The 65,192-nt window shown below is 46.8% G+C and overlaps 1 protein-coding gene across 1 annotated transcript; it reads left to right on the top strand.

The window, feature by feature from the left end:
- Positions 1–18,789: 18,789 nt before the first annotated feature.
- On the top strand, positions 18,790–27,094 carry LOC119372439 (recombining binding protein suppressor of hairless). The gene has a single exon (XM_037642921.2). The coding sequence runs from the start codon at positions 19,189–19,191 to the stop codon at positions 21,004–21,006; it is 1,818 nt and encodes a 605-aa protein (XP_037498849.1). The 5' UTR covers positions 18,790–19,188; the 3' UTR covers positions 21,007–27,094.
- The last annotated feature ends 38,098 nt before the right edge of the window (positions 27,095–65,192 follow it).

The raw sequence follows: 65,192 nt of genomic DNA, 5'->3' as shown, positions 1-65,192 counted from the left end.
CACGGGCATCCAACTTGCTGAATGTAGCCGCGCGGCTGCCGCGTCGGTCTGACGGCCGCAGCCAATGGTAGCGCGGGAGACGCCTGACGTCACTCCTCTGGTGGCGCGTTTGTTGCTTGTTTGTTTGTTTGCGCGTTTGTTGAACTACGTTCGGACGGCTCCGATCATGAAAAACGTTGGTTAAACTTTCTTTCTGACATCAAATAACTCATGACATTTGTGCAAGGCGGCGCCCGTTTTCGAACCACTAGCGAGATATCGAGCCGCTATGGAAGGCCACTTCGCAGCTAACAGCCGCACCGGCCGTCTCGGCGAACCGGCCGGCTTTGCTTCCACCGTTGCTCGTCAAATCGAGGTCTACGAGAAAACCAATTGCGCATGTAAATGCGTGTCATCAGCGTAAAAGTTTTAATCGTGTTGATAAAAATAAGTGCTCGACGATCAGCTCGCGTTTGATCGCGAACGGCGCTAGCGACAGCGTCCGCCTTGCTAGGCCTACGCTCGGTGTCGTGACAAGCCTACTCTCGGAGTCGCGAGTGAATGCGGTCTGTTGAGATGCTTGTCGCTTGCGAAGGCGTAGCTTTATTGGCAATGTTCTTACAGAACGAAGCGTGGCTGCGTAAGGTTGTTTGTTTTGCAGTCAACGAAGAGGATGCGATGTCTTCCGAGCGTGCAAGCCGGGGTGCCGTGTGTGGGCGGAGCCTGCGCGCTGATTGCTCGTTCGCCCCCATGTGCCCATGTGTCCTGAATCGCCGTATAGCGCGTGCGGCGTCGCACGTCGGATCGGATGCCGAATCGCACCATGTGTTTAGCGCTTAAGAAGACGAGCCGGGGACAGTCCGTTGAATGGCTCCTCGTAGTCGAGACGAAGATCTTGGTCGTTCGGGAGACGGCGTCAGAAAAAATGGACTAGGGGGAAAGAAAGACCTCAGAGTGGAAAACGTGTAGGATAACGCAAGGGGCAGTGCCTTGCTGTTTAAAGCCCGAGAGTAAGTATTCACAACGGGAGGAGACGTGTTTGCTGCAAGAAGAACCGGAAACTGGGTTACATAGTCGTTGGTCGTCGAAAATCTGATTTACGAGCGATACGCGTCGATTATTTATACGTGGTACATCGTGCATTCCAGCGTAGTCGTTTCGTGTGCAATCTGACTGGGTGACTTTCTAGAAGTTTTCGATACATAAATACGCGTGTTGCACCGAGCGATAATGGCGCTACGCTTGCTAGACGGTGAAAAACAGCCACCCGGAAAAGCGTAAACAAGTGAGCATGCCGTACTATTGCGACCTGGGAACATCGAATTCCGTAACTTGATCGAATACGGAGTGCCTTGTTATTTCTGAACGAAGTGATGTATAGCTTTGCGAGCAGTATACCGAAGTAATAAAAAGTAAAGAAAATGGCCATATTATGTGTTGGATGTAATCATACGTTATGTATGTTCGTACATGCGCTCGTATGTGTGCATGCAAAATTGAAAAAAAATCGAGGGGGTTGACCCCCCCCCCCCCCCCCATCTACACCAATGGCCACAGCCAAAAAGGTCGAACCTATCGCGCAGAACACAGAAAACGAGCAGTGTTTCCTCTTGCGCATTCCCACGCGGTTGTTCATGGCGCAGGAGAGGGACGCATGTCTGTATAGCATATTGCACACATCTGCGACACCTTTTAGCGAGAAAAGGAGTGTGGAAAAACAAAGTATGTCCGAATAGAACTGCTGCCGTCGATGGTACCTGAACTCTTTAAATAGGATGTGTTTGATTCCGTCGCGGTGCACGAAACCGGCGCTGCAAGACATCACATGGTGCCCCTGCGGTGCAAACACATGCAGTTCACATGGTACAAACAGGTCAGGCCCCGAAGCCAGAAATTTTTTCGGGGTAAAGTAAAGAGGAGGGGGGGGGCACGGGACGCCCCCCATGGCTACGGGCCTGGTGCTGGTGCAGCTAAAGCACCCTACCTTTAGGTAGGGTGCTTTAGGTGCAGGTGAACCGTAGTCGCCATATCCTGCACTCCCAGTGCAGCTATTTGCTTTGCACGAAGGCGCCGCTCCGAGAATTCATATAAGGCCAATAGTTCTCGCAACAGTACAGCTGTATAGGAATCAGGCTGAACAGGAAGCCTCCATTCGTAGATCGCCGCACGGATCTTCATTAGGAGTGAAGCCGGCTTTCTCCTGTGGCAGCAGCTCGGCAGCCTCCGCCGGGTCGGCGGAGGCTGCCGAGCTTCTGCCTTTCTTTCCAAAACTTAATTAGAGCGCAACCACACGACACATTCACACACCCACACGTCCAAGGGCGTAGCCAAGGGGGGGGGGGGGGGTTGGGGTGGTTCAACCCCCGCCCCAGAAATTTTTCAGTTTTGCTTGCGTATATAGGCACGCCCACATACAAACGCACGCACGAACATACATAAAGTATGGTTGAACCCCCCCCCCCCCGAAAAAAATTTCTGGCTACGCCCCTGCACACGTCTAACACACCCACACATCATCTTTTATCCGCCCTCTCCCCATCCCCAGGACAGAGTAGCCAGCTGGTCTAAGAACCGGCTAATCTCCCTGTCTTTCTGACGCCGTCATTTCTCGCTTTCGGAAAGACAGGCGGCTTCCTTGGACACCGCGAGAAAAGAGCCTTCGATAGCCTCTTCCTTTCCCACAAGGGAAGAGGACATGCTACATTTTAGACAAAGGTATACATAGTTGTTTGTTCCTTTCTTTGCCCGCTCCTGTACTGTTTGTTGAAGGTAGAAAACAAGACGCGTCATGAAAACCTGCGGTCCTGTGGCGCGCACCTATACTATTGGGTATCTGCGCGGGGCCTCTCTCCTGCCTTATTTAGTTGCATCTGACAGTACGGTCGGTAAATGTTCGTAACTGGAAGCGTGGCACGACCGGGAACCCGTATTGTCTATCCCTATGGACGTTGTTGACAAGAGTGACCAAGACATCTCGTATTTTTTGGTCCTATACATTACATTTTGTCTTTGTTTTCGCGCCACCAGACTTGACACTAATGACATGGCAGTAGTGAAATTGCAGTAAATAAATTTTTATTGCTGTAACTAGTAATGCGATGAATTACTTTTGTGAGCTGGTAATTTATTAATGTAATGAATGACTTCTATTGAGTAAATTCATGAAAATTACTTATGACTTTTCCAATTACTGTCTTTGTCCGTTGTCCGCTTTGTCGAAGATGGATTACCAACTACTGGAAAATTTAACGTTGCGCAAAACACACGAGGACTAGAAAGGAACACTTAAACAGACAAGCGCAAACTAACAAAGTTCTGAAGTTTATTTATTAACCAGCTACTAGCCCAAACCTTATTTTGTACGTCCGAAACCGCTCTGGTGTGCAGGTTTCATAACGTGTAGCCACTACAGGCAGACCCTCCTTTATACCACCGCCGTAAATGGCACGAGTGTGCACTATTCGAACATTCATGCCATTTTGACTCTAAGCCGTGTCGTATTCTCATTTCCTTTTCTTTTTCTTGCTCTCCTCTTTTTTGTAACGTCTCTCTTCTATCATCTTTTACCCGCCCTTTCCCCAGGACAGAGTAGCCAGCCGGTCTAATAACTGGCTAACCTCCCTGCCTTTCCCGCTTGTTTCTTCCTTCTTCCTCCTTCATGCCATTCACGTCCACCATTGTGAGTGACACTCTGCAAAAGGTGTTACTGCGCATGCGCAAGCAAATGTATTTTCCAAACAAGTAGCCTCCGCCACAGACTAGCAGAAACACAACGTTTCAAGCGAACCTTCCATAAGTAATAGATTCCCAGTCGTGACCCGGCGCCGTCGAGTGTACCTCGGGGTGCGCCGATCACGTGGCCATTTGTATGTGCCGCTTTCCTCTCTCTGGATCGTGGGCTTGTCGGCGTCTCTCTTATGGAAATCTGATCTTTTATCGCGATCACTTGTCATTTCCCGTTGTCACATTTCAATGCGGGCTTTCATTGTTGCCCGCATAACCGTCGTTGTTGCTGCTGAGCACGTGGGTGAAGGTCCGAAAAAAGTTACGAGGGAGCATTGCGCAAGAAGAAAGGAAGTTTAGGCACGCACACGCCTGGCTTCGCTTGCCGCCCCCCTTTTCCCGAAGGCTCCTCTGTAACTCCCCTGCCTTTTATTGGTGTCTCTCTTTACATCACAGAGCTTTACATCACACGGAGTGACATTCACGCGGTAAGTTTTTTAAAAAGCCTTTGTGGAGGTCGCGCATCTTCGCTGGAATGTGGAGGGGTCAGCTCACTTAGAGCGAGAAAAGCATTCTGTTAACGAAAGTTCCCGTTTGGAAACTATTCTCGCATGAAAGAGTTTTTGCAAAGTGTCGACTGAAGCATATGTCAGAAAAAAAAAACGCAGATCGAAAAAAGCATCATTTTGACTGTAACATTTGTCGCCTCCAGTCAGAGCGCGTTCCAGCCGCCAGCCAAGAAATAAAAGGACGCCCGTCACCACCGAGGACAAACGCCATTTAGTGTTCGCATAGTTGCCCTATGTATGACCAGGGTGGGGTATAGCGGGGTCCTTCCAGGGTTTTTCAATACTTCTCTCGGTATGTCACAGGGGAGCGAGGCGGCAAGCTTGTAGCGTTGCCTCCGTGTCATCTGCATTGGTTCCATGCTTGTCCGCCCGTGGGAAGCGAGCGCAGGGTGAGCCTTTTGGCAAGTTACGGTAAGGCATTGCGGTAGCGCTCCTCCTTTCCCGCTTGTTGTGCTCAAAGGGACAATAAAGGCAAATATTAAGTCGACGTTTATTGTTGAAATAACGGTTCAGAAACCTCGTAGATCTACTTTTGTGCCAAGGAAGTGCGTATTTTAAAGTAAAATCACGTTTCAGTGGTCCGCATAGCGTTAGCGCACTTCAAATCACCCGCCTGAAAGCGGTCTTTCTCACGTCACTGTTGCCGTGCCCAACGTTGCCCGCCTTTACTGCGCGGCGGCGTGCACTGGCGGTGTGCACCATCGGCCATCCGGCAACAACACATGCATACGGCATTTTGTCGAACTTTCTGTCAGAGCGACTTTCACGAGCGCGCAAAACACACGCGGCAGTACGCGATACCGAAACTACCACTGAGACGCGACCGCGTGAGCGAAGCAGGGCGCCGGGTGAAGCGCAGTTCGGCGAAAACGGAACCTTTGAACCACGCGCGCCGTTCCCCATGGCAACGTCGAAGAGGTTCTTTTTGCCATGAATCAAAGAGAAACGAAGAAGCAGCATTTTATTACCTCTCTTGGTGCACGGAAGGTTCTTTTTTTATTGCAGCTATATAGTTTGATAACGAGTGATTAATTGTAGTCGGACTCTCTCACGTCATCGGCGTCGGGATCTCACGTCATCGGATCATCGTGGAGCACGTCGTGTGATACATTTAGCTTAATTTCTCGGTAAGTAGGGCACTGCTGTTGATAAAATTACACCATTTCCCGCTAAAGGGGACCATGAGGCGATGCGAAGCCGGAGCACTTGCACGATCGCGTTCCATTGGCGTTATTTGGGCATGCTACCGACCTCGCGTCGTGGAACGCGAAGAGGAAGGCTACGCGCGTCTTGTCTTCCTTCTAGCCTGGCCGTTAATTCTCACAGGGCGAGCGGGGAACGCAGTCGGCAGGCGTGCGAGAGGGGGGCAGCATAGGAGGGGAGAGAGAGGGGGAGGGGACGCGCATGCGCTGGTGCTCATCGCGGCGTTGCGCAGGAGAGAATTTCGGCATGTCTAGACCGCGTTTCAGAGGAAGAGTGGAAACGGGGAGGGGAGAGGGAAAGTGGAGAGGGGGAAGGGGGATGTGGAGAGGAGGAGGGGAGAGAGTAAGTAGAGAGGGGCAGTTGAGAGGGGGAGGGGAGAGGATGAGTGGAGAGGGTATGCGCATGCGCAGTAAGGGTGGTCACGCCGCACACCACCACCGGATTGAACTGCGCCATAAGATACTTCGCATCTAATATTGCCGTTTTAGACGTTGTCATACATTGAGCTTTCACTCTGACATAAATTGTTATTTGCCTTTAGTGTCCCTTAAAGCCGCTCCCAGTTCCAGTGACAGTGCACCCCCGAACGACCGGTCCGTCGTTAATAATGCTTAGGCTGACAGGCAACAATGAGCCGTGACAACCCCACAGTAATTTTTGAAGAAGCTTTTGTGGTGTTGGGTGCCTTCACTGGCAAAAGCCCAACGACCGGGAAAGGAGGAGCGGTACCGTGACACCGTACCCTATTGCCTACCGTATTTCCGTCACTTGCTAAAAGACTATTTACCTGAGAGGGCGCCACGAGACATTCTTAGACAGTTATAGTTTATCGGAATAGCGGGCTCAGAAATGAGCATGCGCAGTACGATAAACGACTCTTAGCGTTTACCGTACGCACGCTATTTTTCAGATTTAGCGTTACCGTGTTTGCGTGGTTGCGTATAGTGTACCTAAAACATGGCGGCGGTTTTGGACGCCCACTTCGAACTGAATTTGATGTGGACGGATTCACTTCTTTCGTAGCAAACGACTGTGTAAAATGGCTTCGCTTGCGTTCAGGTAGCTTCGACGACCGAGTATTACGGATCGCTTCCCATTTCGAACGTTTCTAGGCCTAACTAGAAGATTCGTGTAAACAAATCTACAGCATAAAAATTTGCGCTTTTGGTGCGTGGTTCATATTTATTTACTTTTGTTGTTACTAAAAAAGTAGTAATTTGTGGCGTGCGGGGATATAGCCGAGCATTCTCAGATTTTTTTCGTTTTTTTTTCTTCTCTTTTTTTTCACGCATTCATAGTCCGCTAGCTGACGCCACCGTCACAGCTTGGGCACGGAAGCGCTATCCCGCTAAACTAAAACGCGGTGTCCGCAACGACCATTTGCGGCACGGTAATGCTATTCCCCTAACCCCCGCTGTCACGCTAACGCTAAATTAAAACTGCCTACTGCAGTTAGGGTTCAGCGAAGTAAAGGAGGCATGTTTTTTGCATAGACACGAAATAAAACCCCGACTATATAAGCTCCTGCTTAGATTGTATTTTAGGCAGAAGAAGCCGTCATGTTGACTGATAAGAGTTTAGAGAAACTGAACGCCATAAGGCCGCTTCACATGACGCAAAACACAGTGATTTTCAGGCTACGAATTCACTCGCAGCGGAAAAATGGCCGATCTCTTTCGCCGCAACGGTGAGCGGCAAGGGACCAACATGTTGGAAATGTTTCACTTGTTCGCGGCGGCGCAGCTATTTTTTGGTCGGGATACGTCGAAATTGTGTGGAACCGGGAGGGCTCTCAAAATTGCGCCGACGACTGTGTTTTCGTTGTGGCCGCTTTAAAGTTAATTTAGATTGGAAAGTGTTTTCAAATCACAAAACACGCGTGTTCTTCGCTACCGTTCATGAAAGCCTAACAATATCGTACTGCATAAATCTTTACATTACGTTTGAAGAAGCAGGCAGTGTCTGGCACAAAAAACGGCAGCAAGCAACCGTACTCGCATCGTCAGTCGCAGAGCGAAAATCGGCGACCATTGGCAGCCCATGTGAAATGAACCCACCATTAGCGGCGACTGCGAACGGAGCGATTTCGCTCGCTGCAATCGTAGCATACGAAACACCTTAAAGAGAAATACTATTTTCGTCGCATTAAAAAATTACCTTTCGCGATACTCCTGCGGCGACAAGACGCTAGCCAGAGAGTACGCGCACCGACCCGCCATGACGTCATAGAGATTGACGGTCGTCTGCCTGGGCTTACGCAATTCCTTATGAAAAATGAACTACCCTGTGTTCTGAAATGCCTATAGTGGGGTACAACTTTATTAGTCTGTGGCATGTCCTCCTCAGCGGTCAGTGTGCACGAGCCTGCACCAATGGGCGTGCATTCCAGACTGACGTCACGAGCCGAACAGCCTGTGACCTCGCCATCTCAAAACAGTGCCGAGTGCATGAACGGAACCATTTCTGTAGTCGCGGAAGTAATCTGCTGCGGCGTTTCGGTCATCGGGGCGAAATGTGGTCCACGTGCTGTTCCCAAGACACAGAGGAAGAAAAAACCACTCCGAGGCACTTAAATTGTTCAACCACATCTGTACGTCGCGAGTTCAGCTTAAGAGGGCTCACCAGCTCCAAAGCAACTCAGATTTGAACTTTTTGTGTCCACAGATGGCAGCACTTACACACCACAAAAAGGAGGTAAGTTAGAGTACACTCTAGGCGTGTAAATCTCACCAGGTCATGAAAGCGTGCGAAAAGGTCATTCCGCGTGCGAAAAATAGTGCTGTTTGAAACTTGCCCGGGGATGCCTCAAAAAAGGGTGAACGCTCCTATGTTTTCCGCCAGCATAGCCGTAGAAAATGCGATGGAGGGGTTTTGCCGCTTTGTCCTTTCCGTGCCGTTGCGGTGTAAGCCATTCCCTCCAACTTCTCCTTATCCCCACACCGCTCCCGCAGTACCCCAAACAATGGGTAGTGACCTCCCTTCACAGTTCTCTGCCGCTTATTGTCAGAGGCTATGGATTACATAGCTTGCATTGACGTCACCGTGGCCGCCATCTTTGTGAAAAAACTGGTTGAGACGCAGGGTGAATTCTTGCTCGAACGCGCGGAGCAAGAAACGGCGACATCAGATTTTCAACTTCCCGAATGAAATGTAATTAATTGGTATTTAAAAGGTACTAGATCTATTATTTTTACGCAGAACCCCCTTGTCGCGATTCACAACTGACTATGCGGTAAAAAGCAACTTTCGTAAAAAATTCTTTTTTTCGGGCACGGCTTACGTTGTTTTCTCTCGGGGACACTTTGATCTGCTTCTGTGCCATCTAGACAACTTTGGTGATTAGATGGAATGGCTACTTAGAGAACATTACGGTTGGAAGAAAATTCAAAATAAAAGATTTGTACGCTTCTGTTTATTGTGCGCTTCTCCCAGATTTATATATTACATACAGCGCGCTTTAGGCTAGCGTTTGGAAATTTAGGATGGCAAACGAAAAGAAGTTCGCTACATACAAGCGAGGATAATGTTTAAAATTACATCGAAGGTGGTCGAACGCGAAGACGGGGTCAGTTCCCGAGGAATATCCCAGCACTATCACCCCAAGTTGTTACGTTGTGAAAAGAGGACGTGTCGAATCAAACACTTGTCAGTGAATGTTTTTTTTTTTCCAAAAAACAAAGCTTGTTCTGATCTACGCATATGCCGTTGGTGCCTGGAAGGACCAGTTCGCGGTAGCCGATCGCGCTTTTTTATCCATTTGCCTGCTCAAGGCAGCAAAAGCATTGAAGTCTCTGCTGCAGGTGCCACCGCTGTTAGTTTTGCCACCACATCAGATCCCTGCGGGTGCCGAATAGGACGATTAGCTACGGGTAGGGAAAAATCTCTGAGCGCCGAGGATCTCTCGCCAACTGCTTACAGAAAGAGCTGGTAGCCGAAACGCTGTCGAGAGGCCGTAGAAACACCGCATTGTGTTTGGGCGACACGCCTGAATTAGCCACGCATACCACAGCACTGTCGCGTGGAACACGCACGAGAGATGGCATCAATAATGCATGTTGCTGCGCAAAGGCGCTGCGCAAAGGAAACACGGACAAGGAAGTGAACAAGGAAGGAAGTGAGACTCGCGACTGGATTTTATTGAACATAAAACGCATATTTATACGACACAAACCACAAATTCATTTACGCGCATGAGAGGAACCAGCTTTCATTATCGTACAATCTTATGGAAGTATCACTGACGCCAATGTCTCTTCTTTTCGTGAGGAAGAAAGCCTCAGCTTGAATACGCCTCATGATTCCTGTTGTCGCCAGCTGAGGCTGACACGGTTTGCCACAGGCAGTCGACGGCGTGCGCTGCAGTGAAGAGGCAAATTAGATCCTTGTCCGCCCTTTATCGACTGCTGGTGTTCCCTTAGGCATTCATTTATACACCGGCTCCTTGTTTTAGAATTCAAGAAAACAAATTAATTTAAACTCTCTCTCTCTCTCTCTCTCTCTCTCTCTCTCTATATATATATATATATATATATATATATATATATATATATATATATATATATATATATATATATATATATATATATATAGAGAGAGAGAGAGAGAGAGAAAAAAGAAAAAGAAAAAAGAAAAAAGAAAAACGCGAGGATAACGTTTATCAAGAATACAAAATGAAGCATAAAACTGTTTAGAAATTACATCTAAGGTGGTCGAGCATGAAGACCGGGTAACTTGGCGAAGCATGAGCCAGCACCATCTCCCCGAGCTGCCACGTTGTGAAAGGCATGTGTCCAGTCATACACTTGACATTGGCCGCTCAACATCAAATAATGTTTTCTTTCCAATGAACAAAGCTTGCTCTGATCTACGCATGTGTATTTGGCGCCTTGAAGAAGCAGTTCGCGGCAGCCGATCTCGCTGCCGCGAGATTTGCCTGCTTGCCTATGACGTTTATAAACAGCCACGATGTCGCGCTTCTGCGTATTCCTGACCGACAGAACTGAGCGAAAGCACACGAGCCTCTTGGCTAGTCTCTGCTGCAGATGCCGCCACTGTCCCCCTTGCAACCGCAGTAAATTCCTGCGAGCGCTCAATAGGACGATTAGCTATGGACATGGGACAGTTTCCTGAGCACCAAGGACCTCTCGGCACCCTGCTTATATGATGTGCTGGTAGCCAAAACGCTGTCGCGATGCCGACGCCGAAGAAACGCTCCTTTGTGTTTGGGTCACACACCTGCATTAGCCTCCCATTCCACTTCATTGTCGCGGGGAACGCGCTCGGGAGGAAAAGAGGCAGTACAGCCCCCCTCCCCCCACAAGAAACGATACAAAAAAAATACCGAAGCCTGTTTCAAGCTCCCTCAGCAAGTCCCTTACTTTTCTACGCAGCGCACGAATACAGCCATATGAGAGGCTGGTGGTAGAGTGTAGGATCGCGGAATATAGGCGATACCAGGTGGAGCCACGTCGCGCCTGTTAAATTTGGCGCGAATTTTAAATCCAGACTGAAAGTACACACAGCACTTTCAAAGCCTGTAAAATGGAAACCAGGGGCTTCACATGCATGACAATTATACCATAACAATAAGGAAATAAAAAGGGAGGAAATGTTGCGAAAGAAATTTAGATAACTAAGCCATTTTCTTCAGGAGACAACAAGAAAGAGCGAGACGTTAAAATGTACAATTTTTATGGATATTTGCCTCTGGTTTGTAAAAAAATGAAAGCCCGAGGAAAATATCTGTCCGCAACATTTCCTCGATATACTAAAAATGAATGCAGTGCCGAAAACCCCGTTTAAATCTGACCATATTTGGGCACGCTAGGGCTTCTCAAAATGCGCATGTATTCTCTATGGGAGCTCGCGCTGGTGAACCCTTTTGGGGGCGGAATACGACAGCTTGTGTTTTCTTCTCATTAATACGCATGCACTTGGATTCTAACCATTTTTGTAGCTCATTCGTGGTGTCATTGCAATCCCGAACAAGGAGATCAAGGTTATTTCCATGAAAAAAGATGCTAGTATTATCAGCATAGATGATAAATTTAGCAGTGGTGTTAATATTGCAAATGTCGAGCAAAGGTCCTAATATACTGCCCTGTGGAACGCCAGAAGTAACGGACTTTAGTTCAGATTTTGTGTTGTCTAAGCAAACAGCCTGTTTTCTATGTGCTAGATATGATTTCAGGAGCATTTTAGCCTCCCCGCGAATACCATAACATTCTAAGTTTTTAAGGAGTACAGTGTGGTTCACAAGATCGAACGCCTTCGAAAAATCCACGAAGATACCAATGAGGAAGGCCTTGTTTTCAAACTGTGTTAATATATATTCCTTTTGAGTTCACTTAGTGCTAGCTGAGCAGATTTATTTTTACAAAACCCAAATCGATTTGTTGATAGTAGGCCAGGCTTATCAATAAAATCAGACAACCTAGTATATAGCACTTTCTCAAAAGCTTTTGAGAATATTGGAAGTATGGATACTGGTCTATAATTTCCCAACTCATTGCGATCTCCTTTCTTATACAGAACCGTTACTTTAGCAAGTTGCAATAAGCTCTGCCCGATTCGTCAGCTTCGTAAGCTGTACCCGATTACAGACACTGAACACTGCAAGTTATCGGGATTTTTTTCGACAGTGATGCCAGATACGAAAGAGAAACACGATGTTGTGGCAGCACTTTCAGTTTGCGTGAAACTTTATGCGGGTGACTGTATTTTGCACCAAAAGGTACGCTCACTTGACGATCAGGTGCGCCTAAATGATCACCTAGAGAAGGTACGATAGATGTCTGCTAATTTTGAAAATAAATAAAGGCTTTTTCTTAGAATTACGCACACGTACGTACACACAGAAAAAAATATATTTTCGGTTTGCATATGGTGTTGGTAATATATTGCTATTAGAGAGACAACATAGTACAAATATTCGGGCCTGTGGTTAACGAACAACCTTTACTGGACGAGGCACGTACAGCAGTAGGTATTGTTGTTGCAAATTCCTTGCACAAACTGCTTTCTTGAGACGGTCATCGAAGTCATCTTCGTCATTAACATATAATTCCTATATTGCACCGTTCTTGGAATATGCTGCGATTCCATGGGACCTATAACAAACATTTAAAACTTGAACGCTTACAGCATGAGGTACTTAGGTTTATTTTCTATTCCTACGGCCGTGCGTATGTCAGTGAGCTCATAGAAGGCAGCGGATTACGCCAGCGGTGACCGTGCGCAACCGTGTCTGCCGATTAAAGTTTCTCTTTCAGGAATTGCAAAAATAAAGCTTTCCCAGTCCAGTCGGTCATTACAAAGTTAACACTTGAATTTTTTATTTACTCACTGGGTTATCAAGCAAGACAAAGGCATGCTTTAACAACAACTCCCTCACGGCGCCTGCATTTTCGATGGAGGCGAAAATGCTTGAGGCTCGTGTATACTTAGATTTGGTGCATGTTCAAAAACCCCAGGTGGTCCAAATTTCCAGAGCCCTCCACTACGGCGTCCCTTTACAATTATTATTAACAACAATTCCCTCGAACACACGATATAACTGTTTTAAATATTATTTTTTTCCTTGGACAATAATACCCTTAAAGGACGCCTGACAGCGAAACTTTTGTTTGTGACTTCTTTACTGTAATTTGTAGCTTTGTGTCTGGTTAAACCGAAATTCAATCGTAAATGCTCTAACACATTGTGTAAGTAATGCTAGCGTTGTTAATTGCGACCAATCTTGCGTCACTTAACCATACGAAAGTATCGCCCCACAGCGGGGGAGCGCCTAAGATCACGTGCACCCAAGCTTTGGTGTCGTTGAAAGCGCAGTTTTCAAATCAAGGCCCCGCGCGCGGTAAAGAATGAAACGATGCATAGCCACCCTGCTTCGGTATGAGTTAAGCGTGAGTGCCCTCAAGAAAAAGAGAAAGCATTTCTGGCCTAAGCATCCCGAACTAACTTGAGAGCAGCCCGACGACACAGCAAGAGGGGCGAGGAACAGTAGCACTCCCCGGGTGCCAGTCGTGGTATTGTTTACGCCCCGTAAATCTTCTGTGACGTCGACAAAAAATAATACTCGCTTTAGTCGTGGTGCGCCTCGTCTACTTTCTGCGTCATAGCAGTGGCTGCCAACTGAGATGAGCACTCACGCTTAGTTTAAAATCAAGTAAAATATCTTGATCTAACGTACGCCACCAACAACCGGTCAGAAGTGCCGACGTATACAGTACAATCGAACAACACGAGCACCTTCAGGTTTCCATTTTGGTGTCAGGGGTCCTTTAATATATTACCCAAAAGTCCTTCTTCGAAAATTCCTGCAAATGTTACGAAGTTGTGTGTGTTTATATATTTGTATGTGTCCTCCCCCAATGTTTATAGGCACCCATCACTGACCCGATGGCACGACGGAGCTCTGTAAAGTCCCTGAATGTTATTTTCGAAGGTCTGTACATATTTGCCGCCTCAGCATTGCAGGTATCAGCCGCCAGGAAGACCAAGGAAGTGAGACGTTCGCAGAACACATAGACGCATTCAGGAGTCAGATGTCTCTCTTCGGTGCATCTTTTCACGGAGGGCTCCCTCGGTGCGGCCATTATCCCCTCTGTGTTGTAAGTATGCGCGACACCCACCGCAAAAAAAAAAAAAAATAAATAAAAAAAAGAAAAACGTGCGCTGCCTGGTCCAAATCTACAGGGCGCCCCAGCTATGACGCAGCACGAGTTAGAAATACAGGAACCGCGTTACACGAAGTAAATCTATAGTGCATATCGTCCCAGTACACTGTAGTAGCCAAAAATTATTTTTCAATAATGAGGTTAAATTAATTAATCGTAATTATAATTGTAACTCGACAAGTACTCACGTGCAAATGATATTTAACAGCGCTATTCTCAAGGACCTACTAAGTGCGTGCTCATTTTTTCCGGCCGATAAAGAAAACCCGCGAATGATGCAAAATAACACGTGACTACTCTCCCACCCGCAAAAGCAAGTAGCGCCCTCAAATCAGCTGTCTGCAAGCAACCGCTTTGCCTGTTGTCTGTTGCCAAAGGCAGCCTTCCGCACTTCGGCAAGTGTACAATATAATAATAATAATAATAATAATAATAATAATAATAATAATAATAATAATAATAATAATAATAATAATAATAATAATAATAATAATAATAATAATAATATGTGGGGTTTAACGTCCCAAAACCACGATATGATTATGAGAGACGCCGTAGTGGAGGGCTCCGGAAATTACGACCACCTGGGGCGCTATTTTGTAAGCGTTCTTAGAATCACTGTATATGCTACCTTTAGGTAGCAGAGTTGCGCATAGGTCCGGCTAGCAACCACAGCTATGCGGTGAAGTCGCACTTCGTTTTTGCAGGCGACATGCCTACCGTGTCGCCGATTAACCTGTCTGGCGTGTCGAAGACCGGCGATAAACATTGGCTGTCGATGGCTAGTGTTAATTCAGTTCGCTGCAGCGGCGGCGTCGAGAAATAAAAAAATTGGCCCAAGCGGCAGCTTCTCCGCAATGCATGGTTGCTAGCGGCGTTGGAAGACAGATGCGCAACTCTGCTGTACCTAAAGGTAGCATATACAGTAACTCTACCTTCGCCCGCCTTCGGGCCTTATATGCCTCGCTAAACACGAAATTTTACCGCCGGCGTCTCGCGTCCTGCGGCGTCGGGGACGATTGGCCATCACGTGATGACGTACCATATGACGTCATCACGACGTCACAGATGGAAAATAAATTGTGACGTCATCGTGACGTCGCATATTCTTGCGTGACGTCATGTTACGTAACGCCAACGCCACATAATGCTGTTGTAGCACCCTCCTTTGGGCGGCGAGCAAAACCGGAGAGCGCGCGACCTGAAGAGAAGAAAATAAAGACGGCGCTTCGCGGTGGCACGTTGTTATGATCGGCTTTCACGGCTTGGCGCCGCTTGGCCGCTGGGAATGATTTGGCGGCATCTGCCCTGCTTTATTCATCCTCAACGTTCTCCGAAGTGCCCCTGATGCGGCAACAACACGGCAGGCGTGTTCTGAACCCTTCAAAGCTGTCAGTTCCCCTCGTCAATCGCCTTGGACCCACCCGGCCGAGTTTGACGGTTTTATGGCTTGGAGGTGAGCTGTTTGCAGTCAACGCTGTCGTACATAACGTGCATGTCATGATTTTTATGTTACAACCTCTCATTTACGTTCATCATACAGTCGCGTCGCGCAATCGCTATTTTGGTGCAAATCACGCGAGCGAAACGGCAGCGATCGGACAATGAGCGTGGCATCTAAGTCATGTCGTACTTCACTTGCATGTCATGATTTTCGCGTTACTACCTCTGATTTACGTTCATCATAGAGTCTCGTCGCGCAATACCAATTTTGGTGTATATGAAGTGAGAGAAGTGGCCGCTAGGGCACCATGAGCGCGGCATGTAAATCATGTCGTACATGACTTGCATGTCATGATTTTCCCGTTGCCACCTTTGATTTACGTTCGGCATGCAGACTCGTCGCGCAATACCAGTTTTGGTGCACATCACGCGAGCGAAACGGCAGCGATCGGACAAAGAGCGTGGCATGTAAATCATGTCGTACATGACATGCGTGTCATAATTTTCATGTTACTATGTGTCATGCAGAAATGTCTGATCTAGTTTTGGTATGTATCGATTCATTTAAACGGCCACGAGCACCCCGAGGCCATGTATATGTAAATAATGCTGTACATGACATGCATGTCATGATTTGCACTTTATAACCTGTCATTTATGTTCGTCATACACTCTTGTCACGCCATACCAATTTTGTTATGTATGAAATTAACGAAACGGCCGCAAGAGTCCCAAGACCATGGCATGTAAATCATGCTGTTCATGACATGCTTGTCATTATTTTCATATTATGACCCGTCATTTATGATCGTAATACGGTCATGTTATGTCATAGCAATTTTGGTATACATCCCATTAACGAAACAGCAGGGGAGCACAAAGTCGTAGGCGGCTAGATAGATAGATGCGCTCAATGTCGCAGAAGTTCGCTAAGAAATGCTTCGCATTTAAAAGGATATATATGCCGAAAAAAAAAAAAAAACGGACGCGAACTTAATTATGTGACAAACAGCGCAAAACAGAACAAGGGACGAGGGAGAAACACGGACGAGCGCCGTTTGTCACATAATGGATCACCGCAACTTGCCCAAAAATTTGCTCTCTTAAGTGAACTTAACATGAAGCCGTCAGCCCGACGTTGAACCCCTTCCCTTATCACTTCCTATCTCAAGGCCGACATGGCAGTTTTAACCGAAAATGAGATTTTCGCTTTTCTTACCTATGTTTGATTGCAGCTTTGTGGCATATGCGTGCTGAAAATAAACACGATTTCTAATCCAGTTTTGTAAATTATTGTCAATTCGCCGAATTTTTTCTCTTTGCCTGCAGAGCCCTCCCTCCCTTTCCGATTTGCCGACCGGCCCCCCGCTGTGTCGGCTTCATGCAACTTGGCCCTCCGCCTCAAAGAGTTGCCGACCTCTGGTTGAAAATAAAACCAAGTTGGTGTCTTACCAAGTTGATGTCGTTAGGTTGGGCGTTTTGCGTGCATTAGCGCGACATGCACTTTAAATGTGATTTTAAATCCGTTGGTATATTGTAGATGACGAGTGTGTGTCTACACGAATCTATCCTACAAGTTATCTCGTCTTCAAAATGTTGTGCCAGTACTCCTTGAAGCTCTGAATCTATAGGGTTTCTTTTTTTCTTAGAGAAACGACTTCTTAGGCCAAAGTACACATTAAACTTTGTGGCTCACAGGCCATACAGCCCGGTTATAAAACTCTGATAGCATCCATCAGCGGTGGTGGGGTCAAAAATAGACCAGGAAGATGACTTCCTGCATCAATAAGCGCAACGTGAGAGCACCTGCTACCTGGTAAATTGCGAGCCGTGTTTGTTGAAGTCAAGCGAGCGAACTCTCCGCGCACGACAGCTGTGACAGCGACGAACAGATCTGACCAAAATAATCGCACACGGAACAATAATGCAGTATCGCACGAAACGGCTCTTTAAAGAAAACCAGCCGCGACGAAGAGGGGCGTTCTATTCGCATGCGGACCAGCCGGCGTAGTGGCCGTCTTTTGTTTCCGCGACAACAGCGCAAGGTCGCACGCGATCTCGCCAAGCGCGTCCAGCGGAAAAAAAAAAGAAGAAAACGCGTTTTCATTTTTTTTTTCAGCCGCCTTCTCGTTCCCATGAGCCTGAGACGCCCCAGAGCCAGGCCGGAGGCTTCTCACAGTCGGTCTCCTCCCTCGCCGATGGTCCGTTTGATTACTTTTTTCTTTTTTAATTCACACGCGCTGAGCATTGTCTCTGTGGCGAGGCAATTACGACTCATTATGGGTACGACCACCTCCGAACACGAGAGAGTTGCGCCAACGAAGCTGGCCGCTACGCCGTTGGACGACGCCTCCCTCGCCGAGTTCTCGAACAGTTCTCCCTCGTCCGCTCACATGCTCGCTGAGATTTCGGCTAAGTTTGAGGGTGAGGGATGGCGCATGTAAAACACGGCCTACAGAAGAGACAATAGCCACCGTACTGTTCCTCGCACGAGACGTCCGCTGCTCGGAAAAGGGTGCATCGGGCGGGAAAAGAAGTGCGGAGGGTGCAACGGAAGCAGTAAAATAATATAAAGAGACGAGGATGGAATCCTCTGGGAATCAACACCTCTTTTCCCACCCCCGAGCCACGCACGAGGGGGAGAGGCCGTTGTGTGTCGTAGTACGCGTGTTGTGGCCAGTCGGCCGGCGCGCGCACGCACGCACTGGCGGGCAGCCCTTTCCTCCGCGCTGCCGCCGGGGTCCTGGGAACGCAAAAGGGCCGCGAATCCCGAGAGCGATCTCTTCTCGCTGCTGGCTTCGGTGGCAGCAGCAGCCAGCGTAGCCAAACCCGCCGGCTGGCGAGTCTCCCACGAAGGACCTCCACTCTCGCTCACTGCGCGCCTCTCGCGAGGAGAAAAGAGAGAGGAGAACGCCGATCCGAACAGCGCCCACACTCCCCGCAAAAGAGCCCGTCGTCTGCTCTACACGGGCGACAGACGAGAATTACAAACGGTCGCTGCAGCAATCCAGTGAGTAAACACGCGAACGTAAGACTTTTTTGAGATCCAAGCATACCTTATTGCGTACGTAAAGCTTGGCTACTGAGAAATAAAGTAAAGCAAAGAAACAACGGCCTGCGCGCGAGAGAGCGGAGGAAGGAGGTTGCGGAAACGCAGGAGAGAGAGAATGTGGCGCGGGGAGTGCAGCGGTGTGTCGGGAACAGCAGTGCCAGCCATTGTTTCCCACGATGTTTGCTGAGAATCTGCGGATTCCCACGGTGACTCGTGGCGGCCCGATCATTGCCGTCGCCAGTCGTCAGTGCAGCGAGTGCACCGCGACGACCGCCGACACGCTGGGCCGCTCGCCAGTCGTCGCCGAGCCGTCTTCGCCGATGGTGTTGTGTACGGGCAGCGAGTGCCGTTGCGCCTCCCCGATCAGCAGCCGCCGCTTTCGTTGCACGACCAGCCCGTTGCCACTGGACCACGTCAGGTAGGCGACGCTGCGATGCTACTCACCGTCCATCCTACACCACACTCGGTCGGTGCGCGTCACCGGCGGTAGCATCGGGCGCGTGTTTGGTGGTGCGTGTTGTTGTTGTGCGGTGACGCCGCCATGAGTGACGTGTATTTGACCGAGGAACAGTACGCGGGTTACCACCCGTCGCAGAGCAACTACTCGTCTCCGCACGACGACGGCCCCTACGGTGCGGGCATGGCCGGCTACGGCGACTACGGCCGCGGCAGCGAGTTGCTCATGGAGTTGGGTGGCCAGCCGGTGGACATGTCGAGCCCGCCGGCGCGCTACTACAAGGGCGGCGGCGGCGGGGGCCTCTCGGACCAGGAGCCAAGCGCGCTGCTAGGCTCGGTCGCTAAGGGTCCCGGTCCCCCGCCCGCGCCCCAGGGCTCTCCTCACCTGGGTCTTCAGGCGCCCCGGGCGCAGCTGCCTCCGAGTCCCGTCGCGAGTCCCGTGGCCGCGGCCACGGTGGCCGGCGGCGAGAGTCGACTGTCGCGCGACGCGATGGACCGCTACCTGCGCGAGCGCGGCGACATGGTCCTGGTCATCCTGCACGCCAAGGTCGCCCAGAAGTCGTACGGAAACGAGAAGCGGTTCTTCTGCCCGCCTCCGTGCGTCTACCTGCTGGGCGACGGGTGGCAGCGCAAGCGAGACCAGCTGCTGCGCGCGGGCGAAACCGAGCAGGCCGCCCAGCTGTGCGCCTTCATCGGCATCGGCAACTCGGACCAGGACATGCAGCAGCTGGACTTCGGCGGCAAGAACTACTGCGCCGCCAAGACGTTGTTCATCAGCGACTCGGACAAGCGGAAGCACTTCATGCTCTCCGTCAAGCTGTTCCACGGCAACGGCGAGGACGTGGGCGTGTTCCAGAGCAAGCGCATCAAGGTCATCTCCAAGCCGAGCAAGAAGAAGCAGTCGCTGAAGAACGCCGACCTGTGCATCGCGTCGGGCACCCGGGTGGCGCTCTTCAACCGGCTGCGCTCGCAGACCGTGAGCACGCGCTACCTGCACGTGGACGGCGGCAACTTCCACGCCAGCTCGAGCCAGTGGGGCGCCTTCACCATCCACCTGCTGGACGACAACGAGTCCGAGGCCGAGGAGTTCACGGTTCGCGACGGCTACATCCACTACGGCTCGACCGTCAAGCTGGTCTGCTCGGTGACCGGCATGGCGCTGCCGCGACTGGTCATCCGCAAGGTGGACAAGCAGAACGCCTTCCTGGACGCCGACGACCCGGTGTCGCAGCTCCACAAGTGCGCCTTCTACATGAAGGACACCGAGCGCATGTACCTCTGCCTGTCGCAGGAGAAGATCATCCAGTTCCAGGCGACGCCCTGTCCCAAGGACGTCAACAAGGAGATGATCAACGACGGTGCCTCGTGGACCATCATCAGCACGGACAAGGCCGAGTACACCTTCTGCGAGGGCGCCGGGCCCGTGCGGGGACCCGTGACGCCCGTGCCCGTGGTCAGCAGCCTGCACTTGAACGGCGGCGGCGACGTGGCCATGCTCGAGATCAACGGCGAGAACTTCGCGGCCAATCTGCGCGTCTGGTTCGGCAACGTCGAGGCCGAGACCATGTACCGGTGCGCGGAGTGCCTGCTCTGCGTGGTGCCCGACATATCGGCCTTCCGCGAAGGCTGGCAGTGGGTGCGGCAGCCCACGCAGGTGCCCGTCTCGCTAGTGCGCTCCGACGGCGTCATCTACGCGACGGGACTCACCTTCACGTACACGCCCGAGCCCGGACCGCGCCACTCGGGCCCCAGTCCGTACCCGGCCCTGGTGCACGAGATCTTGAGGCCTGCGAATGCGCGCACGCACCCGCCGGCACCCGAGGACCACGGCATAACAGCGGCGCAGGGCTACGGCCAGCACCACGCCATGGGCCACTACCCGCACCACCAAGGCATGTCCTGAAGCGCGCTGAACACTCCCCGACCTATTTATTTGTGCCTCGTCACGCGGTGACAGGACGTGCGCGGATCAGACAGGCAGGCCCCCCCACACGCGTCTCTCGCCACGGGGCGCATCGTGAACATTGGCGCCGTCGGTGAAACGAGAGAAGTACAGTGCCCTTTAATTCTGAAAAATCACTTAGCCGATGCCAGTATGTTTTCCTGTACATGAATCTCTGTGTCGATGTTTGCGTAACGAGGCCCATCCTTTCTTTTTCTCTTAAAGCTTCGTGGGAAGCCGAAGGAAAGGGTGCTTTTGAGCCTGTCATATTGCATAGAAAGGAGAGCTCACAATTCCTTAAACTTTTTTAGCCTTGGACTCGTTTTGTGCACATTGTTTGCGGAATTGTGAAACATGTCTGCCATTGTGATCGTTGATAAAAGCATCAGTACTCGTCACTATCTTTGCTAGCTACACATTAATTTCGTGCAAACGTGAAGAGTTTTTAAACAGCCTTGCCAAGCCCTGCATGAGGGAACCTTTTCTCAGGACATTGTTGTTTTACCTTTTCAATCTATAATGTGTGGTATGACTTAGTTTCAAGAAAGTTGTACGAGTACCCATATATCTGTGCGTGGGGAAATGGGATGTACACACTTGCATCATTTTCTATTTCTAGTTGCTTCCTAGAAACATGTCTATGGAACAAGATTTATTTATTTTTTTGTGTATGCCTTGAAAAGCGCTGCAAGGGAGTACTAATTAGGAGGTTTTATTCGGGTACTTTTTTTTAGGAATCAGTGCAAAACTCGAAAATTTTTGTGAGGGTTATTGCTTTGTAAACACTCTCCTTGTGCTGTTATGGTTTTTACTGGAAAGGAACATTCATTTATTGGCCAGGAGAGAAAGCTGCAAGGTCACATTGAACTAGTGAGTTTTCTGTAACGGAGTTCGCAGTGCCTCTCAGGTGCACATGTATGCCTGTCCCCATTCTTCTGGCATAAATATAAGTTGGTAAGACTTGAAAGAGCCCATTGAGCCATCTGGTTATATAAAAATTTCTGTGCTGGAAATATTTGGAGCCACAGGAAACCCTCAGTTGTGACAGAGATTTTGTAACCTCCCAGCTTTGTATTAACCGTATGCAATATTTGCACAGGGGCATACTTTAAAGAGCTTTTAAAGAGATAGAAAGTGGGTGCACTTGTGTCTGGCTGTTTAATGCCGAGTGGTACTGAATCCCATTTCAGTATCTGTATTTTGTGACCACCACGTGTACGTCAAGTCTTAGATTGAATCAAGTGGCAGCAAGACCAACGGATTTATTGAATTGCTCTCTTTAGCATCTGCTGGCATAATTTGCAGAGACCTAGCTGCATGAGAAACTTCGTTTCATCTCCTTAGCGCCACATCTCCCTCCTATCTTGTAGCAGCTGTTCAGTGGTATTTCCGGAACTGCTTTAAGCTCTTTCGACACAGAGTTCCTTCCCAGGCTAACTCATCTTCTTATTTTACTTGCTCATCTGCTGCAGCATTTAACCGCAGACACAAAAATGTCATTGCAATGAACTTTCGGAGCGTTTGTGCTGCTCCTTCCTTTTGCATTTGTTTGCTCTGCGATTTCTTACTGTGAACCGATCCCATGTGCTTAGATTTAGTTGCCGTTGAAGTACCGCAGAATATAATTTTCAATATTTTTTTTTTGTGAATGGCAAGCTGGAGACTGCGACAACTGCAACTTTGCCCGAACATGGCCGGCATGGGAAGCAAGTGTTTACAGAATTTATTGAGTGCCTGTTAAAATCAAAACTTGCAGCAAACTTCAGAAATGCTCTGCCTTTTGTCTCCTTTGAAGTATGTCAGTACTAGTGTATTTGTACTAGTATTTGCAGTGTCCCACATAAGTGTAATGTGGCCTTATAAAATGCACTAGTGCAATGCTACGAATGACCTACAGGTGGTACAGTTGTGCTGAAATGGGAGGGAAAATGCATTTGTCTGGCAGAACAAATTACTCATCTTCAATGAGCACGACAACGGAAGACAAGGAAACATGCATGAGCACTCATCAGCTGTTGGCATAATGCAAACACCTTACCACCACGATGAAAAAGATTGTATTCAATCGTAGAAATGTGCGTATGTGTGTATACATTGGCCACATATTTGCATTAGACAAACAGTTGATTGACAGTGCTCGTGTTGCGTCTCCTTGTCTTGGTTTAATTACAGTGGATGAAAATGAAGATTTCCCAACTTGTCTAGATTTCACAACTTTTAAAGGGCATTGCATTTTGTATGAATCTACCCTGCCTGCACAGGTTTGAATCAGTGTATACAAAAGTTGCTATCAAAAGGCAAGAGTATTTCTACAAAGAATATTGTGATGTGAGTTATGTCCCTGCTGTTTTCCTATTAGCCTAGAGATAGTTGCAGCTGTATCCCTGAATATTGTCAAATCATGTGCCAGCAAAACTTGCTCATTTAACAGCATTAGGGTCGTTTGCACTGAAAAGTGGTTTGCTTAAAATTTTACTGCTGTCATTCACTACTGTCAAATGATAAAAAACTACTGCACTGAAGTATGGTGTGAATACAAGTAGCATTCTTTCAGTTGCCATGTTAAAGTAGCAGCTATGCATTGAATTTGATTTGCAACTATGTTTTCTAAAGAGGGACATTTTCAATGGAATTACGTAATTCCCAAATTTGACCTATAAATTAAGATATGAGCAGCTTTGGCAAACAACTATTATTTATTAATGCACTGCCCAATGCAACGGTAGTTGCACCAATAAGAAGGGCCCTGTCCATTTAGACAGTCCTACATTGCAATGATTCCCACGAAGAATGCTTGTGCAGAATGGAAATGAGGGCTGTACTAACAAGAGGCTTTGCATCTCAAACCTCTGCATATGAGATAAGGCAGAGAACAGGTAACCAACCATGCATTAACTGTAACAACTTCATTCAATGAATTGGTTCAAGAAGCAGACAAGAGTTGTTAACTCTAAGAACGTGAAGTTGGGCATGTTGGTACTCCATGTTAACACCCATAGCACACTAAAGGAAGGAGACTGAGAGCACTGCATTAGCGCTCAGTGCTGTGTCAGTGTTGTGTCTTTTTATCTTGTTTCTTATGTGTGCTATATTGTTGTTTCCATTCACATTTTAGGTCCAAGTGTTTGTTCATTGAACATTCAATGTGCAGGTGTGAAATAGAAGTGTATCATTGTGAGCTCTGGCAGGTAAATTGTCAAACAAGAGGCCCGCGCAGAATAATTTTCTCATAGCTATGCATTAAAACATTTGGCTCACAGGATGAAGACACAAAGGTGGCCAGAAAGGTAATCTTTCTGCTGGTTCATACGCAGGTGCTCTTTTAGTATATTCGCACACATCTGTTTGCATTTACCCAAAGGATTGTTTGCCGTGAAATCAGTGTCAATGCGTGCACGGTTTCCGCTAACATTGAAATATCGCTGGACGGTTTCACGCTGTTTTTACTGAGACTGAACAACAGTGAAACTTTGCTTGATTGCAACTGTTTTTGTGTTAGTTGTGTTCATCGAAGCAACAAGGTTTTTATCAACTAGCTGCATTTTTGTACAAAGGCCAGTGTTATCAAAGTTGTGGATAGGATTTACAAGGTGGATTTTGCCGCGATGGTCAGCATAATGAATACAAAACTGTGTCCTGTGCATCCAGATCAACAGCATCCGGGAAGCAGAGTACAACCTCCAACTTTCAATAACAGCAGTATTAAGCATTTTATGTGGGGAGGAGGGGGGCCATGTTGCTTGTAAGTGTATTTTACAAATATACTTGCTCTGTGAGTGTTCAAGGATTCAGATGGTATCAGCTTCTCACTTCATGCCAACACAAGAGATGTGTCTGCATGGTAGATCAGGGCAGTGATGTGAAGGGGCCAAAGTATTGAAATCAATGTGAGAAGTTCCATGTGCAGAAAAACTTGTTATAGGACAGCTCTTAGGATAGCTGGAAGACTTCTGTTGTCGACTTATGAAAAACTTGGAAACTATTTTGCTGAATCCTTGGTACAGAAGCCGCCTGTGTGCTCATTTTTTGATTAATTAATTGTGTTGTGGCAGGTTCTGTATGCGCATTGAAATCAATGCATTTTTTTTGCTTCTGTCAGTGGCTTATTAGAGTGTACAGACTCATTGTCCATGTCAAATTTTGCTCAGGACGGGCACCCTACACATACTTTGTTGTATCATATTGCATAACCCTAGAAATGAAAAACATTGAACTAAGGTTAACACTACATAATTGAAAAAGATGTCTACTTAGCAAGCAAGTGGTCTACATTTTATTGTGTACTCAATTTCAAGCTTATGGTTAGCATTTCAGCTCGAACAGAAGATTTTCTTCTCACTTTCTTTTTGTACTCTGTACTTGAGTTTGAGATCCTTCCTCAGCAGTGCATCGAGGTCACTCACAAGAATCAATAGTTTAGGCGAATGGGACAAATCACTGGGTTTTGCTGTGAACATCGGGAAGGCTGTAGCAGCTCTATTCTAGCGTAATAATTGCCTCTCTGTGCTGTCAACATTATTGGTATGCAAAAGAATGTAGTGGCTGTACATCGCATGCTGGTTCTGACGCTTAATATGTGTAAGATAGCTTGTCCCTTTCCTTTTCTCTGATCCGCATGCAGTGACTGAACACTTGGAATGCGTAAACTGGAATGTTTGAAGATGCTGAGAAGATTCTCTTTGGGAGTGTGGTATGCTAAAAGTGGCACATTAAAGGGTTGTCATGGCACAAATAGCTGCGTATGGGCAATATTTTGAAGCGCTGCGAATGTGTTGTGAAGCGTGTGAGACATTGGACTTTTTTTTAAAGTACCGTGACGCTATAAAAACGGACCAGTATACAAAAGTTGGGTGTCCGAACAAAGTGAGTTAGGTTTCTGTGCGTGATGTTGCCATTGTGGGATGTGAGTGATGTACCATTAAGTTGCCAAAGGAAGTTTACTGCTTTTTTAAAAAAATTTGGTCAATTTTGATTTGCACACAATCTAACAGATGTACTGCTTTGTTGAATGTATGCGTTAAAAATTTAAGGAGCTGTTATAGCTGTGATGGTTTGACAGCTCTATGCACTAGAATTCCAAGGGACTGAAAGTTAGTAATATACAGGGCGTTACAGAATATTGCTGTAGGGGTGCGCTGCCTTAAGTTTTCACTCCACATGCTGGGCTCATTTGAAGGTTTCTATATTTGCCAGGGTGCACAGTTTGAAATCTGTGGTGATATGGTCGCCATTTATAAATGGAATTATTTAGAACGAAAAAAGAAACCCTTTTAATTTTATAGGCCTGACTTGGAAAAGGTTAGTGAGCAATAATACATGGGCCTCAACGTGCAATTATTTGAAGGGCAACCGTTCACTTGCTTTGTGATGTTTCTGTCTCGGGCGAAATAGCAACTGAGCAGTCATTTGTGGGATAACAGATTTTGATTGGAAGTTCCCATTTAATTTCAGGCATATCGTGTAGGCCTTCCGTTTATTTCTGCACAGTGGAACTGAAGGTAGGGTAATATGTGGACACTAAATTAAGATGCTTGGCTGTAGTATAATTAGGATGCTCGAAATATGTTTGTACGGAAACCTATACTCTTCGGAAAAGGACGCGTGCCTCTGAAATGTAATTCGAAAAGATGTTTTTGCGGCATTTTGAAGGATACAGCTTGAGTATTAGATTTATGTGCAACATTGTATTTACGTTGAGTCGCTAAATCCACACTGCGGCGCTGCAGACACTCAAGCGTTGGGGCGCAAATTGCTGGCAGGCCAAATTGGTTGTGAAATCGGCGCTGTGAAAATGCGAATCTGTAATGCTTAGAGAAGTAACATTCCACCATGTTTTCTTCAATATTGCTTGTGTGTCCGCGTATGTATAAATACTTCCATTGCGAGCCGGCAGTCGTTTGGAGATAACGCAAAAGCAGGCACAATGGACAGAGAAGTGTACATTATCGTTTTCTGGTGACATTGCTGTATATTTCGGCTTTCCTCTGTGCTTGCCACTGATGTGAAATGGAACTGATGAAGACAAATATATATTATAGAGACTTTTACATGTCTTTGCACTGTCTGGTTTTGCCGCAATGGCGTGAGCGACCAGCCTCGTCTGCAGTTTATTCTGCTGAATCACGTGCTCTTCACGTTTCTGGTCCGGGAAGCACGTGATGATACACAACTGAGGCTTACGAACACGCGACTCTCGCACGTCAGGGTCGGCACGAACGACCCCATCGACGTTAAGAGCTTACGCTGAACATAGGCGTACGCGGGGTTTTCAGGGGGGCGAAGATTCATCGCCCCTCCGTAGTAACCTATTAAGTCAATGTATAGAGCAGACTTTGCCCACCCTCTCTCCTCTTAGGTGACTAGGGGGGGGGGGGGGGGGCTCCCCGCCCCACGTGCGCACGCCTATGACGCTGAATACACTTCGGAATTATGTCGATGTACGCTTGCATGCTCTACGTCACATCAGTGGCGCATACATAGAGGGGGGAGGGGGGAGGGATGTCGCCCCTCCATCATAACCTGTGTCAGAGCTCCCCCCCCCCCCTTAAGTGCCTCTCGTACACCTCACAGCGGTTTTTCTAATAGCTAGAGTAGTTGCGCCGGCCTGGCGCTCGGTGTTGTGGGAATTTCATTCTCGAGAAAGTGCCCTCTCCTTTTCTCGAACTTCTTTCACTCTCCCTTTCCCAACCATGCCGAGGGCACCGCTAACTTCGGCGCTTCGGCCGCTACAGCGAGCGTCTGCTGTGCACAAGGCGACAGACAGCGTTGGTTTGGCGGGCGCTTCGCTGGTCGTCCCGGCTGTCACAGTTTTCACACTCCGCGCCGGCGTCACCGGCATGCCTTGCCCGACTTCCGGTTCGTTCGTAACAACGTCTACGTCATACGTAGACAGTACACTCGGTTGGGTTTCGGTTTCGGTTTTGCGCTTTTTTGCTTATTTAAAATTATTCTCCAATTTGCCGAGTATTTCTGCTATCGGGCCCGTAACAGGAGCGTCTCAGGAACATAAAAGCACCATTACTTTGACATGGCCAAAAAATCGCCGGAGTTGGCCTTTAAACGCGACGGTTGAGGTGTCCTCTTCGACGAGAGGCTTATTGATCCGGGGTGGGTTCCGGGCAGGTAAGTGTGGCCGAGTGTCATTTTGTGCTCTCTATCCTACGGCAGAAAGAAATTTCCAGAGAAGGTTGTGAGAGCGAAACACACGTTTTTTTTTTTTTTTTTTTTTTTGTAGGAACCTGCAGGATTGTTGCCATCGACGGGACCTGAACTATTTGTTCATGAAATAGTGTTCTTCATGTCGCCCTTTTTTTTCGGCACATCCAGTGCAACTTGTCGCTTGGCCCGAAATTTACCCTGTCAGAACTCAAAGGTTCTTGAAACGACGCACCTGCAGGTACAATGGCGTAAATCCAGAAAAATCACAAGGGGGGGGGGGGGGGCACATCTCGTCATGGTGGCCATTTTGTTTTTATAAATATAGTTGCTTTTGTACTTATATAAAAAAATAGATAATTTTTTAATAAAATTAAATGGTGAGCATGGGTGCCCAGCTCGCGTAATTGCATCATTTGATTGTCTTCTTTGAAACCGGTTTAGCGGCAGTTGCGGTTTCAATAGTCTCACACAGCCGAGGGGTATTGAACACAGGGTCGACCTACACACTAGAGCACTGCACGGGCTCGGGCCTACCCGAAAACCCGGGCCCGGCCCGGCCCACGCGCCGGGCCGGGCCGGGTAAGGTAGTTTTCACGGCGGGCCCGGGCCGGGCTCGGGTTTGAAGCTCCGGGCTTAGGGCCGGGCCCGGGTTTGAGGTGGCGGGCTCGGGTCGGGCCGGGTTTGGATTTGCTCAATTCTTATAGGGACTTAACACGATGCAATGAATCGGTTAAGACTGATAAAGTGAGAACACGAATGTAACTGGTTTAACCATCATAAGGAGAAAATCAAGGGCAAAGTTTTATTTTGAAATTTCGCGCCGAAACCTCCGCGCGTGACGTCACGGATTTCAAACTGTATTTGTCGTATTCTGGGGACACTGGGTCAACAAAACTTCTTGAAAGTTCGTATGTTAAGTCTATGGCCCTCGCAGAGGTCAATGTACTTAATTTTTACCGATTAGGAACTACGTAGACCCCAGTGGACGCCGTCAAAATCTATGACGCCGCGATGTTCGTTGCACGATAATCAGGATGGCGTCGGCACCCGCATTTTCTTTTTGCGCGTTTTCTCGCTTACGAAGACTCTTGTCGCAGCGAGCGTAGTCATTGTGGTATTTTAAGAGTAATTTATTGATAGTAGAAGAATTATTTTTTGTTTAGTGTCCCTTCAAGTGTGTTCCTCATGCGTTGCACGTACATATACGCTTCAGATTTTATCTCGATAAAACGATTCTTTTTTCTTTCTTTTTTTACGTGGGGCAAGCTATTTGGATAAGTTTCATGAGTAAAAAGTACTGATCTTCGTTTGCCTCTTGCATATGGGGCTACTTGATTTATCTGAAACGGGCGAGCTAAAAGTAAATACACCAGGCGCAAATATAGTTACCATCTCGTTATTCCGTGCTTTATTTGCATTCGTTGTTTTATACCCCGAATGTTATTCTGTAATCGCCGTAATAAATGTAATATAACAAATTTATATCTATAACTTATCATCGCAATTGCGATTACGAAGCAACCAGGCGGAGAAACGTTCTTGAAAATTCCAGCCCTCCACTAAAACGAAAAGACTGGGCGGAGTCTCGTTGCATAAAACCCCTCTAAAGACATTCTTTTTCCGTGGCTTCATCTAGGTTCCCAGAGGTCATGTGACGCGAGATGGACATGCACAGCCTGCTTTGTGTGCCCGCATTGTTGACATCTGAGCGTTCGTCTTGTTCCGATCTATATCAGGGGTCTCAAAGCCGCCTCAGCTAACGGGCCGCATTCACGAAAATTTACTTTCGCAAGGGCCAGGACAGACAGTGACGAAGGTAGGAGTGGAGGGGGTAGGGCGTAGGGCGTAGGGAGGCATAGGCTGCACCCAGGGCCGCAGCCGAGAGGGGGCCTTAGCCCCCCCCCCCCTGAAATGTTGGTGAAGCAGGTGTTTTTACCAAAAATAAATGATGAAAATAGGTGGTTTTCTCAAATATATATAGTCAAGGTTTTCAGCAAGTGCCCCCCCCCCCCCCCCCCCCCAAGAAAATTCCGGGCTACGGGCCTGGTTGTACCAGATGTCAGATAACGTTGCCATTTGGAATACCTTTTTAATATATCATATATGGGTCATTTCTGAAGGGCATATTTGGCGGCAAGTTTCCACCGACATATCGATACCATCTCCGAAATGGCTAAAATCTGGACGCCGATTCTGCAATATAGCGTTTTGTTTCACGGTTATGTATCAACACATGGTGGCTGCAGGCGGTGCCTCACTAAAAAAAACATGCTTTAGACCTGTCATGACAGTGTAGCTCACAAACGTACTTATAAATAAATGAAAAAGTGGGACGAAGACAGTAATGTGCGGGCCGCAGGCCGCTAGCAAGTGGTCCGCGGGCCGCGTGTTTGAGACCCCTGCACTAATAGTGCGAGAGCTACATGATAGTGCCACAACAGCGTTGGAGTGTGCAGGAACAGCACAAGTCCATTAAACATGTATATTCAAAGGCAAAGTATATTAGCTTGACGATGTATCTGCCTTAAAATAAGAATCACGAATTCCATGCCGGGGGATGACGTCCCCTTACCTCGAATCATATGCAGCCAATGAGTAAGCGTGGAGAAGCTTATTCGCACCTTTATTACCAAACTGGAATAAGCCCCGAAGATAGATCGCAATCACTCCGTCCACTGCCAGTCCTATGTGCCCACCAGCGTAGGCCACCTTCTACCGGTACAACATCGTTGGGTAGGCATACACCATTATATTACGAAAAAAAAAAAAGAGCCCTGTGCAAGCCGTGCATAACAAACACTGCTGAAAACTGCAAGGACAAGCTCTCAGAGGCATTTATAGATTATATTGAAGAGTTACACAATGTTCGGGAACGAGAGAAATGAAGGAATCAGTTTGACAGCTATTGTCATTCTGCAGAGGTGCAAAAAGACCTCCTAAATTTGTTCCAGTGGTGGAAATTAAAAACTACGACTACCGACGCCTTCATATTTCGCAAGGCAGATGTGCGCCCGTGGGACTATCGCAAGCAGGAAACTTAAGCGCGGCAGGACATGTGATGCAACGGCGCATGGTGTTCTTATAGCGGAATCTTTTTATAACTTGATTTTTGTTGTACAATAACATGCGAGCAAATAAACTATAAACTATGCCACAAAAACTTGTAGACTGTATATAATGGCAGTGGTGTGATATATGAAAAGAATGCTATGACAAATAGTTTCTTTTTTGCCATTCCGCTTATATTTCCAAAGTGCACGCGGTGCGCGCGGTTCGTTGTAATTTTTATCTAGGTTAGTGTAATTACAACAAATGTAATAAACCTGGCTTTTTTCCTCTGTTTCTCTTGATGTGGAAAGGTGCTACTATGATGAAGATATGTGTACTACATATCCAGAAGGGTGAACAGTTGACGTTGTCTTACAGCACGCTTTAAATGGACACTAAAGGGAAAAGCGATTTTCGCATTATTAGCAAATTACTCTTTCACAGTTCCAAAATCCCCACGCCGGCCGCCGCGAGAAGACTCATAGGAAGCGAGAAAACGCGCGAAAATAAATCAAGGCTGGCTACGCCAAGTTCAAGTTCAAGTTCAAGTTTATTTTCTTTCTGATACAGAAAGAGGAGTAAGAGCTAAAGGCCATATTGCCTGACAGAGGCTCTTACTCCTATGCGCATTCGGCATGCATGTACACGTTTTCGAGGCGAGTACAAACAATGGAGCAACCAGAGAAATCAAAAATGCATGTACATCATTATCACTGCAAATAAAGCAATACACGTATACATCATACATGAAAACACTTCATGATACTTCATGGAAAACAAACATATCATACGAACACTTCAAGAACATAAACATATACGCATTAAATTGTGAACTTTCACATTTCAACTCAGACCGAAAAAAAAAACATGTGTATGCGGTGTACATAAAAAAGATTAGTGAGATATATTTTATTGATAAGTTATCGTGGAATGTAACAGGAAGTTTTTTTACAAATTGTTTAAAGCGGGGGGCATGAAAATCTATGTGATTCTCAACAATGTTTAATAGCCGGGGTATTTGATACTCAAGGTCCTGACGCCCGTAGTTAGTTCGCATGAGTGGTGGCATTCTCACTTGGTGGCGTAATTTATATCGAGGGGAAGAAATTCCCGCATCAAACGCGTCATAGATTTTGACGGCATCTGCTAGGCACTACGCAGTTCATAATCGGTAAAAATGAAGTGCGTTGTTTTCCGAGGGGGGCCATAGACTTAACATACGAAGCTTCAGGAAATTTCGACAAGCCAAAGTCTCCAAAATACGAAAAATACGCTTTAAAATCCGTGTTGTCACGCCTGGAGATTTTGGCGTGAAATTATTTTAAAAAGGAAACCTTGACTTTAATTTTATCCTTTATTAATGCATCTGTATTGGTGAAATTAACGACATTAGATTTCTCAGAGCACAATTTATCAATCTAAGCTGATTCATTGTTTCACTTTCGTGTCCATTAAAATTTTAGTGTAGAGCGCAATAATCAAAAAGTGAAGAGAGCGTTCTGTTGTCTGTCCCCTCTGTTTCTATTGCGCTCCTTATTGAAACCGGACTCATCCTGCAAATCACTTTTCTTCCAACGATGTCTGCTACAATACGCTCTTGACGATCCCGATTGTATTTCTAGAAAATTAGGTACAGTATACCACTGCCGAACGAACGTTCATCGTACCCTATGTCCGCTCAACTGTTTCCACTGTAAGGGGCCCTTTTTACGAGAAAGTACCGTAGGTTAAAGTATAGTCGCCGGGCCGGGCTCGGGCGGGTAAATTTGAACGAGTCCCGGGCTAGGGCCGGGTTCGGGCCGAGAATCCCGGCCCGTGCAGTGCTCTACTACACACTACAAAATAAACAGGCATGTTTGAAAAATAAATCTCAAGGGGGGACATTTGCAAACGGTGTCCCCCCCAGGCTGAACACAAGTGGGGTCAGGACCTCCCTGACCCCCCGGGACTTACGCCAGTGTGCAAGTATTATGCTGCCGAAATCACTAGAACGTTTTAACAGTGACCATAATACTGTAGTGTAAGTACAGAAATACCGTTCTTTCGTCGTCGGCACGTATCTTTATTTTTTAAATCTGCAAGACCTGTAGTAGCCACATTAATTCCATCTTTACATTACCATACACAATGAGCAGCTGTTTCTGTACTTACTGTGCGGTATTACCGTCACTGCCTGCTAAAACGTTCTAGTCTCACGCATGGTCTCACCTTTCACTCCTTTCTTACTTTAGTATTTCGCCGAAGAGCTTTCGCGGTGCGCGAATTAGCTGCAGTGCAGTTTTTTCTGACTACAGTCCTAATGCTGTAGGTTTTACAATAGTGCCTCAATAGCTTCTGAAGGACTATGGTTTTGCGTTGCGCTGCGCGCAAAAAACACAGTGCTTCTTACAGCGTAGGAGTGAAAGGAAAGGTAGTGCACCGTCTTTGTTCAGGCCAAGGATTTCCACTCTCGAATTTGGCGGGAAACACCGGTGCGCATTGACAAAGCACATGCGGCAGGCGACTGTCCCACAGTCCTGTGAGTGTCGTAGACGTGCGTGTTGCCACTCGAGTCGTATAAACCTGGTACTGTGGTTGCCACTTGACCCGTCCCGACGACACAATGTAAGCGTAGGCCACGCACGTAGCCTACGCTGAACTTTAGATTTGTTATCGTCACCATTTAATTGTTTTGTTTTCGAGTTCAAGAAAACTTCAAACGTCACTTATCATGGCTAGCTGCAGTATTCGAGATATCAGACACGCCAGTAATCAGCCAAATATATCCTGCAATTTGTCGTCATAGGCCTGTTAAGGGCAGCCAAGCAATTCGCAACTGACTAGGCTGTATCTTTCTGCCACCCTTTTAACGCAGTTACGAGGAATGTACTAATATCCTGTACAAACAGGTATAACATTATGCATCAGCGCCTGAATATTCTTTTTCCATATGACAAAACTTCAAGGTATGTTTTTCTAGACATGTTGCGTTTACAAAGAATAGAACATGTATTGTTTGACTCGGATGAAAGAAAGGCTGCCAAGGATATTGTGCTCGGAAGTTTCGAAGGTGCTGGAGCAGTGTCACATAACTTGAACTAATTTCGCTAAAGTACAAGCGGTATGTCGCGCGCTCATATATTACAGCATTTCTTGCTCACTTTCAGCCCGATATAACGCTGCTACGCGGATTGCGATTTATTCTTTCAATCACAAAGTGTGCAGTTGGTTTTTTTAAAAAATGATGGCTGATCCCTCCATCATAGGAATCGGTACAGCACGAAAGTGAAACGTGTCGTCACAGAAGTAGTTTGTTTATAGTGCATTGGTATATGGAGAGCTTGTACAACGCCTACTGTTGTTTGGCAGATATAGCACTGCTTGATGTGGACGCATCTCACTCACGTTGACGCCTAGTGGCACATATACGTACCGACGACTGACGCCCACGATCATGATTTAATCCTTGCGGTAGCTGAAGTTCTTAACATATACGTGGATATGCTGAATCCCGTGCAAAGATGGCATCAACAAGCACATAATAAACACATATCGTTGAATAAACAACGTATCGTTGAATAAACACAGACTCCATATGCACTCCTTCAAAGCGTCGTGAAATGCGAAGAGAAACGCTACGAGCGTCGTTTCTTCCCTCTATCCTGGCCGTATACTTCTCAGAGGGCGAGCGGGGAACGCGGTGCGACAGCCAGGCGAGCGTCGGAGAGCTATTTTTCGATATGGATGGATGCTATGGACGACGCCTGGACCATAGCTGCCACCTCACGGTGTGTTAAAGCGTTGACGAAATCAAACTTATATTTAGAGCTCCGTGTTTTCGGTGTTTATTTTTCTTGAAGATCGGCGGGTGTTTATCGGAGTTTATATTTGTGGCGGAAATTTGGCGTTTATCGGAGTTTATTTCTCGTAAAGCCCCGATTCTCCGAAATTCGGAGTTTTGCATTATTCTCGAAACCCCAAAATCTTAGATCAATTCATATCTGAATACCAGAACATCAAAACACACGAAGCACATTTCTTTTCCTAGAAGGTCTGAATACACAAAAACATATTCGCACAAGCGAAATACTTGAACTCAAAACACCTGTATTTGTGCGTATGCTTGTCCTTATGCCTTATCCTTATGCTTGTCCTTAACCTTATGCTTAAAGGTTATTCTAAAACACGCAAGCATACTTTGCAAGGTTGCTGTCAGTGATCGAAGCGCGCTCCTTTCGATTGACGAATCTCAGCTTTAAAATGCCCTTTCAACGTTAGCGCTAGAAACAGGAAGCGCCAGAAGACGCAGCGCGCAGCGAGAAAGCACTGGCCTCTGGAAATTGTGAAGTCTCCAAAACGACAGGGGTTCAACAATGTCACATATTTAATAGCACTGATAGTTCTCAAAATCACTCAGGAGCTGGCTCATGTCGTCAGTTTCAAGAAACACTAATTGAAAAGTAGAACGCTCAGGGCAGCTCATGCTTCACATTTGGATTCACAATTTGAACACAGTACTAAAACGATTCTTTGGTGTACTGAAGTTGATCACCCAGGTTCCTCTCAAATGTCTGTCTCCACTTTCCGCCGACGGCAGCGTAGTTTCCGTGAACGTCTGCATTAAGCGGTCGGTCTCGTCAAGGAGGTCCAACAGACTTGTGACACCTGATGCGAAGACCTCGGTTGGATCACGCCATTGATTGATGAGTGCGTGCAAACGAACCCCCAGTATGGGATAAACTTGGTGTACCAGGGTACTTTTTGCCTCAACTTACTTGATGATTGAGATCACGGCACACGAATTGGTCTTAGGAAACCTCATCTTAACGAGCAAGTTGTGCACAGCTTCAGGTTATGAAATAAGACTTTTGAGCTTCTCACACTTCGTTCCCTTGGCTTCGTCGCTTCTCAAGAAAGACAAAATGGCACGCCAGTTGTCCAAAATATGTTCTAGAGCTTCATAAAAAGAGAACCGCCTCGACGGTTATACGGTTTTCAGCGACTTCATGGGCATGCCAATGGCCAAGCACACAAGACCGAACTTACGGCGCAGCTCCCGCGACGACTTCAACAGTGCAGGAAAGGGCACAACAAAATCGTGAACTACGCTAAACGAGCTCGTCCTGATTCCATCCTCCAGAGCGTTGTTGAGTAGGTGGCACAGATTTTTGAAGTGAAGCGCCTTGAATTCGGGGTTGGAGAGTTGCAAGTCCTTATGAAGCTTCTGCACCTAGGAAGCTGAGTCGCAGCGCAATACAGCTACATCGCCTAATACAGCTACGCGTGGTAAACTTTAAATCGGTCAAACCAGAAGATGTATCAATGAGCACTTAGAACTTGCCCTTTCGATAAAGAACGGAACCAGGTCATATTGACCCTTGAAATCGGAGTTTATCGGATAAGTCCGAATTGACAAATATTTTACCGGCGAATGTTTATCGGATTTTTTTCGGATAAAACCGAAAACACGAAGCCCTACTTATATTGGAAACGCGCGGAATGGGACGGTCGTAGCAACGGCGCGTTTTTTTTTTTTCTTGCCTGGTGGCACAGATGTCACCACCCCGTTATAAAGGGGACGCTCATAGCATCATTCCATCCATCAATCCAAGAGCACTGCGAGATGAAAGTGTGAAAGCCCGCAATGTGTTTGGCGGTAGCACAGATGGGCTAAACGCCTGCCAGCCATGGTGGCGGACCGAGAGGTCATGGTTTCGACTCCGGCCAACGGAACTTTTTCTTATATTATTTTTTTCTTTGCCATCTGATGGCGTTCATATTGCCGACGTACTTCCGTGACGGACTACGCCATGAAGGTCATGGTGGACCCCGGCATAAAACACTTTCGTATTAAAAAATAGGGTATCCCTCAGAAAGTCTCTTGCAAACGTAAATATGCCTAATAAGGTAAACTTGTTGGCTAGTTGGTAAAGCATGGTGAAACGGGAAACAGCGCGGTAAAAGACGACGACAAAGAAGGAACACACACCACAACACACGAAGCGCTGGCTGACAACTGAAGTTTATTCGTGCGAAAAAGTACAAAAATACATTCTTAGGCGCACCACGTCACAAACAAAGTGATACAACCAAAGCATGAAAAGGCACAAAGACACAAGAACAACAGAAACATTGATCATAATCACATGATGCATCGTGACTGAAACGCGTAAGCGGTTCAGTTGAGACGGTTAGCCGATAAATACGAAATTTCTTTGTCGTATAGTAAAACAGACGGAGTACTATATGTGCCACCGTGTAATCTTCGTCGTCTGTGAGGCTGTTGCCGTTCTGCTTGGTCGTTGCTGTCTTTGTTTTACTTGTGAAAACGATGCGGACGTACGCCTGGAGTTGAGCAAGTGCCGCAATGCTTGCGATCTCCTCTGCGCATCCACTTATTATTATTGGAGAATTTTCTTTACATGAGTAGTCGCCCCTAGCAGTAATTTAGATACTCATATGTAGTAATTTAGATAGTCGCTAAAAGAGACAGTTTGTTTTGCAACCAGCACATGCGCAGTTCCGAAACCTGCTCCCCATACTCACACGTGCGTCGCCCCTGGTCAGAAACGCAATTTCTTTATGGGTTAAAACCAGAGACGGTTTGTCTCCTTGTCAGCTCCCGCTCCAGCCGCAGCTCGAAAAGAGTCCGACGTTTCGGGACCGAGTCGGTCCCTTCCTCAGGGGGTGACTGCAGCATCGGTCAAGCGTCGCCGTTCCGGCTTTCCCATTCCATCACGTTTCGGAGGCTGTGAGCGTAGAGCGGAGGCATTGTTCCCAGCGGGCGGTTCATGTTTGCAGGTGTGTTCCCCCCTCCCCCTCCCCCTCAAAATGAGTGGCTGGATCCGCCCCTGCGTCAAATGGGTCTAATTCTTGCGACGAAACGAACGGCGCTAAGGGAAGTCTCGCTTCCGTGAAAACCAGGGGCGTAGCCAGAAATTTTTTTCGGGGGGGGGGGGGGTTCAACCATACTTTATGTACGTTCGTGCGTGCGTTTGTATGTGTGCGTGTATATATACGCAAGCAAAACTGAAAAATTTCGGGGGCGGGGGTTGAACCCCCCCAACCCCCCCCCTTGGCTACGCCCCTGGTGAAAACAATCTGTAGCTGGTAGCTCTGCCGGCCGACCACAACGCGAAAAAAAGAAATTCTTAGTAAGCGCTCCTCAACACTTGCTCTTAAATGCATCCCGATTGATGAGCTATAAGTTATAAGAAATAAAGCTTGGGGGGAGCCCGCCGCTTGGCACCTGTATTAGGAATCGCCCTTACGACGCGCACTTTATGAAGGTGTCCCCAAGTCTGGTAGGTTAGGGCAATTCTCCTTACCAGACTGGAAAGCGTTTACTACCATAGGCGTATCTACCGAGGGGGGCAAGGGGGGCTCTACCCCCCCCCCCCCCCCCCACTGAGAAATGTTAAGGAGGCGGAGCCCCCCCCCCCCCCACACACACTTTTTTGACAGTGGTTATTTTCGGCTGCAGACTGGGAAACTAAATCAGGCAAAGTTTTACTTGAACGCAGCAATAACGTAATTCTGTAATAAAATTTGTCCAACAATTCTGCTGTGATGACTATCCTCCGTGTGTCATGACCACGCACTGTAAACAACCTGGGGTGCGGACTGCCTACTCCACGCTTGTGCACCTTGCGCTCGAGCATTGCAGAGGAGGCTATCACTCAGCAGGGGCTCTATACAGCAATCTGTCATGATTTTATTTTGTTCTGCCTGGCCTGAAATTTAAGTAATCGGCGACGGAAATATGGGCGGGAACCAGTAAACGTTTTATAGCCCGATCAAACGCACTCCTTGTTCAGGAAATTCAGCTTCTTTCTTTGAAAATGAATAGCACCGCCACTGCTCCATATCCAAGCTGCTGTGAGTTTATGAATGTGCAGAAATGTACAGTATTTTATTTTAGTTCTGCCTAGCCAAGGCAGCTCAAATAGATTCCCAGTTTAGTCTCCGATTAGCCTGCTTCACTTGGCTTATCATACGGTAGCCTGCAGCGATTGCGGCGGCTTGTGACAAGGCAGTGGACTCGGGCACATTGAGAAGCCCAGCTTTCAAGTTTGCCCGTAACTTGATCTACCTCACCAGGGAGATGATCAGCGTCCACGGTTTTCTGGACTAAGAAGGCTGCCCACCTGCAAAGGATTGTGTCTGTTCCTGTTTATTTCTCTCTCTACCTCTCTGTCAGCAACGTTGAGTTCACAGAGAGTTGTACACGCGCAAAAACAGTTCAACATTGTTATACTACAACTGAGAGTATCTATTATACACTATTACACGCATGAATCCATCTCGCCCGCTGCTATAAGCAGCGGCTGCCAATGTGATTGGCCGGCAGCCTTCTTAAATTACGTTCAGAAAGAGACACTGTCTGGCTATTCCGAAAAAAAAAAGTTATTGTTCAGCACAGTAATGTGCTGCTTATTGTGCACACTTCATTTTAACGCCTCGAGTTTTCGCAGACTTGTGAAGTCGCGTAACAAGGAGGCGATTTTATGGCACATTAAAAATTCTTGACGAATAGCGAAGAACCATGCAATGATAAACAATATGCCGTATTGAAAATAGTTCATTGTTTTTTTTACGCAGTCATGCGTAAGTGGTAATTACGCGGTGGGTCACTTACGCGACATCTGTTGCGTCGTTTTACAAGCAGGTGCTGTGAGCATGACCCAGAAAATTTCGACCAATCTTAACAGCTAACGATCTATACGGAAGAAAATAATGTGGGGTAGTTTAACATTATAATCACGCACATTTTTTCAAGGAAAATTTGAGGTTACACAGTTTACGTAGGCTATTTACTTGGAGGAACCGGAGGGGAGAAAGAGTCACTCTACCGCTTTTCCGTCCACCGCCCACCCAAGCTGGGAAAAGTAGGAGGGCAAGGAACGACACCTAGCATATAAATTCGTAGTCATTTATAATCTTATAACTATACACAACCAGCTCAATGTGGTTTCCTTAAAGACCAACTCCTGCGATTTTTTGGCCATGTCAAAGTAATCGCGTTATCGCCGTATACTGCGAAACACATAACTGCATCGAATGGTCATCATGATCATTCTGTGATGTGAGATATTCACTTTCATAAGCATCTAATGGTAGTTTCCCCTTTAACAGCGCAACTGCTTAAGGTCGATGTCAGTGGAATATCCCTACGGTCGACCCCGTTTTTCCTAGCGGGTATACGTGCCACAGAAACTGGGCAAGCTGCACCTCCGATCCACTTCTGCCATAAAGGGTAGAGAACTCGGCTGAGAATTTACGTTTGTTTGTTTACTGTAGTAAGATAGATTTAATTAAAGTAGAGATATTAGGCCTACATTTAAAAAAAAGAAGGGAAAGAGGAACAAGATCTTTTTTTTTTTTTTCTCGTGCCTGGTGGCACACTTATTACCGCCCCCTTATAAAGGGGACGCTCATAGCATCCATCCATCCATCCATCCACCACCTCGCGCTCTACACAGACGTGACCGCGGCTGCATGTTCGTGTGTACAACAGTGGGGCTGGTTGGTACTGCATTCTAAACGGAAAAATACTTTCTTTGTGCGCAAAACGCTCTGTCCTTCTCTCTTTTTTTCTGAGACGTTTTGCGCACAAAGAACGTATTTTTCCTTCGCGTGTACGTTTGTATGTGTGCGTGTATGTATACACATGCAAAATTGAAAACATTTCGGGGAGTTTAAAGTCTCCGGCTACGCCTCTGCGAGTCCAATATGAAATGCCGTCAGTGCCCCTGCAACCGCGACACCAACATCGAACTTTCCATTGATAAACTACTCGGCCTTATGTAAGACCGCAACTCTTCCGACACCACAATTGGGAAAGATCATCAAGAAACAAATGCCTGCTTCTACCAGCTTCCATTCGCAAGACACATTATGCGACAACCGCTCGACACGGTATGCAAAACACGGGGCGAACATCAGAACGAACAGCAGCTGCAATTACCGTACAGCTACCGCCATCTCTCGTTTATTTGTGAAGCTAAAAGCGCAGCGACCGCAGTCGTTTTTGCCGCGCGTGTTTGCCGATTCTTGAGGCATCCCAGCGCGAAAGAACATTCAGTTGGACGACACGAACGTTCCTCAGGGAATGGAAAGCCCTGAAATGCACGGGAATGAAAATCTGCCTGCGAAGAAGAGGTGCTAAAGATGTCGCTGTATTGAGGTCGTAAAATGTCGCGGTTCGTTTACACATTCAAGGCACTGTCGTGGCGCCCCTCAAGCCAATCCAAAGCGAGTGATTTATACAATCCCAAGGAAGTATTGTTTATTGAGCTTTTGTGGTCTAGTTTAACGATACGCTTCATGACGAGCGAAGTTGAAGACACGAGGCAGTTTTTGCTCATTCTATTTCGATGACATGGCGAAGCAAGTGAATCGAATGCACCGCGTTCGTTTACGAAAAGGTCGCCAAACTGCCCTGCTTTTCTGGAGCCGAGGCTAAATTACTGCGCTGACATTTATATGAAGTAGTCACGTGTGCTTTGAGGGCAGTGGTGCTATCCGCGAGCTCGTAACAAACATCTTTCGGAGGTTCCCAAAGTGGATGGAAGAATTAATTAACTGGTCTGCATCTTGAAGAGGTTCTGGCCCAAGGAACGCCATCAGAGACTTCTGGGGAACTAGAATCCCATTTGTCAGTTAAAACAAACCTGAACGGTTAGGCAAAATCACAGCAAAACTACCGGCCCCGAACCTTGGCCCCGGCGGGGCGCACGCCGCGACGCCACGTGCACGAACACTCCCCGCGACCGTCTGTTGGCCACTTCCCGCATGGTTGTCCACAGTCCCTTCTGATAGGTTGTTCCTGGCGCGTAGAACATGCGCACTGGCGTCGGATCATGTCTGGTGTCGCAGCCATTGGGACAAGGAGGTTTGTCGGCGGCGATTCCCACAAGTTGATATCAGCAAGATGTTCAGAGTATTGGTGGCGACACAAACCAGCGAAGAGATTGATACAACCGGAGTCGTTGCATGCGTATGTAACAGCTCATTATATAAATAGAGACCTCTATATAAAAAAAATTTTGGCGAAGCTTGCGCTAAGTCGCGCAATGCTTGAAACAGTCAAACTGGACGATTCTGAAGTCTTATCTGGTTGCTTCCAGGTTGTTGCTAGGCTTTAGCTAGGTTAGTCACTACACGGATGTCCTCACTCCAGAACAAAGCGTTCGCACCTCTCATAGATCTACGGGCACGTCGTCATCAACGTTGCCAGATGCTGCCGAGCTAACAAGCAAATAATCGTCACAAAAGAAGCCCCAAAAAGCGGCGTGAATTTCGTGAAGAAGAGGAAACCTAATGATTTTGCCCATTCTTGAAAATATTTTTAATTATGATAAAAAATGCCACTCAAATACGAAGGGGAGATGAAAATATCACTATTTTGTACAGCGAAAATATGCGCAACACACAGCTGAAAAAAAAAATTCAGTGAGTCCGAGTCCGAGTGAGTCCGGTTGAGGAAAACTTTGGTGAGTGTGAGTCCGAGTGAGTCCTAAGGGCAAAATATATTTCATGAGTGAGTCTGAGTGGGCTCCACATTTTTTGCCGACCTATGCTCACCAGTAGCGTAGACAGAAATTTTTTCCGGGGATGGCGGGGGGGGGGGGGGGGGAGCTGTTACCCTCGATCCGAACGCGAGCGTCCCAACCACTCGGCTATCCAGGCACGCTAGCAGAGCATAGCACAGCCTTGTATAGTATAGCGTAGCAAGGGGGTGGGAAAGGGAAGTGAGCGTGAGGAGGAGAGGTGTGATGGTGAGGAGGAGAAGGGAAAGGAGGAGGAAATTCCACTACTCACCACTGGTTCATTAAGAGAGAGAAAGATATAGAAAGAAATAGAGAGAGAGAGAGAGAGAGAGAGAGAGAGAAATAATGGGAATAAAGACACAAAGAGATAGAAAGACTTGGCACGACTAGTGGGAAGCTGCCATACTAGGTAACGGGAAAGGCGGCTGCGAGAAGAGCCCGAAACGATGGAAGCCCTACGCCAACGACGACGTGCCCGTAGATCTGTGAGAGGTGCGAACGCTCGGTTCTGGAGTTTGGACATCCGTGTTGTGACTAACCTAGCTAAAAAGTAGCAACAACTTAGAAAGTGAAGCTTTGATGCAGTTGATTTTGCATTATCAAATAGCAACAGCGCGATATTCTACACGGGGACACACGCAGCGCTTGTCCGTGTTGATTCTCTTGTGTGTCCCCGTGTAGAATATCGCGCGGTTACTATTTCATAATAACAACCTAGAAGCAGCCATATTAGACTACATAATCGTTTAATTTCGCTGTTTCAAGCCTTGCGCGACTTCGTGCAAGTCGCCAAATTTTTTGCCATCTGCCTGCGATTGATACTGCTCCACAGTGCGTATAAAGTTTAGGAAAAGCCCGCTTACAAGTGAGTATTACAATGCGTCGGCTACAAACCTAATGGGGTAATATGCGTTAGTAAGCATCTATGCCTGGCGTGGTTATTTGGAAGAGACAGTGACTTGCGTACGATTGTGAGCTAGATGGTTTCCAAACAAATGTTTGTTTGGCGTTACTAAAAAAAAAATTACGAAGCTTGCACTAACTCGTGCAGGGCTTGAAACGGCGACACTGGACTATTCTACGTTCTTGCTAGGCTTTAGCTAGGTTAGTCTTGACAGGACGCGGTTATTTCTTGTAGAAATTAAATTAGTAAAAGGGCGTGTTCCTGAGTCACTACCGTTCCCACCCTCGACATAGGTATCTTGAGTGACAGTCCGGTTGGAGTGATGTTCTGCATTGTGCAGCAATTTGTTTTATTTCACCGGCGATATTCGCATTGTATTAGAGGTGGATTCGTACTTATCGATAACCGGCCATTAGAAGAAAACATATTGCATGGCTTAATCGTGAAAATTTCAATTCGCCCTCTCTACTCTCCCTAGTATGGGAACATGCTCCTCGGGCAGCACAGAACTAACGAACTGCAGGCGCTATTTTTGCTACACACGAAACGTTTGGTCAATAGTCGGTGAATGGATGGAATTGAAAGGCCGGACGATTAAAAACAGTGTGTATGTGAAAAAGTCTATTCGGAGGCATGGCGGATTTTCATCGCGTAGCGCTGCTTGATATAGGCGAATAAACGCGATGCTTTATTTCTAGTTTAAAGATCACTAATGTCACACCCTATATATATTTTTAGAGCAATAAATTATTCTTTAAGACCTATATCTTCTGACCTAAATTTCGTCATCATAGGTTGATTATAAGGAGAAAAAAAATGAAGGCAGATATTTAATTCTTGAATTTCGCGCCGAAACTCCACCACCTGGATATCAGCATTACTTCATGGACTTCCAAGTCTGTCCTAGTATTTTTGCTGCACCAGCTGAGGCAACCACACACTTTGAGGAGTCTTCTTGTTCCACAGCAAAATTTGTCCTCTCACTCGCTTGTAAAATCAGAAGACTTCGTTGTACGATAGACAATCTTCAAGTACGATTCTGAATGTTGAATTTTATTTAGACAGTCGTTGTCTGGGACGAACGGGCTAAAGGCCGGGGCCGGACAAAGGACCCCCTACCCATACAAGGGGGTGAAAAACCACGTAAACATAATGTAACAATACATGTGCAATAAAAGAAAGTCAAAAGAAGGTTTCTTTGTATTTTACACAATATGTGTAATGTATATCTGTGTGTATTATGTAACCTGCTGGAAAAACTGTATTTCCGCTGTGCTGCTCCTGTGATATTTTTTGTTCTGTAAGGGTATTGGGGGCTGGTCAAGCAGTTATGAGCCGCTTTTTAACGCGATAGCGTTAAAGAGCTCGTATCACAGAAATTCCGTCGTCGGTGTCGGCACCGTTGGTTGTGAGCGAAAAATCATCATCTTGTCCGTGACCGAAAAATCGAAAAAGCTGCAAATAAAATAAATAATAAAAATGTTGGGTCCGAGTGAGAATCGAACCCAGGCCGTCTGCGTGTCAAGCAGGTGTTCTACCACACAGCCACGCCTCTGCTTAGAGCTGCACTGAAAGTAACTTTGATGCTTCCCAAAAATACGCGTCCTGTATACAGGTGTCACAGTACGAGATGTAATATCGCAGTAATATTGCGTGGTACAAGCGTGCATTGCCATCGGGCGTCACACCATGTCAATATCATAACGACTTGGTGGTTTAAAGACAGCCATCCACTACAGAAGGCACACGCATTACTGCGCGTATTACCTTAAGACCACGTAGTGGGTGCATCGCAACTTCGAAAACGTTTCTCGCGCATAATTGCCCCTGGTTTAAAGCATGCTACCCATTACATGAGGCATACACCTTAGTGCGCGCATTCTGTTAAACACTCGTAGTGTTCAAAATACCCTCTAGGGGCAGGATATCGCTATCGCGTTCAACTCTTAAAGGCGAAGCTTAAGCGTCCCCCAATTTTTTTCCCCATTCGCCCTCCGCAAATCTGTATTGGTTTTGTGGAAATACATACATACATACATACATACATACATACATACATACATACATACATACATACATACATACATACATACATACATACATACATACATACATACATGCATGCATGCATACATACATACATACATACATGCATGCATGCATGCATACATACATACATACATACATACATACATACATACATACATACATACATACATACATACATACATGCATGCATGCATGCATACATACATACATACATACATACATACATACATACATACATACATACATACATACATACATACATACATACATACATACATACAAAATGTATGCAACAGGCAATCAAATATACAGAAGTAAGATGGTTACGTTTTAAACATACTGTAGTAAAACGTAGCAAGAAAATATTTATACAAGCAATATTGCTAATTAATGTTACGAAAAGAATATACAAGAAATTGGGAAACAGTTTTTAAAGCAAATATTAAACGATATCAAGACCGCAAGGAAAGCTGCGCACCGTATGCAAGGAGTGTTAAGAGCTAAGCAAAACGTAATCTTTAACCTTTTTTCCTGAGGCTGTATGCCGAACTGCAATGCTTGATCATATTAGCGATTTCTCGATTATTATTTAGGAAATGTGGTATTAAGTAGGCAAGCGTCTGAGTACATTATTTAGTTCTGAAGAATGGTGTTCTAACTCGATTATGCCATAGGTGATATTGTGAATTGTTAGTTAACGAAGATGAGGACAGGGTGCGCGGGTCATGTAAAATTTGTCTATGTGTATGCACAGCAAGTCCTAGTTGGAATAACTGATCTGCTGTGAGTATGTTTAGCTTTGAAAAGAATGACGGACAACCCTCCTGAAGAGCACAGAGCAGCGCGTTGTAGGCTGCTGTTTATTTCAGCAAGAAGGCAAAGTCTCATACCTTTGCACATTTACAGCGAAAGCTGTTATGAGATCACAACAGCCGATTTTGGTGGTATAGTTGTATAGTTTTCTACTTTTTTTTTCTCATTTCACGCGATAGCGGTTGCGGACACCGGCGACGGCTGCGGAGGCGGACAACTATGCGACCAAAATCGACTGTTGTGATCTCACAACAGCTTTCGCTGTAAAAGTGCTAAGATATGAGACTTTGCCTGCTTGCTGGAGTATATATATATATATATATATATATATATATATATATATATATATATATATATATATATATATATATATATATATATATATATATATATATATATATATATATATATATATATATATATATGTGTATGTGTATATATACACACCACATGGATACACTCTACACCTCTGGAACATGTAACGCGATGTACTAAGGCCAACACGTCTAGCATCCAAAACAGGAACAAGCGTGAGTACTAATAGGCAGTTTTAGTGTTGCGGAACCAAAGCCGCTTGCGTACGCACGCTTTTGCGTTCCTTTATACAATAATGCGACGAAAGGGGCTAGTTGGTTCATGTTGGCTCGGTCATGCGCTTACGGCCATGCGATACACCCAGCCGCACCCATAGAAAAGGCAAAGGAATGCAAGGACTTACGTATACGCAAGCCGCTTTGAGGTCCCGGCACTAAAACTCTCTAATTTCGAAAGTGAAACACACAGCGCAAAAAAAAAAAAATTACGATGGGGACACAGGAAGGAAACACACACAGCGCTGTGTGTGTTTCCTTGCTGTGTCGTCATCGTAATTTTTTTTTTTGCGCTGTGTGTTTCACTTTCGAAATTAGAGAGTTTTAGTGCCGGGACCATAGATAGATAGATAGATAGATAGATAGATAGATAGATAGATAGATAGATAGATAGATAGATAGATAGATAGATAGATAGATAGATAGATAGATAGATAGATAGATAGATAGATAGATAGATAGATAGATAGATAGATAGATAGATAGATAGATAGATAGATAGATAGATAGATAGATAGATTCGCTATCGCGTCCGCTAATGGCCACGTCGAGCCTTGCATTCTCGGAACGGCGGCGGCGGCGTCCTGCACTCAGCGGGGCAAGTCCGAGCGGCGCACTCCGTGCCACCCCTCCACATCCGCGCTGCTTCAAGTGCCGCAAGATCTTCACAGCGGCCTCGCATCAGCGGGGGGTCGCTCTATTTTTGCACTCTCAGAGCTGCTGCTGCTGCTGCGGCCGCCACTGACGCACAGAGGTCCCCGCTCCGGCGCGGCCGAGTGCGCGCGCCCGCGGCCAATACCCCGCCAACAAAGACGAGCGGCGAGATGATGTAGAGGAATGACTCTCTCCGTCGAGCACTCGGTGACGTGGTGTCAAGATGCAAGACCGTGAACGCCAGTCGAAAGTTGCGCGTTCGCGAGAACAAGCCAACGTAACTGATGTTGCATTCGTGAAGAGGCCACGCTAGGAACTCGAAACGCTCCCTTGCACCGAGTGACAGCCCCAGAGCAACCTATATATCTCCCACCGGCCTCTCTGCCTTAAAGCAGATAAACTTCACTCTCTCCCAGGCGAAGTACCACGTTGTGTCTACTTTCGGCTTCCACCTTCCACGTATCAATTTTAGAAAAGATGAGAGATCGTTCAACAAGGAATGTCGCCGGAGCCAACGTCAGTTGGGCAAGGGGACTTCGTCTCACGAGATGCTGCCTTGACGAAGACAAGTCCAAATGCAGGCTCCAGCGGCATTCCCTTTTCGAACAATCTCTCGTTGCGTCAAGCCTCCGTTTTGCCCCGAACTTCTATCTTGCTTGCACTTTGAGAAAGGCGAACCTAACAAATTCGACACCATCAAACGTCCTCTTGAAATTCGAGCATGGCGACCCAGAAACAGGCACATCCTGCGAAGTACTCTGCCCTCTTTCTTACGACTCGAAAATTACAAGGTACATTAGTGAGTAAAGTTGAACTCATACTACGACGTCTGTTATTTCGCTTCCTAGACAGTCGCCACAGGAGGGAACCTACAGCAATCTGACGGAAAAGTTCGTGTGGCTTTGCCGTGTGATGCCAGAGCCTGATGAACAAAATAATACCAATGTGAATATTCACGATAGGACGAGCCATGCCTCTGTAAAAAAAAGTAACGTGACTCCCAAGTACATTGCAATGCAGTGCTAATACCTTGCTGGTCTCATGGAAGGCGTCCATCTATTATATGCTCAAAGCGGGTGGAAACCTTGATTGGTCCGTGGTTGAGAAAACCAAAATACGCTCAGAGTAATGACGCGAAAAAAAAAAAATCGAGAACACAGCTCGAGTGTACGAGTTAAGAAACAGCACATCACAGAAACAGAGGCTTCCACGAAGAAAGATAACATAATAAAGGAAGCTCTAAGACACCCTGAGGATGGAGTGCTGAGCGAGTTGGCAAGTCATCTTAGAACGATGGTGAGCGAAAAGAGAGAGAGAGCACCTTTATTAAAAAAAAAGAAAACGAACTCCAGTTTGGGCCCACTAAAAGAAGCACTCCTAGCCATCAGACAGGCATGGAAGTTTCAGCTGTTAGAGCAGTGCCTCCATGATGCCTGGGGAGGGGTCCACCAGCCACTCCTCCAGGGTCACTTCGTTCGCGGCAAATGACTGCGTAAAATGGCTTCGCGTACATTCAGGCAGTTTCGACGACTAAGTATTATGGCCAGCTTAGCGGAGTCTTCAAGATCGCTTCCCATTAAGAGCGTCCCTAGGCCTAGCAAATCGTTGTATACAGTTGTAGAACATATAAATTTTCTCTTCAATTGGTGGCGGGGTTCATATTTATTCATTTTTATTATAACCAACTGTGGGTATACTGCTGCATGCGAGGATACAAGCGAGAATTTTTAGTTTTTAAGAGTAGAACTGTTTAAGCCACCATTACTATGCAAATCGTGCGCAGAAACTCGGGCGGGTATGCGCCACAGGATTTAAGAAAGCCCCGCTACCGAGCACAGCGAGGGCGAGGAAAAGCATTGCGGGGAGAGAGCGGTGGGGAAGGAGGTTGGAGCATTGGGTGGGAGAGAGCCTGCAGTTGAGCCTGTGCAAAGAGCTGAGATTCATCTCTGGATTTGCGCTTTGGGTATTGTCAAATGCCCATGGAAGAAAATCAATCGCCCAAAAACAGCCTTCGTCGAGCCCGACGGCTTGTGCGAATTTAACGTGGTGCCTTTTGGACTTTGTAATGCACCCACCACATATGGGCGCATGATGGACACAGTTCTGCGAGGCTTGAAGTGGCACACATGTTTGCGCTATCTTGACGACGTCGTTGTTTTCGCCCCCGACTTCACCACGCACCTTGAACGACTCCGACGTGTTTGGACGTGCTTATCCAACGCCGGCCTCCAACTAAATTTAAAAAGTGCCGATCTGCTGCACTGCAACTCACGTTAATTGGATACGTCGTATTCAAGAATGGCATCCTCCCCGACCCTGCCAAGCTCCGGGCCGTCACTGAATTCCCTCAGGCAACGTCCAGCAAAAAATTGCGCAGTTTCATTAAACTGTGGTCATACTTCAGACGCTTCATTCGTAATTTCGCCACCATAATTTCACCACTGACGATTCACGAAGCTCCTTGGCGTCAACGGACCCTTCACCTCGGGGTCACCAGATCGAGTGCGACAAGGCGTTCAAGAATGTCCGTCGCTTGCTGAAGTGTCTCCCAATTTCGAGAAACTACGACCCGATTGCCCCCACAGAGGTACACGCAGATGCCAGAGGTGTTGGAATCGGCGCTGTGCTCGCGCAGCGCAAACAGGGGTTCCCTGAATATGTCGTGGCTTATGGAAGTCGAACGCTTATTAAAGCCCACAGTAAGTACACCATGACGGAAAAATAATTTATCGCGATTATCGGGCCTCTTGCTAAATTCCGGCCGTATTCTACGGCCAACCATTTGATGTCACGAATCACCACGCACTTTGTTGGCTGTATTCATTAAAGGATCCCTCCGGCCATCTTGCACGTTGGATTCTTTGCCTGCAGGACTACGATATCCGCGTGCTGTACCGCAGTGGACGACAACATTCGGACGCCAACGCCCTCTCGCGCCCTCCCTTGGCTGACGACAATGTCCGCAGCCTAGCACGTCTGCTGCTTCCATCGACGTTCACACCATCGTCTCCGAGCAGCCCTGGATTAGACAGTACAAACCTTATAGCTAGGTTCCCCATAGAATTAGGAGAACGACATTTGTGGGTGTTCGCACATGTCCAACAGTTGATTCATGCTTGACACCTTTGTAAAGGACGAGGGAGGGGCTGACGTCACTCCCGTAGTGTGCGCGTCGCCTCCCCCTCGCTCTCGGTGTTCGCGCTTTTTTAATTACTGCCCGCAATGCCCATGAAACTTAAAATTCGAGGTTGATGAAACGCAAAAGTATAATTTGTAACCAAAATTTCTTAGTGTACCTCTTTCTGGCATCTTTTGCTCATTGAGTGGGAAGGGCCTGTGGATACGCAGCCTATATGTTAGCTTTGATTTCGTTGCCTCTCTTTTTTCGTCTGCGCTCTGTATCGTCAGACTACGGAGATAATTAGTCGGTAGAAAGTCCGTTTTGACGCACTTGAGGTATGAACATGGCCAGGCTCCTAAAAATGAGCTTTCGCTTTTCCTGGCGTCAAAAATTGAACACAAGGGGGCGTATAGCATAGTTTAGATTTAAGAAGCGTGGATTAGACTGACAGAGCAGGATTCGTTACAGCTGTAGTGCAGTAGAAAAACGGAAAGCTTATTGAAAAAAAGAACAGAAAAAAATTCAGAATGCTGCAATACGCGACCGAAACTAACAAACTAGGTGACAGCGGGCAGAAATAGCAAGATTACTCCCCAAAAGTAATTAAATTACATTAGAAATTACAGCTGACCGAGATCCCCCCCCCCGGCAATAGATCCCCCCCCCCCCCGGCACCTTATAACAGGCAAGGTGTCGTGCTGTTAAGCTCGAGGGCGCAGGTTCGACTCCCGGCCACGGCAGCTGCATTTCGATCCGGGCTAAATGCAAAAAAAAAAAAAAACAACACCCGTCTGCTTAGATTTAGGTGCACGTTGAAGAATCCCAGCTGGTCGAAATTAATCCGGAGTCCCCAACTACTGCGTGTTTTATAATCATATCGTGGTTTTGGCCCGTAAAATCTCAGAAATCAGTTAACTAATAGGATGAGACTATATCAAACAACATCTGATCAAAAAAAGAAGCAAGGCAAAATAGGCTAGGTGGCCATCGGTCACTGCTCCTCGGCAAAGGGGATGCCAGTAAAGGTAAAGGTCATAAAGGAATATCTACCACAAAACGGACAGTAGCAATTCTTGAGGGGCAAGAGCACATCTGCGCGAATATGCGCAATGACGCACATTCATAGCATTGTACAACGCTCATTTTATTTTTTTCTAGGACCGATTGGGCCAAGAATAAAAACGGCAGTAAAGATCTGATGACGCAACATGCACGTGTGCTGCCCAGTCTCTCTAGAATGCCCGTCTACCGCATGAGGTCGCAGCGGGCGTGTAAACATACCTCGGATAATAGAGTCTGCCGCCAAGTGTGAAATGCGAGCTGAAATTCGATTTCTGCATGCTGAAGGGTGCAGTGGAGCTGAAATTCATTGACGAATGCGTACGGCACAACTTTCATGATTGGCAGCAAGGTGCAGCAGTGGTGCAGGGCGCACAGACGTTCAGGCGGAAAGGGAAGGAAGCGAGCGATGATCTTGTTCACCGAGTGGATCAGGCGATTCGAGAAAATCGTCGGGTCACAGTTTCTATGCTGAGGCATTCATTTCCCGAAATTTCGCGGTCAGTTCTCTGTGCCGTCGTCAGTTGGAGACTCCAGTACAGCAAACTTAGCGTGAGGTGGTTTTCTATGATGCTGACTGGCCATCACAAAACGCAGCTAATGGGCGTCGCGTTAACGTTTGTCCAGCGCTGCTATGATGAAGGAGAGGATTTTTAAAGAGGATATTCACAGGGTACAGGACGTGGGTCCCTTTCGAAACTGAGGAAACGAAAACGCAATCCAAACAGCGGAAGCTATAAATAGGAGTTTGACTCAGACAACGAGCTGCAAACCGGTGTACAGAACTGTGGGAAAGCACAGGCGGCTGCTTTCGGCAAGGAAGGTACAGCAATGTCGGTGCCACGCTACGACAAATTTCTCAATGAAAACGGCGACTATATAGAGAAGCAGCTGGTATGTGTATCTAAATGTTCCAAATAAGGCAGTTTTAATTTTTATTCTGGTTTTTATTTCGCGACCGATCGGACCGTTTGAAAAGAAATAGCCTGCCATGTGTAAATTTTGTCAAGAAAGGGCGGACCAATATCACATTATTTGGGCCTGCCCACAGCCACCCCGACAGGGCAGAAAAATTCAGAATGGGGGGGAGACCGCGCTGCTCAGCACGGCCCCTGACCTGGCTGTGCAGCAGGCCGAGGATGCCGCTCAAGTGCGCCTTCTAAGCGAAGTTACCCCCTCTGCCGGCTACCAAAATAAAAGCTATTTCTCTATGTCTCTCTCGTAATACATCTAGCTAAAGCTATACGTAATGTCTGGCTTCCACACGAGCGCAGTAGTTTCAAGGATAACGGAAATAAACAGTAAACAATGGAGGTTATGAAAACACGACGGTGTATCTGGGGGAACGAAGTTAGGGAAAGGTGATAGTCACAGATGTCGACAAGTTTACGAGATACTTGGAGGGCCAGGTACGGCTTAAAGCTCGAGGACTTTCATTTATATGGAAAGTAGTCAAAATATTGTCACCTGGTGTTTTGAGCCCACAAACCGCGGCCAGGAAAACGGCGAACAAGACGAATACGGGGATTCCGCGCCAGTCCGTGACTTCAAGCCTGGCGGTTGTTCTTGCCTTACAGCGTGACAGCGACAGAAGCCTACAGTTTCCCATTGAAAAGCAGAAACTGTTCTTTCTAAGGGAGCGACAAGTACAACGACAGCACGTATGGGCTAACCACTACGGAAATGATTTGACGTCCTTGTGATATGTGGCGGAGTGTGTTATAAATGCAGCAATAGGCAAACACTCCCTCATGCATTCGCCCAAAGCAGCTTCTGCTTCTCGGTCGATCCCTCCCCACTCCGGAATCTTTCTGCACCCCACTCACAGCCTCCGGGATCGGAGGCATATATTGCATGCTTTCTGCAACTCACCTCGTTTTGCACCGATTCCGTGATTGGTCCCGCTTTGACCGAGCGATGGTGTCATGTGATAACGCCACCATGTGACGTCAAGATTTGTGACGTAATAGTGACGTTATGACGACGTCACAAATTTTGGCGGTCTGTGACGTCATGATGACTCCATATGGTGACGCCATCGCGTTGTGATGATTTGTTGCATCACTCGTGTGGACGCCGACGCCCTATGTCCGCGTTTGATGTGTCGTCCTATTAATCGTTCTCGCGCCTTTACAGGAAAATGGCCATTACTGGAATGTTTAGAAGATGAATGCAAATAGCGCGAAAAAAATTGGGGGACGCTTAAGCTTCGCCTTTAAGAGTTGAACGCGATAGCAACATCCTGCCCCTGGTGCGCACTTCGAACACTACGAGTGTTTAACAAGCCCCGCCACGGTGGTCTAGTGGTTATGGCGCTCGACTGCTGACCCGAAGGTCGCGGGATCGAATCCCGGCCGCGGCGGCTGCATTTTCGATGGAGGCGAAAATGTTTGAGGCCCGTGTACTTAGATATAGGTGCACGTTAAAGAACCCCAGGTGGTCGAAATTTCCGGAGCCCTCCACTACGGCGTCTCTCATAATCATAGGGTGGTTTTGGGACGTTAAACCCCAGATATTATTATTATGAGTGTTTAACAGAATGCGCGCAATAAGGTGTGTGCCTTATGTAATGGGTAGCATGCTTTAAACCAGGAGCAATTATGCGCGAGAACCTTTTTCGAGGCTGCGATGCACCCACTACGTGGTCTTAAGGGAATGCGCGCAGTAATGTGTGTGCCTTTTCTAATGGGTGGCTGTCTTTAAACCACCAAGTCGTTATGAGATTGACGTGGTGTGACGCCCGGTGGCAATGTACGCTTGTACCATGCAATATTACTGCCATATTATATCTCGTACTGTGACACCTGTATACAGGACGCGTATTTTTGGGAAGCATCAAAGTTACTTTCAGTGCAGCTCCAAGCAGAGGCGTGGTTGTGTGGTAGAACACCTGCTTGCCACGCAGACGGCCTGGGTTCGATGCTCACTCAGACCGAACATTTTTATTATTTATTTTATTTGCAGCTCTTTCGATTTTTCGGTCACGGACAAGATGATGATTTTTCGCTCACAACCAACGGTGCCGACGCCGACGGCGGAATTTCTGCGATACGAGCTCTTTAACGCTATCGCGTTAAAACGTAAGACTAGACGAAGAATGATGCGCTTGTGGTGTAGATGCGCTTGTGGTGTAGCCTTCTTCGTCTAGTCTTACGTTTTTTCGCGCTATTTGCATTCATCATGAATTACCAACTCGCCCAACAATCAATCCTTCTAAATGTTTAGAAATAGAAACTGCAATAAACAACGCCAGCACCGCCAAGGAGCTCGTACTTTACTACGTATATATCCAAACTATCGCAGTTACTTCTACGGTAACTTTTGTAGAAAATTGTCGCAGCCTAGTGGCTTATACAGAAATTGGCTCCTTGAATAGTGCACAATGTTTAGAGGAACACTAAAGAGAAAAACGAATTCTCTCAATTTAGTAAATAGATTTTTCAGATGACCAAAAGCACCGTTTGGCAAGTTAGAAGTTGCGCAAAAGGAATACACAGTTGCGACCGTGTCTTCACGGTAATGTCCCCGCACCAACTCGCTGTGACGTCATAGGCTCTGCTATGGCCCATAGTAGAAATATGCAAAAGAAAAATAATAATCTAAGCCGATCTAGCGCTTTACTTTAGCGCTCCATTAAATACAGGCGCCGTGCCCGATATCTGCTGCAGCACAGATTCGCTCGACAGGAGCTGGAGTGGCGACGCCGTTCCGAATTTCGCGCACGATGGTCGACGTCTTTCGTCGCACTCGTCGACCTCGGCTGGAAGACGACAGCGGCGTGCCCTGGCGGCGCGGCGTCGATGCGGGTCGGGGCGCCGACTATTTATAAGGACGCCGCGTGTACCTCTAGCGGGGGCATCCCCCGAAGACACCGCATGTATAGATAGCAGTAGGTTTCTGGGACCCGCGGGCCGACCGGTGCGAGTGCGTGGTCCGGAAGGACACCGGCAGCAGCACGTCCTCTCACGATGAGAAAGACCGAGGAGCACTTCACGTTCGCTGCCCTCCATTTTTTTTAATTACTCATTAAATTCGTGTCTCAGCATCGTATGTGACGGCCGCTACTCATTGCTCTTACGCAAATGGTGCATTACATTTCGGCTTCGAACGAGCGAGACCTAACCCAACATAACCTAAACCAACCCGACAGACTTAGCAAATAGTCGCCGGCTCTAGGAAATGAGCTAATGGAGAAAAGTGAACAAACAAAAGAAGACCACAAACAGCAGAGAGCACCGCACGGTGACATCTGTATCTCGATCACTGCGCGTGCTCTTAAAACCTGGATTTTGCCGCTGACCCTGTAGTTGAAGAAATAAAACAGGCACTCGCCTATTCCTAAGGAAAACAAAGGTAAATTGACGTTTCGGGGCCGCTACGGGTCCCTAGTTCGCAATGAAGAGGGCGCGACTATTTATGTGTTAGGTGGCTCGGAGTGCGCATGTATATCTCGGGATATTACCCCACGTCCGGTTTATCGCTTTTTTAGTCTTTTGAATGTGTACGGATCCTAAAAGTAGCCGTGTCGATAGGCGCTTCTCTGTCGCGATAATGCTCGTAGAATCCCAATCGATGATGTGAAATGATGATCCAGGTGGTGATGTCAAGTGATGATAGTCACGTGATGATCCGCCAAGGCATTCAAGCTTGCATTGCCTTTTCTGACATCGTTCGGGTGCTGCTGAACTCTTCCTTTAAAATTTCCAGTTTCGCCTATGTAGGATGCGTCGCAATCCTTCCAAGGTATCATGTAGATAAATCCTGGCTGATCATGACTTTTCCAGAGTCCTTCACGCGTACGAGCTCCTGCTTAAGTCTGTTCATTGGCACATGCGTGACTTTAACGCCGTATGTGCCAAACGCTTTTGCAAGTGACTCACTGGTGCCTCGCACGTATGGGACGGCAGCACGCTTTCGCTTGTCTCTTCACGAACTTCTTCAGGGCAAGCAACTGAAGATCGCAATTGCTGATTCCTCAGCAACTGTGAAGGGAGGCCGTTGCTGCAAAGGTCCTTTCTTGCCGCAGCTAGCTTTTGCTTGCGCTGACCAGGCTCAGAGCAGGTGCGCGAGAGAAGAGTGCTTCTCTTTTTGTGTGATGCCTTTCCTTGAGCATCTGAACTCTTTTGTCCCAAGCACCCAGTTCACCGTAGAACTTGAAAATAATGGGCAGATTGCCTTCCTCGACGTCCTTGTAAGACGGTCAGCCAGTAAACCAGTGTGTATCGGAAGTCGACACACACGGGTCCCCCCCCCCCGCATCCCCGTACACGTCCTTGATCGCCAAGGCCCAGTGTTTCGATACCTAAGGTTCGACTCTGCGCATCTTATAGAGCAAAAACGCTCCGTTCCGCTGCAATGTGTTGTTGTTGAAGTTAGCGCGCATCAAGTTCGACTACCAAGTAGCTAACCAAGCTGCCGTTATGCATATCTCACAATATTGTCCCCACCACTTAGTACCCCTCTGTGTGGTGCAAAAAGCTTATATAAGAGTCTCGGGCTGCTTGAACACATTCGCGGTATACTTCTTGCGTTCTGAGCAGGCAGCACTGTCGGTGCTTCTAAAAAATTGTTGCTTGGCGGCTGAATCTGGGTTCATTTATTATGTTAGGATTTCTGGCACCACGGGCTAAGTGAGAAGCGGGAAGAAGCTTATGCTGTGATGACTCGGGAGTTGTACAAACAAAACAAATCATATCTTTATGATCCGTACAGTTTTGGTTTTAGAAAAAGCCAGCTCAGTAGTGCCTCAAAGTATTTCACACTGTCGTGTGTCGACTAAATTGAAATACGTAGACGCTTCCAGTATAATTGGAAGTGTTCAGCAGTAACGATAGCCAGCAGCGACCCAAGAAGCACGGTATCCAGCGCTTCCCCGTACACGTCCTCGATCGTCAAGGCCCAGTGTTTCGCATTGGCAATTAAAAATCGAGAGCTAAAACTCGGGCAGGCGTACATTACTATCGTCTCGGCATCGCACTACGCGTGCCGACTTTTTACGCTGCCCATTCAAAATTTGCATCCTCCTAGAAAAAGGAACTGAAAACAAAAACTTATAGGTGCGTCTGATGCCCGGGACATGCAGGCCTAGAGGGCGACGAGAGGGCGCATGCTCTAGCTCGAGAGTTCACGAACCTAACGGAGCCCCAGCCGCCCTCCCAGATGCAACCACCCTCACCGCACAGGATGCCCTTCCGAGGTGAACGACAGCGAACCTGCTCAGATGGCCCCCGTGTGCGATTCTTGCTCAGCAGCGAGGCGTACGGCAGAAATATGGCGTCCCCCACAAACATCTTAAAGGAGAAGACGCGATGGACCTCCAGAGAATTGAAATTGGGCTGTATCCAAACTGATTACGATTACGCAAAAATTTTTCCAACTTTGTATGGGCGCCATTGCCCGTGGTGTCGCGACTCGCCACCGACCCTCTAACCCATCTCGAGGGTAGCAATAAAATACCAAATAACCTCAATTGCTTACAGCATAAGTATGCAATAAAAAGCTCTTTGGAGCAATGGGAGGCACTCCTCGCTAGCTCGGACCTGGAGGTGCCACTGGCGCTTCTGGACCACGTCCGGCTGGCGGCACAAGCCAGTGGAGCCTTGGACTTCACCCATCTAGCTCCTAAACCCCTTCCCTTTCCCTCAATAAACGTTATTCTTCATCTTAATTGAAATAAAGTACAGGTGAAAGTCCTTCATGCTTCACCGGTACACTGGCTGGGTACCGAACCAATAGTTTGGTGATCATCAACAGAATTCGACATGCATATGAATATGATCAAGTTAGAATACGTCAAATGTACGTACGTATATATATATATATATATATATATATATATATATATATATATATATATATATATATATATATATATATATATATATATATATATATATATATATATATATATATATATATATAAAAGTATATTCGCCTTCATAAAAACAACAATATAAACCGTTGTTTTTTATGAAGGCGCATATACTTTTATACTTATAACCTTGCGGCAACCGAAGTTACTTTTCCGCATTTAAGCCTTATATATATTATTATATTATATATATATTATTCTCTCGACACGCTGACCCACGTCTGGATAAGTAGCCCTATCTTTACCAAAGGCTACCGATCGAAGCGCAGGCTATATTTCGTCCTGATGCGCCTTATGTTTCATTTATGCAACTTCCATTCTACAACGTGTTTGTATCTTTTCGCTCACGTTTTTGCGGCAGGACTATTTCACAGTGCCGGCGGCAACCGCCAGCCACGTAATTTCCGCAAAATAGCATTTTTATTACATGTTGTTTAGGATACGTTAGCACTTTCACATGGCGCCAGCTCTGGCACCAGCTGATAAATCTGCACAGGCTCATATAACTCGCCCAGCAAGACACGCCTCATAGGAAGGGAAACCTGGGCTAGCGAAGGGGGGAGATGCATGAGCCATCCGTCTATTGCCCTTAGCGAAAAAGAGTTTTAAACTTAACATTGTCATCCTCATTAACGCGGGAAAAAGGTTTTTTTTTGCACTTTTTTAGTTTAATTTGTTTGTTTCTTTTCTGGACGCGCGTGTATGGCCCATGTGTTCTTGGCATGTCTGCATCACTTGGATGACTCTGCTGCACACGCGCAGTCACTCCGCTGAGGCGTGGTTGGCATTTGTACAGCATTTGTGTTCGTGTCCTTTCTTTCTATAAACTTTAGTCGTGAGTCACCTTCTTCGTACTTCGTCCTCGTCCCTTTAAGCACTGTGAACTATTAAAAGCGAGCCAGCTCATATAATCAAGATGTGTGAAGTATATCTGGCATAACGCTGTTTGTTGTGCTACTAGCATAAAAATGTCTCGCTTGCGAATGATTCCTTCTACAGAAAGTTCAGTTTTAGGTGATACTAGCCATAATGAAATATAAGACATATTGGGGTTTCGTGATTCGTGTTTTAATCGAACATTCTTCTACTCCCGAGTGACCGCATTAATGTTAGCTTTATTTCTCTCAGTGACAGCCACGGATAGTGGGTGGTTTTTAAGCCGTGCTAAAACGCGAAGCCGACAGATTTCGACTGTCCTCGTAACAGGAAAAGGTGGGCGTCGTATAGCTCCGCAACTACCGAGGCGCTCGGGGTACTCCTAAGCACACTCTGAGGCTATGAATCGCCGAAGCCGCTCTTCAGATGGACGAAGAGGAGCGGCTTCTGCCTTCACATGTGAAAAAGGCTCCTGAAAGTTTATTCAGGACACACCATGCCCGGACCGTACTTATGTTTAATCCGATTCTGCCACATTACACTGCTGTTTTTGTTAAAGAATTTTGTTAAAGTGCGCTTCAGTACGGTGGAGAACAGGCCAAGTTGATCCGATTGGAAACGTAATGGCCAGCGCGAAAACAACAACAGAAACGAGACCAAGAAGAAGACACACAAAAATGGAAGGGGGGGGGGTGAATATACCGTTTTAGGTTAACTGCTGCTTCATGAACATGTCATGACTTTGTTGCGGTTTATAGCTCCAATTGTGCGAATAAAACTCACACAAGGTTCATTATGCATTCGCCTGAGAGGACACGAAGGCGAAAGTCATTTCCTTTTTCTGCTCAGTCGATGCATCGTCTCCCGCACCCCTCCGAAAGCTTTCTGCACCTAACGTGGTTTTGCCCTGCCTCAAAGGTCGGAGGCAATGCAGTCTTTCTGCACGTCACCCGCTGCAGTTTTGCACTGGCTCCATGATCGGCCCTGTTTTGACCGAGCGACGATCATGTGATAACTTCATGGTGACGTCACAAATTTCGGCGATCTTCGGTGTCGAATTAACGACCTTTTACATCTATCTATCTATCTATCTATCTATCTATCTATCTATCTATCTATCTATCTATCTATCTATCTATCTATCTATCTATCTATCTATCTATCTATCTATCTATCTATCTATCTATCTATCTATCTATCTATCTATCTATCTATCTATCTATCTATCTATCTATCTATAATCTGCGATCCTAATATTATTTAAGAGTATGAAGGGGGCAATGCAGTATCCCTGCGGTAAATGATGCCCTCTATAACAAGTGCGACAGGCCAGAGGCACGAGTGAGGATGTGCATAGCCCCATATGAGGTCTCTTGTACGAATGCACGGCAGATTACAATCATGAAATGGTAACAAATACGTTACTATAGGTTACCAGAAAAGTACCGCGTTAGCGGTGGCGCCGTTACTTGTGAGCCGTTGCCGCCAACACGGGATATATGTACGGACGATTATGGCTTATCAGTTATTTCGGTCCGCGCTCCTCCGAATGCAGCCGCCGCGGTATAGTATCGAACCCATGACGTCTTGCACAGCAGTAGATGACCATAACAACTCATCAGGCTGCGTGGAGAAGTTCGATGAATGTTTAGATGGATGTCCTTTCAGCCGTCGCCTCATGACCCCGCGGGATGGCATGGCAGCCTGCCACGACGTGGCCATATTGTTTTTCTACGTTTTTGTTTTGTTTAGCGTGTCGACTCTCGAGGCTCTGTCAACTCACGAAATAACGGAAACCTTGGGGTATTGTGCGTTTCCGGTAGACTACGGAAAGGCACGCGAATGCGCGGTTCACGCCCGGTATTTCTCTACGCGCAATGCATTTTGCGTAGAGCAAAACATCTTCACGCTAAGAACTTCTACTGACCGACCATATTGTCAAAATTCCTTCTACTTGACAAAAAAGAAGGGCTTCGATCTCTGTCATAATCGCGCGAAATAATTTCGTTAAAGGCATCGTCCAGAAATACCTGTTAGCCTCTTTTTCAAAGCTGGCTGGAAAATTTGCGGTCGCTGAAATTCACTTAGACACAATGCTTACTTTTCGTGAAAGGCCCACGGCTACTCATTCTACCTCATGAGCCAACACGAGGGGCATCAGCAATCGAGGTTCGGTACCTATACGCTACGTCAGATGACCCGTCATTGCACAGAAATTATTAAATGTAAATAATACGGTTCATGGGTATTCAGTGAACTTCCAGGTAGGACAAGGACCAAAGAAAACTCTCGTGCTAAGTAGCGAGGGTACCAAAAGTGGCACGTGAAACCTTTCAGGCGTTGTGGCTAAGGTGTTGTCTAATTTCTCTGAGCTATGGCAAGTCCTACGTTGGACAAACAGGACTCTGCATTAACGACCGGCTGAGGGAGCATGCCAATAGTTTTGGTAAAAGTGATGCACGACGCCCCTTAAAAAATATTTGAGTATCACAGCCAATATCTGCACAGCCCCGCAGCAACTCTGCTCCTCCTTAAGTTAAAGGGTTCCAAACCAAATCCGATTATATTTTATTATTTCAAGTGAACGCGCGCAGCGAGTGGAGAATGCCGTGACGATCAACAATGCCAAACGCGGCAGCGCTACTTGCTGCGGGCGTCCCACAGATTCCAATTCATCTCCTCTCCGGGCCTTTCGGCAATCCTCATTCCCTCAGTGTTCTCCGTGCCATCAACATGTCGTGTACTCGTCATCCACAACACCTGTTTGTCCGCTCGCCTCTCTTCCTCCTCGCACGGTGAGGAGGACACTCGGCCAGGAGGAGAGATGAACGCACGAACGGAGCATAGCGAAGGAAAAAGCGAAAAAAGCGAGGACGTCTTTTGTATCATCAAACGCGTGTAACTCCGCTATTACGGCACCGTTTCGAGAAATTACGAAGGCTATGTGTTCGTTGTAGACTCGCGCACAACTGCCACACCACAACTAAATTTTGACCTCTGGGTGGCCACGATATGGGAAGCGCGGACAGGGACGCCCAATGGTTAGGTGGAGCGGCGAAATTAAGAAAATCAGAGGTGGAGCATGGAAGGGTGGGGTCACTGGGAGGGGCCTTCGTCCCGCATGGGACATGAGGTGGGCATCGTTCCGGCGCACGTTAAGTCATATGCACCGCATTAGTTGCAAAAGCAGAGATCACGGCGAGGAAACTTCTAGAAGCCTTTAATATAAAAAAATATAGCCTGCCCAATTACACATCGATTGTGCTATATAACTCTGAATTTTGTTTTTTTTTAATGCACAGCTTTCGTGATGACCTGTTTGACGTCACACTCACACGCCACTGAGGATGCTTGGAAGTTTACTCCATTTTCCTCCTTTCAACGCAAACGAACAGTTTGTATTTGGCGCTCTTGTCTCTCACTCCTGTCCTATTGTTCCTTATTTCAAGCCTTGCACCATAAATAAGATGTTCAGCAAGGGATGAACGAAGTTAAGGACACAGGGTATACAGGGTAATTTAAATTAAAAAAAAAAAGAATCGAAATTTGGTTTTTTGCTTGTTTGGAATGATAAGGGCTCCAGTGCCCCACACATTTTTGCTCGTTTTGATTGAGCCAAAAGAACCAAGTTTTCGAGACCAACTGACCAGCAGCCAAGCCCCCCCTTTTCTCATACCGTGCGCAACCTGAGCTTTCTGCCTCGAGTGAATTTAAAAAAAAAAATCGATACTGGTAGTTTCTCCGAGCTTAGAAGGTTTTTAAAATATTTATTCCGACTGCTCAAAGAAACGTGGTGCAGTTTTTTTTTTAATATGCGTCGCATTTACCCAGTCCACTTGCATTGCGTGTGTGAGACGCGCATGAAGGCACGGTTCTGCGCAAATGTATTTTGAGTTTAATTGCGCCTTTGTTTATTTTGTTGTGGCGGCAAAAGGTATTCTCATGTTGACAAATGAAAGAAACTGTTTAGAAAGCGTAGTATAATTGGAAATGGACACGCTTCGGCTACTAACAGAAACGAGACCGGGAGCACTCGTGCGAGCACTTCAGCAAGTAAGCTTTACTGATCACGTAGCGCAAAATTTGACACAGGACAAGAGAGGGGGACGAAGACGAGCTCGTCTTCGTCCCCCTCTCTTGTCCTGTGTCAAATTTTGCGCTACGTGATCAGTTATGCATTACCAACATGCCCAACTTCATACTCTTGTCAGTAAGCTTTGTCCGCATTCCGCGTCGTGCACAAGGACAAAATGTTACCTGTAATGACAACGACTACGCTTTCATTGAGGTGGAGCTTCTACAAACCGTGATTGCGAGTAACTGTGTCTGCACAGAATGCGGAAGAACCAGGACACTTGTTGAGAACCCAATGGATCGTGTTCCTTGGAATGGAAAGCCTCAGAATTGCCACCTTTAAAGCCGTTCTAACTTTGAAAAAAAGCCGGCATGGCCAGAGTAAACGTTCTGAAAGCCGTTTGGCATACCACAGAGGAGCAACACTGTGATATGGACATCAACCGGCATTGACAGTATTTGGCCAATAGAGACAGAATATATGACAAAACAAGCCAGGGAACCAAGAAAACAAGAAACGAAGTGAAAAGCTGATTCATGTGATGACTGTAACGCAGGTTGCTATTAATTAAATTGCTCAGTGCATTTTCTTTCTGAACAAGACATGAAATAAACTTGCTTTTCCTCTTCAATTCTCAACATCTAGAAATCAACTTTTTCGTTACGTTTGCCCCATTACCAAAACAACTTGAATAAACAGAGGGCTGAGTTTTTACCAGAATAAACCAAACATTACTCTGAAGCTACTGAACTAGAATAGTACACGTATGCGGAATAGTTTTCATTCTTCTGGCTGTTTTATTTAAGAAATAAGGGCAAATAATGCTTACCTTGCTAAAAAACTGCTAAAATGTCAACAGTTTAATTACAGCTGTAATTCTAGCTTCATGGCAAGAAGAGACGCCGACGAGCAAACTGAAATAAATCCTAACGCTTTACATATTAGTAGTTTCAGAGAAAATGGGTCTTAAAAGAGCCTCAAAATACATGGGAGGTATAGGGCCCACCCTGTGCGCCATTAAGGTAGTCGCTGTAGTAACATGATGTTACTTGGCGCAGGCAACACAGCTTAAGCCCTCAGCGTCGTCTTCTATCTCTAAATATTGTCCATGAAAATGTATAAGAGATAACAGGAAATGAATTCTCTTCTCGTTTCGCATCGCAAAAAGACGGTCATCATTAATATATAGATTGCAGGATCAGAATAGTCTATGCCCGAACGACAATTGCCGGTACTTCTGTACCGATAGTGCTGAGCGCATAAGAAGACCTTTCAGCCACCTCTTCAATATGCTGCCCTGGATCGATACCGGCGCAGAACAAAATATGTTTGAGCATCCTCGAGTCATTACGTCCTTGGCTGCGTGGAGGAATCATTTTCCTGTGGAATTAAGAGGCC

Source organism: Rhipicephalus sanguineus, chromosome 10 (assembly GCF_013339695.2).
Source record: "Rhipicephalus sanguineus isolate Rsan-2018 chromosome 10, BIME_Rsan_1.4, whole genome shotgun sequence".
NCBI lineage: Eukaryota > Metazoa > Arthropoda > Arachnida > Ixodida > Ixodidae > Rhipicephalus > Rhipicephalus sanguineus.
The sequence above is the reverse complement of the archived record's forward strand: the minus strand, read 5'-3'. Positions and strand labels throughout refer to the sequence as shown.

Coding starts and splice junctions, on each gene's coding strand:
- LOC119372439 (XM_037642921.2), top strand. CDS start 19,189: ATGAGTGACGTGTATTTGACCGAGGAACAGTACGCGGGTTACCACCCG.